We start from the raw sequence: 66,801 nt of genomic DNA, 5'->3' as shown, positions 1-66,801 counted from the left end.
TTATGTGACGGGCACGTGCGGGCTCGGGGCGTGACACAAGGCTAGTGCAAGAAGTAATGACCATGACCCTACCTGTCGTAGCTTGGTCAGAATTGACTAGAGTTTTTTGGCTTGAGTTCAGAACATCATCTGGAGCAACTCTCTCCAAACTCCTGAGCTATAAGTAGTACATCCGCTGGTTACTTGTTTGTAGAAACCTTTGAACTATTATCTCTCTCTCTCTCTCCTTTTTTTTTTGGAAATGTACTGAGTTAACTTAGCTGAAAACTCACCCAAATGTTGGTGTTTTTCCGACAATGTTGTGCTTACTGGGTAGTAAAAACTACACATAAAGCTAGAGTGGTTCTGGAAATAAAGGCCCCAAGGTATGGAGGTTTAAAGGTGTGGTTGAAGGATCAATAAGAAAAGGCAACTTTTGGATTTGTCTGAGGCTCCCACACCGGGAAGAAGAGCTCTCTACTTAGAGAGAGAAACAGCCTCTACTAGAGAGAGGATAGTACTTTTGTGTTAAATAATAATCTATATCAAGGACCTCATACTATCTGGTGGTTCTTGCACAATTGTCAATCCCATGTCCTGTTCCATATTGCGCTTAGGTAAACAATCAGCTACTCTATTTCCTTCTCTCCATGTATGGATTATCTTGCACTCCCAATCTCTTTTCACCCACTCTAGAATCATCTTCACCAAGTTTGCATACGGTCCCTCCCTATGCTTCTTCTTTATCAGCATAATACTGGTTAGTGAATCTATTTCTACCTCAATCTTCCTGATGCCTTCCTCCCATGCAAGTTCCAAACCCCGGATTATGCCCCATAGCTCAGCAGTGACATTGCTAATTATTCCTAAGTTTGTTCCAAATCCCCTTTTCCAGATTCCCATTTCATCCCTAATTACCTACCCCAACTTTCCCAGAATCTTTCATTCAGTTATCCGATACAATTTCTGTTATATCTCTTGCCTTTAATACATAGCCATTAGTATTCTGACCTGTGCTAGGCACAGATTTATATTTCAATTCAAAACAATACTTATATATTATTGTATAGGATAAAGTATATGAAAAGACAAAAAAAAAATTCAAAGAAGTGTTTATTTAACATGTTAAAAAAGGTTTATTTCGTAAATACAAAATGAACTTTCTTAATTTTAATATTTTAAATAAGTTGAAACCAAATTTTGTTAACCTATTGTTTGTCAATATATGATAACAATTTGAATGAAATAATTTAACATATAACAATGTATATGATAGAGCAATTATAAACTTATTCATTAATATATCATGTTATACCTATATATCGAAATTTTTAACATTAAAAATATAAAGTACAACTAATTCATTTTCCTCAATTTTAGAAAATTATTTCTCCTATCTTTTACCTGCTAACTGGCTATCTGTTACCTTCTATAACTTTCAGATTTCTTACCACGGTGCCGTTTTTCCTGTCATATTCCCATAATCCCATCCTTTCTTGTCCCCCCTCTCCGTCCAATCTTGTAATAGTTCACCTTCCTTTTTCGACTTTTTCCACCACTATTTAACTCCTTGTTATTGTCTTTCCCTCACCTATAGCTAGCCTCTAGCTCTCTATCATTGCCCCCCCCCAATTTTCTATTATTTTTCCTTTCACCATTCTCCCAAACCCTTTAAATCCATAATTTTTTTTAGGCTAGTAATATATTTTTCATTCAGTGATTTCATAATTTAGGATTCACAAATGGTATCATTATTGATATTTTTAATCCAAGACCAACGAATATTATTTTCTTTTTGTTTTCTATATAATTTGCCCCTTTAGTTAGAATTACTAAGTTGAAGGGTAAACTATTGTTATTTACTTTTTTACTTTTAGTAGGTTTGGTAATTTTTCCTCTTTATTTACTGTCACATTAATATATTTCTAATCAAATCCTATATAAGTGGGTCACTTCTTACTTTTAAATTCAAAAAACATGAAAGGATATATAACAATTTAAAAAATTCAAAATTCTATAAAAAAAAAAAGGAGTTATAAGCATTCCGATTTAATCATTCTAAAAACTCTTCTTGCAATACATATAGATATATAGATTATTTGTAAAAATAATTGCCACTAAAGTAAACGACCTAGTCTAGGGCTTGTAATCACTCTTATTACAAATGGCAAATTACTTTATGTAAAATGACAATTATAATAATTTTAAGTTCCAGGCATTCCCTTGTCCTTAAAACACAGCTTCTTCTCAAGCTTGAAAAGTAGGAAATTGATGGTTGATAAAACTCTTATCTTCCTCCTTGATGGTTCCATTTTTTTTTGTCGCAACGGTAACATTTTTATAATCTAATCTATCCTAATCTAGGGGGACAGGGAGCTGATAAGAGTAGAAACTCCATCTAAGAAAGCCATTGAAAACAACCACATATAGTGGCAATTTGGTGGGAGACAAGGGTTGAACCCTTGCCGATCTCCCAACACCATCAAAACTTAAGTGTTTGGCAGTGACCACCAGGTGTTGTAATCCATTTTTGAAAAATAAAATAAGTGATTAGAAAAATATGATTTTTTTGATTAAATTTTATTTCAAAGTTGGTTTTTGATTTCAGAGCATTAAAAAAGAAAAAAGGGCCTAAATGGGACTTAAAATATGTGACGATTTTAGCCTAAAATAAGTCTAAAAAGAGTTTGAAGAAAAAAAAAATAGGAATCACCACTTGGTATTGAGTTAAGGTATACCAATTCACCAAAAATGTGTTTTTTTTAAATAAAAAATAAATAAAACCTTTTTTAAATGACTCCAAGTCTTGGAAAAACAAGAAAAAAGAGTTCGGGAGTCACAGTTGAAGAAAAGGAAGGCAAAAACTTGATCAAAGGCATCCTTTTTCAACCTAACCAAAGTTAGTTGCGAGATTTAGTCGAAAATTTTTTTAGTCTAACCTATAAAACTTATCACATTTAAATGTTTCTATATAGATGCAAATCTAGACCTAATGGATATCGAGATGGTCGAAATATCTCTTCAAAATTTAATTGATGCAAATCACATTAATTGTGATGCCCAAAAATGATTTTTAGAAGAGATAACGAATATGCAAAAATGGGACTCGAAGAAAAGAAGAATTATAATATGTGACCTATAGGAATGAAATGCAACATAACAGGTACGGGGGACTAAGATTTGTGACTCTATTTTCCTTTCTATAGAGGGGATGAGAGCGTGCTAAGGCTAAAAGCCATACTCGTTGCTTTCCCATACTGGAAGGATGATTCTCCTAACTTAATCAAGCAAATGAACTAGTCTATTTTTAATTTCCTGAACGAAATACAAGTCTAAATGTCATGTTTCATGCACAAAGGGATATGGGAGATAATACATAGAGGAAGTATTATGTAAGATGAGAAAGTATCCTAAAAATGAAAAATATGTATGAAATGCGATGAAAAAATGCGATTCTATAGTGAGACGGCCTAAAGGGTCTAGCATTGAATTAACCCATTTTTACAAGTCTTCACTAGCATTGCACTAGTGAGAAATCGAGGGGAAAGGCCACAACTAGCGTTGGACTAGTGTGGTGACGTCATACATTTATTATAATTAAATAAATCATATAAAGTATAATTAAAACAAATAAACACATAATGCACATCGAACACATAACACATAAGCATAATTTCTAGATGCAAAACCCTAATGAAAGCAAATAAACAAGTAAACACACAAGAATACAAGCACACAAGCAATAAATGCAAATAAAAATCGAATTATTACATTCGGGGCCTTAACTACAATCTAAGAGGGAAACTTTAAAAATAATAACCAAATTATTACATTTATCCAACTAAATATATTTTTAGCAAAAATTAAAGCCTATCTATTACATAGGCTAGTTAAATTCATGTCTTTAGTACCTATCTATTACAATTTGACATTTTAATGCCTCTCAGATAATCATCAAAATTGAATAAAATAAATGAAACTTAAAATGAATAAAAATGAATAATTAAAAGAAAAAGCACTCAAAACATGCAATTACATATAAAAAACACATTGAAGCACATAAAAGAATTTAAAATAATAAAAGAGATTATCTCCCTTGAAGTTGTGGTTAAATGGGGTGAAATTTGCCCTACTTATACTCCAAAATCAATAAAATGATCAAGGTACCAATTTAATTATAAAGAAATGGAAATAATCATGAAATCTGCCAATTAAATCACTTAAATGAAGTATAATTAACAATTAAAGAAGAAAAGTAACTTATATTTAAGAAATCAAAACTACTAGGGACCTAATTACAAAAATTAAGAAAGTTTTTGAAGTCAAATTATAATTTTAACAAATATTAGGGGTCAAAATTAAATAAAAATAAAATTTAGAGACCAAAATGCATATAAATTAGGACCTAATTGAAAGAAAACTCAAGGTTTAGGGATATATTGTAGTTACACGAAAGTATAGGGACTTATCTGCAAAAATATTTTCTGGTTTCTTGACAAATCAGGCCACCCAGCCATTTTCCTTATTTCTTTGGGCCAGAATTCTCTAAGCCCAGTCGAAAGTCCAAGAAAACAAGTAGGCCAACCCATCTTTTTTACCAATTAAGCTCAACCGAAAAAGTGTGGGTTTTGTCGTCCCAAACCCATGTCAAAACCCATAAAACAAACTACAACACCCTTGCCAAACCCAATTAGACTAACCCTAAACCCAAAAATTCTCTTTCTTACAAAACCCAACCAAAATATTAAATCAACAAAAATCATTAAGGTTTATTTATCCTCTAAAATCCAAAATTAATCGGTCCAAAAACATGTTTAAAATATGCAAAAGATGATTAAAATTTAAAAGGGGACAAAAATGGATCATTTGCAGAAGTTTTTGATCCATAGTGAAATTATGTAAAAATCATGGAGTCTAAGTGCAATTTTTTGAAAACTCCATGCATCTAGTTCGAAGCTTGAAGGGGAGTTGCAGACCCAGCAACTCTCTATGAACACATGAGAATGATTACCGCAAAACTCATATTATCTTCCAACCACACAAGTATTTATGCAACCCAACTACAAATCCACCATCCAAATGGACTATTTAAACAATCTTATGTGATATAAATCCAACTTCACATGATGCAACATGGATAAGAAAGCCAGCAAGAAAGAACAAGCAAAAGCTACGAGAATCTCACGAATTTGGCGAGGATTTGAGCAAATATGACAGAAAAGGGATGAATGAAGTTACCTTTTAGCACTTTAATGAGCCAAAATAACGTGGGAAATCACAAGCAAATGAACCCAGATGTTGGAAGATGAAAAACTAGCTTTGTTGCAGAAGTTCAAGAATTCCGACTGCAGCGAGTTTGAGGCTGAATACGATGGACTTCCAGTGATTGATTCCAAAGGTTTCTGAACAAAATTTTCTCTACTGACTTCAGAGAGTGTGAAGAAATCAGCAAAATGCCTAAATGGCTAGAATCGTGATCGGAATTTGATCGGAAATAGGGCTGAACACTCAACCCTGGCTCCAAAAATTTTCTGCTCTTTTTTTTCTCTTTTCTCCCTCTTCTTTCTCTCTTTTTCTCTCGTTCCGCTGCCTCCCTCTCTTCCTCTCTCTCTAATGCACCTCTTTTTCCATTTATATGAGATAAGGGTTGCCAAACCCTCATCTCAATGGATCCTATGAAACCCATTTTTTGTGACACTTTGAGAGCCATCAGATAGTTTGATTCTAGATCTTTCTTGATGTCTCTGGTTGTGGTTACGTGTCTCTGTACCGAGGGGCTTGAATGAAAAGAAAAAATGGAAAAAAAAAATTGAGTGGAAATGTGATCAAATGGCAGCTGCATCTTCCTTGTATTGTTTTCTGGTTTATGGGTTTGTACCATTGAAGAAGAATGGCATGTGTGCTCTTGGGAATGATTTTTTTTTTTTTTGTAAAAATCTGATTTTGATTTTTTCTGGCTTTCTTTCCTTTTATTTCTAATTTTCTAAAAAAAATGTATTGAAATGATTTTCTTAAGAAAAATAAAAATATCATGAAATGAAAAGGAATAAATAGATAAATAAATAAAACAACAATAAAGTAATAATAATAATAATAAATAAACAAATAAACTAAGGTAAAATTTTGATGTCTACAGCTTGCCCCGTTTTGTCTGGGTTTTGAAGAAATTCCAGAGACGTAGACACTAAATTACTCGCCTGTCTGACTCAACTATAATCGAAACAGTTAGCAAAACTTAATGAATCAGAAAATTTAAACGTAAAAAATAAAAGGACTGGTGGGATAAACCCCAAATCCAAAAAAGTGAACGGTTAATGAGATAAAATTCAAACCCAATAAAATAAAAGTTAGTGGGATAAAATCCAAACCCAACGAAATAAAGGGTTGGTGGGATAAAATCTAAATCCAATACGGTTGATGGGATAAAATCCAAACCCAACGAAATAAAGGATCGGTGGGATAAAATAAATGGTTGGTAGGATAAAACCTAAACCCAACAAAATAAAGGTTGGTGGGATAAAACTCAATTCCAACAAAATAAACGATCGGTGGGATAAAACCCAAACTCGATACGGTTGGTGGGATAAATCCAAATCCAACAAAATAAACGGTCGGTGGAAAAAAATCCAAACCCGATAAAATAAAGGTTGGTGGGATAAAATCCAAACCCGACACGGTTGGTGGGATAAAACCTAAATCTAACAAAATAAATGATCGGTGAAATAAAATCCAAATCCGACACAGTTGATGGGATAAAACCCAATCCAACAAAATAAATGGTAGGTGGGATAAAACCCAAACTCGGCAAAATAAAGGTTAGTGAGATAAAATCCAAACCCAACAAGATAAATGTTGGTGAGAGAAAACCCAAATTCAACAAAATAAACGGTTTGAAATAATTTTTGAAATCGCATTTTTCAAAACTTGCCCCTATTTAGCTATTTTTTTGAACTAAAAATTGCCCCGATTTAATTTTGATTGGACTTCTCTTCTTCATTTTTTTTCTTGAAGTTTGTACTCATTTTGAATGAATAAGCCAATCCTCCACTTTGCCATGTAGTATTATTACTCCTTTTTATTTGTGATTGACCTTCAAATTTGTAAAATTTTGACTTGCACTTCTTCGTCGTTTTCAGTCATAAATACCTGCACAAAGGGGTTTTGCCAAATTACAACATGCACTTGAATTTCCACAAAAAAATTTCTTACTTTATTTGAAAAATGATGCAATTAGTATTTATGAAAGGAACGGTCTTATCAAAGTCGAATTTTGAACAATAGATTCAAAAGTATATTACTTGATTCTTGGGCGAAATCCCACAAATGTGTTACAAAAAATTTGCCCCAATTTGAACCTATTTTTTGAAATCTCACAAAATATTACAAAAATTTGCCCTAGTTTGGACCTATTTTAGTTGTAAAAAATTTTGTTCGGATGACTATCCATTTATTTGGATAGAACAAGAAAACTTTGTTTTCTAAAATTTAGAAAATAATCACGTACTAACTTGTAATATGAATTGATGTACAATAGAAATTGCATTTTTCAAATGAAAAAATTTAAATGTCGTGTTTAGACTCATGTAGAAGATTCCATGATGAACCTCTCAAAACAAAACCAAATTGCAAAAGATCTCTTCCTCACTTGAAGATCGGTGTTGAGGGAAAATGGTTACCCCTTCTTGTTAGCTCATTTTTCAAGACCAATCAAGTGGGTGTTATTTTTTATTTGAGGTGGTTATGAGAAATGGTATGTCAATATCTATTTTGCTTTTGTGCCGAAATTATGTTTAACTCGTTTAATATCACATCTTGGTTAAAGCGAATAGTTTATCGCTCTTATTTCTTTGTGAGAATTCAGTCAACATATAAGCTCTATAAGCTTGTAATATATGGGTAGAAATGATAGTTAAACATATGGAAACAGGTTATGGTCTTATGATCACGAGTGATTGGTAGATTCCTTAGAGGCATGATCCTTATTTCGAATTGTCATAAAAGATAAGTCAGCGATGGATTTTATGAACTTGTAATGTGGTTTTAATAACGATAGCTAAACGAAATAAGATTTTCAAGGACATTGCACTTAAAATCGCATTTCTTTTCAAAAATTGCCCCAGTTTTGGATTCAAAGACCTTGGACTCCATCTTGACTTTTATCATTAATCACAAGGAAATTTCAGCATTAAATCTCTTTGCATTTTTATTTTTATTTTCTTTTCTTTCTCTCTTTTTTTTGCCAATACCGAAATTAATAATAGAATTGAAAACCCCCTAACTTTTAGAATATAGATGCCCCCTCTGTTTTTTTCCAAATTGGAGTCCAAATATTAATGATAGGATCAAATTCCCCCAACATATAGTTTCTCTCTCTTCTTTTTTTAATTTTAGCATTTTTTGCTATTTTTGAAAAATTCTCCAATTTTCTTCCCCAATGTGGGGTGCGATCATAAGTGCTTTTGAAACAAACCACCAATTTAAACTCATATAAGGATGCAAAGGATAAACAATGTTTAGATAGTAGAAATGATGGTCAAAGTATCATTCTTATTTCGTATGGCAACCAAAATATAGAATAGTCCATTGGGAGAATCCATTCCCTTTTGACATTTGAAAATTTTTTCAATGTAGGGTTATGATCACTAAGGCTCTTATGTGAAACAAAATTGTACATTTAAAGGCTCAAATTGGAGAACAAATGATAAAATCTGTATAGATAGAGAAACGAACGTCTAAAGTATCATTGCAAATTTTCAAATCAAATAAGAGTAATATACATTTTTGCTTTCATTCAGATGTGGATTGAATCTGGTTAGATACAGTGAGCATTTCCAAAATAAAAATTGCCTACTTTGAAGATTGTCAACCAATGTGATTGATTTTGAAGGCTTGATAGAAGCGGACAAAATATGAATTGTAAAATGAAAGAGAAAAGGTATCGTAGTTGGTCTTTTAAAACAAACAACTCTTTTGATTTCGAACGCTCTTATCGAATAGTCTGGACCATAAATCTAATATATGCAAAGATTTTAGAAAATTAAATATATACTTGTGAATTTTCAGGCAAGAGATTGAAAAATCTCAACTTAGTTTTATTTTTAAAGTCCATCATGAAATCTTTTAATGAGCAAATAAAGAATGAAATGTACATGAATATATACAAAACAATAATTGTCTAAACGAATTTTTTACTCAACTATAATACAAATGAGAAAGGAAAATCTCTAAAGAATACACTTTCAAAAAGGATTTTTTTTGACATGTAATTATGAAATCTATTAGTTGTTTCAGACTAGCGCTTCCAGATGGATTCTCCAAGTTTTTTTTTTTTTTTACATTGTAGGGTCTGCCCAAAAATCAAGTAATACTTGTTATTTTTTCAAAATTTATCAAACCATAATTGATATCAGATATAGAAAAAAAAATTTTTTACCTTATTGAAAATCTTTTATAAATGAAGGGGAACGGAATAAATAAAAGAAAAATACCCAGAGTTAGTAAACAAAAATATAAAATCGGTATGCATGTCCTATGGGGAAATCCTTTTATGCCAAGGGCTGGACTAACGTAAAAAATGCAATCATCTGGGGTGGAAACCATACAATACCTGATGGATCCAATCAATTTATTGATATTCGAGTGAAAAACATTTTGAAAAATTTGGCTAATTAGAGTGACAAAAAACATTTGACCTAACAAAATGAGAATAAAGTTCGAATGGATTGATTGTTTTGATCAATACATAAAATGATGTTAAAAATCAATTTAGTACGAAAGATGTTATTTTTTCAAAAGATTGCAACGTCTCGATTAGTTTTTACATTGATCTATAGATTGAAACCCTAAAAGAGAATAAAGGGGTCAAATGGATCAGATGGAATTGACGGTTTATTCAAAAATTGACTGGGTTATCCTAAAAGTAAATAAACAGGTCAAATAGATTGAATGAAATTGGCGATATATTTAAAAATTGATTGGATTGTCCTAAAAGTGAATACATTGGTCAAATGGATTGGGTGAAATTGATGATTTTATTCCAAATTGATTGGATTGTCCTAAAAATGAATAAATTGATCAAATAGATCGGATGGAGTTTGATGGATTATTCAAAAATTAACTAGATTGTCCTAAAAGTGAATAAACTGATAAAATGAATTGGATAAAATTGAGAATTTATTTAAAATTGACTGGATTGTCATAAAAATGAATAATTGATCAAATGGATTAGATGGAATTGATAATTTATTCAAAATTGATTGAATTGTCCTAAAAATAAATAAATTGGTCAAAATAATTGGATGAAATTAATGATTTATTTAAAATTGACTGGATTGTCTTAAAAATAAAAAAATTGATCAAATAGATCGGATAGAGTTGATAGTTTATTCAAAAATTGACTAAATTGTTCTAAAAGTGAATAAACTAGTAAAATGGATTGGATAAAATTGAAAATTTATGCAAAATTAACTGGATTGTCATAAAAATGAATAAATTGGTCAAATAGATTGGATGAAATTGATGATTTATTCAAAAAAAGTAACTGAATTATCCTAAAAATGAATAAATTGGTCAAAAGAATTGGATGGAATTCAAAAATGAATAAATTGGTAAAATGGATTGGATGACGATTTATTCGAAAATAGATTGAATTATCCACCCATTTGTATATTCAAATCTCACAAATTTTGTTGCATTACATTAGTCTATGAGCCTTCTAAAATTAAGATTTGATCTCGATATATTTATTATTTCAACAATGAGGAATCATTTGTAAATTTTTTCAACTTAGCGTCCTTTACACAAGGGATTTTTACCAATTTTGATAAAATGACTAAAAAATGATTATTTGAGGCTCATATTCTAATGTGCAAAAGCTGTTCCATCATTCTCAATGTCGTCATCATGGAAGGGATCGGATCCTACCTTACCTTGTGCACTACTCCTTTGGATGATACAAAAAATATAAACATGCAAGTCTTATTAGATTATATATCTGAGATGAAGGTGGTTTATTCCTAACGTGGGATTCCTTATGCAGCATTCCCTTTATTGTTGATGCATTATGACATTTTATTAAAATGAATAAATACAGAATATAATAATTAAAATATGACCTAAAGGTGCCCCATTTAGATGTCGGGGTAAGTCTAAAATAACATGAAATATGTACATAGTATTAATGCAATAACTAAAATTTAAACGTGCTATTTACAAAAGGTAGTCTGTCCTAAATTTTTTTTTTGGTTGCCTGCCACGATATCCAGGGCTTTGCTCTGACTAATCCGTTGGTCGACTCGGGTCGCACACCTGGCTGTGGTGGGTGAGTCTCCCAACAAGGATAGCTGCATAGTCTGTCATAAATGAGTACTATGTCAGGACTCTTATTTCTAATATTTGTGAATGCAAGAGAAGAGAAAACAAAGAGAGATTAGTTCAATTAATAAATACACATAGCACGTTGGAATAATAAAATGATACAGAAATATAAAAGAAGAGAAAAGGGATAAAATCCCTCCCCTCGTGTCTAGTGTGCCGAATATGATAAGGTTGACTCTATCCTGGGGAATTTTTAACATGAATGCATGAAGTTGGCTCACTAATGCATCTAGACTCGATAAGATTTCAGACTCCCAAACCTTCAGACTAAGAGGTGAAGGGTCATCAATCCCAAGATCTTCAGTCAGTGGTTCGAATGATCTCTTAGACATTGCTACGCTCACGTTGTGCCACGGCCACATGTCCAAGTGGATCAATTCTAATCCTAATAGGGAGGAGTGGTGTGACAATCACTAAAAAGAAAATAAGATGAAGGATTATAAAGAAATAGCGTATGCACGTATGAAGTGTTCCTTTGAGGGGAGGGATTAAATAACATTAAACATGTGTGAAGGTTCTAGAGTAGGTATACCACCCCAAGATGCAAAGCGCGATAAACATAAGTAAATGAAAATAAATAAATAAATTATTCATTGCATACACAGATATCGAGAGATGATTACGTGTGTGAAATGCAAAAAACCTCTAAAAAGGAAAAATGCAACCTAAAACATTCCAATGTGATATGTAGAAGGGTTAGAAAAAGAAAAGAATCGACTAAACCAAATGCTTGGACTCTCTAAAAGTCCCCAGTAGAGCCGCCAACTGTCACGCCCCATTTTTGAAAAATAAAATAAGTGATTAGAAAAATATGATTTTTGATTAATTTTTATTTGAAAGTTGGTTTTTGATTTTATATGATAAATAAAGAAAAATAGCCTAAATGGGACTTAAAATATGCGACGATTTTAGCCCAAAATAAGTCTAATAAGGGTTTTAAGAAAAAAATAGGAGTTACCACTTGGTATTGAATTAAGGTGTACCAAGTCACCAAAAATGTATTTTTTTAAATAAAACAAATAAAACCCCTTTTAGATGACTCCAGATCTTCGAAAAACAAGAGAAAAGAGTTTGAAAATCACTGTTGAAGAAAGAGAAGGCAAAGACTTGATTTCAAATACCCTTTCAACCTAGCAAAGGTTAGTTGCGAGATTTAGTCGAAAATTTTTTCAGTCTAACCTATAAAATTTATCGCATTTGGATATTTCTATATGGATGCAAATCTAGACCTAATGGATATCGAGAGGGTCGAAATATCTTTTCAAAATTTAATTGGTGCAAATCACATTAATTGCAATGTACAAAAATAATTCTTAGAAGAGTCACGAATATGCCAAAAAAGGGATTCAAAGAAAAAGAAGAATTATAATATATGAATATAAGTGACCTAAAGGAGAGAAATGCAACATAACAGGTACGGGGGACTAACATTCGTGACTCTATTTTCCTTTTTATAGAGAGGATGAGAGCGTGCTAATGTTAAAAGCCACACTCGTTCATTTCCCATATTTGAAGGGTGACTCTCCTAACCTAATTAAGCAAATGAACTAGTCTATTTCTAATTTCCATAAATGAACTAGTCTATTTCTAATTTCCTAAATGGAATATAAGTCTAAATATCATGTTTCACGCACATAGGGATAAGGGAGATAATATATAGAGGAAATATCATGCAAGCTGAGAAAGTATCTTAAAAATGAAAAATATGTATGAAATGCGATGAATGTCATGCAAAAAATGCGATTTTATCGTGAGACGGCCTAAATGGTCTAGCATTGAATTAGCCCATTTTTACAAGTCTTCAATAATGTTGGACTAGTGAGAAATCGGAGAGAAAGGCCACAACTAGCGTTGGACTAGTGTGATGACGTCATACATTTATTATAACTAAATAAATCATATAAAGCATAATTAAAACAAATAAAAACATAATGCACATAGAACACATAATACACAAGCATAATTTCTTGATGCAAAACCCTAATGAAAGCAAATAAACACGTAAACACACAAAAATGCAAGCACACAAGCAAATAAATGAAAATAAAAAATCGAATTATTACTTTCGGGGCCCTAATTACAATCTAAGAGGGAAACTTTAAAAATAATAACCTAACTAAATACATTTTTAGCAAAAATTAAAACCTATCTATTACATAGGCTACCTAAATACATGTCTTGGGCACCTATCTATTACAATTTGACATTTTAATGCCTTTCAGATAATCATCAAAATTGAATAAAATAAATGAAACTTAAATTGAATAAAAATGAATAATTAAAAGAAAAAGCACTCAAAACATGCAATTACATATAAAAAAAAACACATTAGAGCGCATAAAAGAATTTAAAATAATAAAAGAAATTACCTCCCTTGAAGTTGTGGTTAAATGGGGTGAAATTTGCCCTGCTTATGCTCCAAAATAAACAAAATGATCAAGACACTAATTTAATTATAAAGAAATTGAAATAATCATGAAATTTACCAATTAAATCACTAAAATGAAGTATAATTAACAATTAAAGAAGAAAAGCAACTTATATTTAAGAAATCAAAACGATTAGGGACCTAATTGTAAAAATTGAGAAAGTTTTTAGGGTTAAATTATAATTACTACAAGTATTAAGGGTCAAATTAAAGAAAAATAATATTTAAGGATCAAAATATAATTAAATTAGAGACCCAATTGAAAGAAAACTAAAGATTTTAGTGCCATATGATAGATACACAAAGTTTAGGGACTAATCTGCAAAAAGATTTACTGGTTTCTTGACAAAATAGTCCATCTTTTTTTACCAATCAAGCCCAACAGAAAAAGTGTGGGTTTTGTCGCCCATGCCAAAACTGATAAAAATAAACTAAAACCCATTTGCCAAACCCAATCAAACTAACCCTAAACCCAAAAACTCACTTTCTTACAAAACCCAACCAAAATATTAAATCAACAAAAATCATTAAGGTTTATTTATGCCCTAAAATCCAAACTTAATCTGTCCAAAAACATGTTTAAAATATGCAAAAGATGATTAAAATTTAAAAGGGGACAAAATGGTTCATTTGCAGGAGGTTTTGAGCCACAGTGAAATTATATAAAAATTATGGGGTCTAAGTGTAATTTTCTGAAAACTCAATGCATCTGGTTCGAAGCTTGAAGAGGAGTTGCAGACCCAGCAACTCTCTATGAACGCATGAGAATGATTACCGCAAAACTCATATTATCTTCCAAACACACAAGGTTTTATGCAACCCAACTACAAATCCACCATCCAAATGGACTATTTAAACAATCTTATGTGATATAAATCCAACTTAACATGATGCAACATGGATAAGAAAGCCAGCAAGAAAGAACAAGCAAAAGCTACGAGAATCTCACGAATTTGGCGAGGATTTGAGCAAATATGACAGAAAAGGGATGACTGAAGTTACCTTTTAGCACTTTAAAGAGCCAAAACAACGTGGGAAATCACAAGCAAATGAACCCAGATGTTGGAAGATGAAAAACTAGCTTTGTTGCAGAAGTTCAAGAATTCCGACTGCAGCGAGTTTGAGGCTAAATACGATGGACTTCCAGTGATTGTTTCCACAAGATTTCTGACCAAATTTTCTCTATTGACTTCGGAGAGTGTGCAGAAATAAAAACAAATGCCTAAAAGACCAGAATTTTGATCGGAAAGAGGGCTGAACACTCAACCCTGGCTCCAGAAATGTTCTGCTCTTTTTTTCTCTTTTCTCCCTCTGCTTTCTCTCTTTTTCTCTCGTTCCGCCACCTCCCTCTCTTCCTCTCTCTCTAGTGCAGCATTTTGTTCCATTTATATGAGATAAGGGTTGCCAAACCCTCATCTCAATGACTCCTATGAAACCCATTTTTTTGTGTCACTGAGAGCCATTAGATGGTTTGATTCTAGATCTTTCTTGATGTTTCTGGTTATGGTCACGTATCACTGTACTGAGGGGCTTGAATGGAAAGAAAAAGTGCAAAAAAAATCTAGTGGAAATGAGATCAAATGACAGCTGCATCTTCCTTGTACTGCTTTCTAGTTTATGGGTTTGTACCATTGAAGAAGAATGGCGCGCGAGCTCGCGGGAATGGTTTTTTTTTTTTTTTTTTTACAAAAATCTGATTTTGATTTTTTTCTGCCTTTTTTTTCTTTTCTTTCTAATTTTCTAAAAAATGTATTGAAATGTTTTTCTTAAGAAAAATAAAAATATCATGAAATGAAAAGGAATAAATAGATAAATAAATAAAACAAAAATAAAGTAATAATAATAATAATAAATAAACAAATAAACTAAGGTAAAATTTTGATGTCTACACCAGACCAAAGGGCTAGTGGTTGATGGTTCCATTTTATTAGGTACTAAATAACTGGCTTTGAGTTCCTCAAAATAACCCTTCTCTGTAACACTTTCTCTAGTTCCAAAAGACAATGGTCAAAAAATATAGGTGGTAAACTAATCTATTTAACTAAATTTACTCATACCTGCCAATAAATAGATGGGTATGAGTATCTTAAATTTTTGCATATGGGTATAAATGGATTACTCAATAATACCCATTTATTGGGTAATCCATCAAATCCAATTATCCATTTAGAATTGTCTTCCCCCAAGTTTCCTCTCTTCCCCCACCCATTTTTTTTGAATTTTTTTATTTTGTCATGATGTTAACTACTTTTGTTTAATTATTATTATTATTTGTTGGTTTTATCTTATCATTTTATTTTCTCTTAGTTTGTTAACTTACTCATTTTTCAGCATTACCAATTTATGATAAGTTTTAGGGGTTCAAAATTTTTGAATTAAGTTTTTATGTTAACTTTATAGTACTTAGTTCAAATTTTTATATTTTTATTATTCAATTATTAAATGGTATATATTTTTGTGACATAAAGTGTGGATGAAAAAAAATTGGTATTTAGGTTTATTGAGTATTATAAGTAAATATTTAAAACTAATGATGGGTGCAAAGAGCGGTATAAATTGATGATTTAGTTTGAAAAAATGAATTTAAATGAGTTTACAAATAGTTAAAATAAATGAGTTATAAATGGGTAATTGAGTTAGCCAATTTATTTTTTGACTTATCCATTTTTATCCATCTAATTAAATAGGTATAAATGGATTGACTCACTTATATCTATTACCAATTTTACCCAATCCAAACCCATCCAAGTCATTCATTTTGACACTTCTATCAAAAAGTATCCATTTCTGGCAACGCAGAAGTAATACAGTGATCAGTCCCAATTTTCTTTTTTAGTAACGAAACATGAAAACACTCGATGAATATGTGCTGGTGGTGGAAGTTTTAGCTTATAAGCAACATTTCCAACCTCAAGATCTAGTACGGGCCATAATATTTGGTTGACAGTTTTAAATTTTTCCTAATGGCCACTGTTTGCTGTTTGTAAGGCTGCAATTTGAGAAATGTCCAATCTCCAACCAAAAACCCTCTCTCAGTCCTATGCTACTCAGCATAGTACTTCATTCGATTATGTGCCTTAACCAAATTCTCCTTGATGTTGGATAATACCTGAAGTCTGTCCTATACTAAAGCAGCTGCAGTAGGTATTGGAGCATCAAGGAATGGCCCCAAAGGAAGATGATTTGGTTGATAGCCACATAATACTTCAAAAGGAGTGAGCTGCAAACTAGTATGGAATTTGGTGTTATACTAGAATTCTGCCAAAGGGATCCAATTACTCCATTGCCTATGATGCTCACTGCACTTGCACTTTAGGTAGTTTTCAAGGCACTGATTCACCCTTTCATTTTGGCCATCTGATTGAGGATGGTGAGAAGAGCTATAATGAAGGTTTGTGCCTATCATCTTAAACAATTCCTGCCAAGATCTGCTAATAAACACCATATCCCTAATGCTTCTGGTAAATCATGAAGTCTATAAATGTTGTCAATGAACAATTGAGCCACTTGTTTGGTAGTAAGAGGATGAGTGAGTGCAATAAAGTGACTGAATTTTGTCAAAAGGTCCACCAATGCTAATCTGGTGTAAAACCCTTAGATAGTGGCAATTGTTCACTAAAATCCATTGTTAAATGGGACCAAGCTTGAGTAGGTACAGGAATTGGTTGCAGTGGACATGGATAAGGCATGTTTTCACTTTTTCTTCTTTGGCAAACATCACTAGTTCTCACGAACTGTAGCACATCATTTTTCATGTGAGGCCAATAAAAGAGTGTATTGACTTGATGTCAGCATCCTTTTTGCCTAGAGTGTCCTCCTACAGCTGAGGTATGTAAAGCTTTGATTATTTTGATTCTGGTCTCATTGACAGTCCCCACATATAGTCTACTTTTGAACTTGAGCAGTCCATTCTCTAAAGAACAACTAGGATTGGAGTTTGGATCCAACGAAAGTGGAGCAATGATATCCTGAGCAAACACATCTCCCTCATAACTTTGTAATAACTCATTCATCCATATTGGTTGAGCTGAGGATAAGACATATAGGGTTCCAATTTATGATCCAGACTCTATATTCTCCAAGATCCTCCTTCTAGAGAGAGCATCTGCTGCCCTATTGTCGGTCCCTTTTTGTCTGGATTTCATAATCCAATCCCAACATTTTTCTAAGCCACTTATACTGCAGTGAGTTAGTGAGCCTTTGTTCCAACAAGTATTTGAGAGCTTGACGATATGTCCTGATTACAAAATGATGGCCAACCAACTGATGTTTCCACTTAGTTACTGCCATTACTGAATCAAGCAGCTCTTTTTCATAAACTGATATACGGAGGTTTTGAGGTGATGAAGCTTTACTGAGAAAGGCTATTAGTTGTCATTTTTGCATCAAGACACCCAATTTCCAATCGATAGGCATCAGTTTCTATTATAAATAGAATTTCAAAGTTAGGCATGCTTAAAACTGAGGTTGTAGTCATTGCCTGCTTTAATGCCTCAAATGCTGATTGAGCATCAGAATCCCAAACAAAGCCATCTTTTTGAGTCATTGAGTTAATGGTTACTTATGATTCCATAGCCCTTGATAAACCTTCTATAGTAGCCTGGGGTTTCCTTAACTCCTTGACAGTCTTTGGAACTTATCTAAGAAAGAATGCACTCTACTTTTGAATCATCCATCTTTTTCGAATATAATATGTCCTAAATACAGCATAGAAGTCTGAGCAAAAGTGTATTTAGACAGCTTACAATAAAGCTGATTTTCTGCCAATAATCCTAGTACAATCTGTAGGTGCTGCACATGCATTTCTAAGGTAGGACTATAAACAAGAAAATCATCAAAGAAGACTAATACAAATTTCCTCAAGTATGGTTGAAAGATTTGCTTCATTAGAGTTTGAAAAGTAGTTGGAGCACTTGTCAATCCAAAAGGCATCACCAAGAATTCAAAGCGTCCATGGTGAGTCTGAAAAGCTATTTTGGGAACATCTATAGCTTTAACCCTCAATTGATGATATCCAGCTCTAAGATCTTATTTAGAGAGATTTTTGTGCCATGCAGTTCATGTAATAGCTCATCAATATTGGGAATAGGAAATCTTTCCTTGACAGTCATTTTATTCAATTTCCTGTAGTCTACATACAACCTCCAAGTGTTGTCCTTCTTTTTAACCAACAAAACATGAGATGCAAAAGTGCTGCCACAATGTTTTATAATTCCATTGGTTAACATTTCAGCAACTTGCTGCTCAATTTCAGCTTTATGGGCATAAGGATACCTGCATGGTTTTAATTTGAAAGGCTTAGCTCCTAGTTTGAGTGTAATTTGGTGATCCAATGATCTCACTAGTGGCAAGCCTTGTGGAGTCTCAAATACTTTGGAAAATTGTTGCAACACAGCTTTGACTTCTCCAAGAGCTTTACTAACTTGTACATTTATCTCGTCCAATTGCATGGAAGCACGACATCTTTTTTTGTCCTGTCTAAATGTCCTGAGGTCCTTCCTTTCACCAACTCCATCACTGGTTAATTAATAAAGTCAAATGTACCAGTTCCCTCTCATTGTTGAGAGCAATGCTTAACTCATGGAAATCAAAGGTTATTGGACTGAGATGGCACATCCAATCTCAAAGGTAATTGGACTGAGATGGTACATCCAATCAACACCGAGGATTATGTCCCAACCACCAAGTTCCATGATTCTCAAGACAAATCTCAACTGATGTTCTTGAATCTTCCATGGCACCCTTAAATAGATTGCTCCGCTTGTAACACTAGATCCATCAACCAGTTTCATAGAGAAAGGCTGAACTATCTGGAAAGGTAATTCCAAGAACTTGACCAGTCCATAATGAATAAAGCTATTAGTATTGCCTGTATCAACCAACTGGCAACATGATCGATTTCCTTCTCATTACCCTAGAAAGTGCATTCAGAGATAATTTTGCTAATTCACATGGCCTCCTTTTCTGTTCATCTTGCTTCCCAATGACATCTTTATAGATCCTTTCATCATCTTCTTCACGAACTAAGAAGTTTAAATGCCCCATCTTGCATTGATGTACCACACCAATTTTTTTCCCACACTTAAAGCATAAACCTTTTCTCTGCTGAGATTTTCTTGGAATCCTTTGATATTGAGTTAACTTTCTTGAAATTGGGTGCTATGGTAGGAACCTTATAAAAGAACTAGAGGGATTATGACTTCCTGCACTATTCTTGTATATTCCAAACTTGGATTCTAATATAGTTTTGCCATGATACTTAGAGTGTTTCTTTTGCAGATCTATTGAGTATTCCTATAGTTTTGCAACTTCAAACACTTTAGACAAAGGCCCTGTTTGATAATCCAGTTCAACACTTAAAATTAATGGATTTAGATTTTAACATATTCAGATCGTTTGATAACAAAAAATTGAATATCTGAATTAATTAAGTGGCACTAAATTTCCTGAGCAAAACTTGCTCTCAAAATTAAGTGATAAATTATTCACTTATTAGTGAATGTGATATGTACTCAAATATATTAGATTTAATACTTAGTAATTCAATAATTTAATGGATTCAGAATTCAAATTTTAAATTTCAGACTTTAGCTTTATTAAAAGAACCCAAAGTCTCTAGTTGAACATCTTCACCATGGGCTTAACTTCTTTCTTTAGCCCACTAATAAAGCTAGATTTGAAATATGCCTCATCTAGCTTAGGATTCTTGAGTAGCATAAGGGTTTTTAACTCGAATTTTTCTTGGCAATATTCTATTGACCATGTTTGTTGCAATTTGTTGAATTCTTCCACTACATCTCTTGATCCTCTTACTACAAATCTTTCACAAAGTAATTCACTAAATTTAGGCCAAGAAATGCTGGGTTTTTAAAGTTTAATCGCTTGAAACTAGTTGTCAGCCTTCCCCTCAAAGAACATATCTCTATTATCCACGTTCTGGCCATGCAGACTTTGATAATTCACAAAATATTTGTGACATTTTCTCAGCCATTATCTAGGGCTACCAAAAGAAAACATAGGCAATTCAATCTTTGAAGGATTTGTAATGGGAATTTTACCCTTTTATCTTGCAACAAGATGTTGGAGTCGACTTATAGAACTAATCTCTGATGAGGTGATGGAGTGGGAAGAAATGGCCCCTTCTCCTTCAACATTAGCTTAACAAAAGCATTGAAATTCTGATCTAAGTTTCAATCATGGCATCTAACTGCCTATTATTTCTTTCCAACTCTTCGCGGAATTGCTGCTGCAAATTCTGCTATAGAGTTTGCTAACAACTCACTTGAAATGCAGCCATTGAGTCCAACCCTTCTTGAAGACGAGTTTCTTGTCGCTTGATTGTTCCTCAAGAGAACGATATCTGGCAATGTTGTTAAACTTGGACCGAATAGCAACTAGGCATTAGACCAGGGGTCAACTGGTTGGATCAGTCAAACTGTTCTAAAAAATTCACTGATATCAGCATGATGTCATAATTATTTTATATTTTTATGAGTTTCCAAAATATTGAAATTAAGTTCTTGGTTATGTCAACCAACTCTACAAAATATTCCAAACATATTAGACTTACAATTAAACATACATCTAGAAATTATATATAAAAATGTAATTTCATGGCTAAAATATGTCAGTTCTCCAAAATTACTTGAAAAACTAAATTAAAACAAATTAATGCAAGTTGGAATCATTGATGCTAAATTGATAAGATGATAGGAATGAAAAATTCTTGATTTAGATCATTTAGAGAAGCAAGTGATTTTGGTGTTTACACTAAGTGGGTAGCGTTTTCTTATTTCTATTAGTAAATAAAAATTTTAATTTTGTAACTCAAATTATGTTTGGAGAAAACAAGAATTAAAGTTTAAGAACCTGGTCAATCAGTCAGATTAGATCACTGGTTTAGCTGATTTTGACTGATTTTTGACCAAAGTGATTTTGCATTCCAAACTAGGAAGAAAACCAATTCACGATCAAATTGACCATTCCGATTTGGGTCTAACAAGATTGATATCTAGGTTTTTCACCATGAAATTAGTCTCCATGCGACAAGGGCTAGATCAATAGGAAGGTTTTAGTAGCTTAGAGTTGAAGATAAAGAAGCATAAGTGTAGAAATGAAGACAGAAAGAGAAAAGAAAAAGAAGACAGTAAGAGAAAGAGGAAAAGAGAGAGAAATGAAGAGAGCGAGAATTGAGCAGGGAGGGAGAATTTTTCATTTAGTTATCAAATACCAATTTCAGTTACATCCCTTGCCTTTAATACATAACTGCCACTAAAATCTATATCTATATGTATTGTAGGGAGAGTCTTTAGCATGGTTAAATTAGAATGCTTATAACTCCTCATTCTTTTATATATATATATATATAATTCTAAATTTTTTTAATTATTATATATCCTTTCATGTCTTTTGAATTTAAAAGTAAGAAGTAACCCACTTATATAGGAATTTGATTTGAAATCTATTAATGTGAGGGTAAATAAAGAGAAAAAATCACCAACCCTACTAAAAGTAAAAAAGTAAATAACAATATTTTACCCTTCAACTTTGTAATCAAAAGGGCAAATTATATAGAAAACAGAAAGAAATTAATATTCATTGGTCATGGATTTAAAATATCAATAATTGTACCATTTGTGAATCCTAAATTATGAAATCATTGAATAAAAAACAAAGTATTGCTAGTCTAAAAACAAATTATGGATTTAAAGGGTTTGGAAGAATGGTGAAAGGAAAATAATAAGGAATTGGGTGGTAATAATAGAAAACTGGAGGCTAGCTATATGCAAGGGAAAGACAATAACAAGTAGTTAAAGAGTAGTGGGAAAAGTCAAAAAAGGTAGGTGAGCTATCACAAGATTGGACGAGAGAGGGAAGAAGAACGAACGGGATTGTGGGGATATGACAGGAAGGATAGCACCGTGGTAAGAGATCTGAAAGTCATAGAAGGCAACAGATAGCCAATTTGCAGGTAAAAGATGGGAGAAATAATTTTCTAAAATTGAAGAAAATGAATTAGTTATACTTTATATTTTTAACGTTAAAAATTTTGATATAAAGGTATAACATGATATATTGATAAATAAGTTTATAATTGCTCTATCATGTAAATCATTATATATTAAATTATTTTATTCAAATTGTTATCATTTATTGACAAACAATAGGTTAACAAAATTTGATTTTAACTTATTTAAGATATTAAAATTAAGAAAGTCCATTTTGTATTTACAAAATAATTTTTTTTAAAACATGTTAAGCATACACTTCTTTGAATTGTTTCTGCCTTTTTCATATACTTTATCCTATACTATAATATATAAGTATTGTTTTGAATTGAAATATAAATCCATGCATAGTATAGGGCAGAATACTAGTATACAATGTAGTTTAGGGCATTTAATCACCCTTATTACAAAGGGGTAATTTCATAAACCTCCTTTGAAATTTCTGACTATTTCGCTGGCCTTCCTCCAAATTTCATAAATTACACTAACCTCTCTTGAAATTAATTATCTTGTAATATTATAAGACTAGACATGTAAGTTAACTGTTTGGTTGGTGAGTGTTCTGGATAATTACAAACTATTGCAATCATTGGTTAGTTGGCTTGAGGTTTTAACTTAGTACTGTATAGTGCAGAAAAATTTTAAAAATTAGTAAATGTTTCCACCTACTCTATGGACGTTTACCCTGTCGAATTGTGAGACTCTAAGTAGACAAATTTTTTTCTTGGCATGTATTAAGGATGCAATTGCTATAAGACAAATTTACCTACCCAAGTTGAAGTCCGACAGAAGCGTAAATGAGTGATGGGGGGCGACAAGCCAGTGGTGACACGAGAGCCATCAGCCATTGCCGTTGGTGATGGAACTTTGATGGTGACACCACCGCCGCTACCGTTAGTGATGGTCTAGAGAGTGATTGGTAAAATTATAAAGACTATTAACGTTAAGAGACGTTGACATGTATTGCACACTCTACTTGTACTCTATAACTTATTACCGTATATATACTGATGAGATACCGGCATTTGGAAAGCATTTAGAGAGAATGTGACTGTATAATGGTTGCATATTTACGCTTGAAATTAAACTAAGAGAATAATGGTCTTCTTTAATATCCTGAACGAATTAGGATGATGCAGAAGAAAAATTATTTCCACTATATTGGAAAATATTTGGAATCAACCAAAAGTAAAGTGGAAAAATATGGGCACTCAACTACGGACAGGAAAACTGCAAGGCATATAATATTATAATATAGGGATAATTTTAGAAACTTCTCTTGAGGTTTCTGACAATTTGACTTGGCACTTTTGAATTTTGAAAAAATCACTTGCCTTCCCTATTTTTGACTTTTTGTGCATTATCGACCCATTTCAAAATAAATTATTAAAACACTCATTTTTGAAATAGAGAAAAAATTAAAAGTATATCACAAATGCTTGAAATCAATAGGCAAATTGAGTGAATGTGCAATTTTAGGGATACAATGTAACAATAGTTGCTTTAAGGTATAAATAATTTATTTTAAGAGTATATTTAAGGTGTTTTCAAGCCAAAAATATTGTTAACCACAAAGTGTTCATAGTCTACTTGAGGAGTTTTTCAAATTATTATAATTTTTGAAAACTTGGAAAAAAAATTAAATTATGTTTACAAACTCATTTGATATGTTTTTAAAGATCAAAAGAAGTTATTCTTTTACTAAAAAGTGCTTTTGAATTTATAAATTTAATATTTATTGTGCCAACTAATGGCATGGCATGAACACTATTAAAATGTTTTTTAATCTTGTTAATATCCTATAATTCTTAACTACGAAACCATATCTATGAAGTTTTTAAAAGCTTAAAGGATTAACTACATTTGTTATGGAAACTAAAAGGTGCAGAAGAAAAGGGCAATATTGGATTGAATACAAATTCTCTATCCAAAAATGAGTTTTTCTAATAATATTTTTTAAAATGGATTTATAATGTTATAAAAAGTTAAAAATAAGGGAGATAAGTGATATTTTTTAAATTTCAAGAATGCTAAATGATATTATCACAAACTACAGGGGAGGTTTCTGAAATTATCCCTATAATATATGTAGCCTTCTTATTATAAGCACTTCTATCATTTCTAGTTCAAAGACCCGAACTAATATGTAACATAAACTCGAGAACGAATATGTTTTGAATACTTGAAGATCATGTTTGAGCATGTTTGCATAGAAATTATGTTCAGTTCCTCTTATTTATTATTAAATATCAACTTTTTTTGCTTGATTTGCTTCAATTAATTCAATGTCTAACAATCACATAGTGGGTTTTTTGTTTTACATAGTGGGTTTTTTGTTTTAGGACTTGTATTGGAGGAATGGGGCTAATAAAGCATCCAGGCATTTAATCAAGTGTTAGTTAACTGAATGCTCAAAGTTCTCTAGTATTTTGTTAAATTCTGCTGAAAAAGATTACATTTTTTTGGTGATTTTCCAACTTTGGTGGTGATATTAAATGTAGTTATTTGGATGTTAATTCCAATGGGGGATGCATAATGGGGCGCCAGTCAGGATTGCCAATATCAATTATTATTGGGTAATAGTTAGCTAGCTTTGCTAAATTTTTCTCTATTAGCTAGGTGATCGATATTGAAAACTCTCAACCGTTACTGCGGCTAATTATTAGTTGTAAGATGTGATTTGACATATGAATTGATAACAATGTTGTTAAAATTAGAAACAAAGTCATCTTCAAGATTTTTAATAACATGGTAATAGTTGAAGCTACTTAATCTCACCTTGGCTAGCTTTTCAATGTTTTATGAATGTATACGTGAATTAAAAGATGCGTTTTGTGGTGATTGAACATAACCTTTAACTTCCTGCAGAGTTCGCCTACGATGCTTCAGATTTGATTTGACAAATGAATTGATAACAATGTTGTTGAAATTAGAAACGAAGTCATCTTCTTCAATAACATGGTGATAACTGAAGTCTACTTAATCAACCCTGGCTTTTCAACGTTTTAGGAATATATACGTAAAAATAATTGAACTCTACTTAATCACCCCTTGGCTTTTCAATGTTTTAGGAATATATACGTAATAACATGGTAATAATTTAAGTCTACTTAATCACCTCTTGGTTTTCAATGTTTTAGGAATTTATATGTGAATTAAAAGATGCATTTTGTGGTGGTTGAACATAACTTTAACTTGCTGTAGAGCTCTCCTATGAGGCTTCAGACTCGAGGGATAGGGAATTAGGTATGCGGATGTAAATTGCATGGGTGGTTTGCTGCTGTACAATGGAAATGCAAAAAAGATTTGGCCATGCAGATCGGGGAAAAAGTTATCTTTGATGCATCTTGAACAATCAATTAGAGTCTTCTAATTCTTTCTCCATCTATATCTTGGTGAGTCCCATATACTCCCCAAATAAAAGCTGGAGCTCCTAATGTTGGGTTCAAGTCCGAGTATTACTACCCAAATACTTGACCAAGGAGAAATAGCTCATCATTGGTCAAATGTTGGCAATTTTTCTAACAAGACAGTCAAGTACTGTTTGATAGGAACAGACTTGGGGGGAAATTTCTTAGTATTCATGTTTAGCAAAATTGGGCTCTCAGGTACTAATATTGGGGTTCTTTTTATCTTTTCTGGGCACTCTCCAAGAGATTAAATTATTTATTTATTTTTTTACAGATAAATATTTCAATCTTGCACATTTAAGTTGAATTGATGAAGGTTTCTTGGTATTGAGATCCATTGGTTACGTGCATTGGAATTTCAATTTCATCCCTTTAATTGCTTTACCATACGAGTCAATGGAATTGGTACCAATTTGCGTCGTACAAAGAAAAATTCAGAAACCTGGGAAGTTGTTAATGATGTAACGGTGAATGCCATTCTCTTGAGAGTAAGGATGACAATTTTTGACAACGATAACACGATTGAAATTAATAGGTTTTCGCATGATCCGAACTTTAGTAAGTCATTATTGGACAAACCCTATGAGTGACACAACCCGTTAACAAATAGGTTATGACATGACATAACACGGAAGTCTAATGGGTTGAGTTAGCCTTGAAAATTTATGATACGAACACAATAATGACATGACACGATAAGTACATGACACGACCTATTGTCATCCCTAGCTACTTAAAAGTCGACAAAAGAGAAGCTCAAATGGATTGCTTGACACACATCATATTTCTTTTGTAAGTATGTAATTTACTAATATCCTTAAATTATGAATTGATGCAATCAAATTTTCAGTATTTGAGTTTTGAGTAATCCCGGTGACTGTTTAGAGCATGCAAGAATTAAAAAACCAAATTGACTAGATGCAACCTCAATTCCTTTATTCTTATCTCAATTCTTTGAAGTTTCAAATAAGCTGCATCTTAACAAGATGTAAAAAAATTTATTTCCACTACAGGAGAAAATATTTGGATCTGCCAAAATTCAACGGAAAAAAAATGGGCACTCAACCACGGACAGGAAAAACTGCAAGACGTATAATATATGTAGCCTTCTAATTATAAGCACTTTTATCATTTCTAGTTCAAAGACCCAAACTAATATGTTACATAAACTCAAGAAAGAATATGCAATATTATATTTAGATCGTTTAATTTCTAATGAGATAATCCCACGTTTTGTTTTTCATATAATATGGAATTTGACACAAATTAATCCTACTTATTTAGGACACCATGCTACTATGAGTAGCATGGTGTTCTAGATAAGCAGTACTAACTAAATCAGGTTATAACAAAACTGATTACCATTTTGGTTAATTGTTTACAACTTTTAATTTGGAATTTAAGATGCCACATGTTGGAGGAATTCATTTGGGAGAATATTGTTTATTGAATTCTTGATTTATACAACAATATAATGCTTATATTTATAGGCTTTACAAAATGAACCTAGACACTTAAAACCAATGAATTTAAACTAACATTATACAAGATAAGATCTTAATTGATGCTAATGAACAGCAATTGATATAAAAAGAATAGTTTAAATTAGCATCTCCTCAAACTCAAGATGGTTGCAAGGAAACCAACTCCAGTTTGCACATGATCAGATCATTTGGGAGAAAATTATATAACGTAAGATCCTGATTGATGCTAATGAACAATAATTGATATAACAGAATATTTTACATTAACGCCACAAGTGACCATACCTAATTGAAATTCAAACTAATTTCAAATATATCATTTTAATTGTATATAGCTAATCTGGTATCAAGCCTTAAACTTGCCGTATGCATCTTTTCTTACCGTAGAAAAAGGCAAAGAGGATATTTATTGCTTTAGTTGAACTACAAAGAAAGGCTTTCGAGCATCTCTTATCCTTACGTAACACCTCGATTAGCATCGGCGTCAAAAGGGTAACAGGCACTCAACCCCCAACATTTGTTGTCCTTTGCGCTTTCGTGCCTACCGTTATTTTTGTCGAACTCCGTCCCATCTATTAAGTCACATCAGTTTTTACCATTTTTAAAAGTTTCGATTTTACCTTTATGTTCATTTTTCTCTATTCTTCCTCTCCCTGCCCAGACTTCTCATGTCACCCATTTCTACAATAAAATCGTGTTTTTTTTTTTTCGGGAAGCCGAGTTTCCAAAATATTTCACTTCCACTGAATACAAATCTAACGATATTAAATAAATTCAAAATTTTGTTTTTTAAGATTATGTGATATTCTTTTTTCTAATAGTTTTATAATCGTTTGTGTGCGTGAAATGATTTGGTTTTTCATATCATAGGGAACTTGACACAAATTAATCCTACTTATTAGGACATCATCTTACTAATTAAATCCGGTTTATTACAACTTCTAATTTTGGAATTTAAGACGCTACCTGTGGCCATGCCGATTAAAATCTAAATCAATTTCAAATATCATTTTAATTGTATATTTATATAGATAATCAGGGATCCAGTATTCCCTGCATCCATCTATTCTTATCTAAGGGAAATGCAAGAGAAATGATTTTCCCTGCATCCAAAAACCAGGTCATGAAAAATAATCGCCTAAAAGCTAGATTGGTATTGGTATTTAAGTTGCAATCATGACCTTTTCAAATCAACTAACACCACTAACTGAATATTAAGAAGACTTAATTTGCAAACAAGATTAGTTGTGGTACGAAATTTCTCTGGATTTATAATGGGTAGAAGTGCATGAATATTTACTTCTTAACTTCTAGAAACAATTACTCCTAATAAGGTTTGACTAGGTGATATGGAAAATTACAACGGCGTTGGATAGTACGTTCTATCACAAAACCTTTTTTTTGAGTTTGGATCAGATTTGTGCTCTAATTTATTATTGCATATACAACTAAGTATATTTAGTTAGACGATTCGAATCCACCCAAACTTTTATTTAATAAAAAAAATTTTGTGAGGGGATCTAAATCTAAAAAAGATAAGATTAATTTCTGGTTGCTCCTCGTAGCTAATTTTCTAGAATTTACCACACTATTCTTTTTGGGAATTATTTTCGGTTAACGGCTAAAAAATATGGAAGGTTAAAAAAAAAGCACCAAATCATCCACAGGTGACAGTTGATTGCAGAATTCTAAGAGGAAATGGAGTGGTACATGTAAAATTAAGTTTTTGTAATAGTACTCTGTTTTCGATAATACCTTATGTATATCCCTCAAAAAGAATGTAAAATTAAGCATCAATCAGGGCTCTCTAAGGAGTAAGTTCAAAGTATTAGTTGTACCTTTTCGAAGACCTTACGAGGAATTCAAAAATTAGATCACGAACATTTCAAACTTTTTGCCATCAAAGTAAACCTTTAATCAGGAAATTAACACTGATAGGGGACCTTTCCGATTGGTATATACCTTTCTTGTTCTTTTTTTTCCCCATAGGCACAGGAAGGGAAAACCCAATATTGAATGCTCAGAATGTTAGCCATAAGAAGATATAGGGTTAAAATTTTGGTGCAACATGCTCCCATAAAAGTCGAGTGGCAAGAAATCTAAAATTTCATGCAAAAACATGCTCCTCATTGTTACATCGTATACTATCTGCCCAAGCCAATTTAATTAAAAGAAGCTAAAGTGCCAATGGAAGTATAACATTTTCACAGTAAGGGACCAGCCATGGAGAAAAATGATCGGATTAGTACAACATTGAGAAAAAAAATGATTTCAGAAAAGTATAGAGAAAAAAAAAAAAAAGAAAGTTCAGCTAAGAGCCTCGGCTAGATAAATGCATGTACCAAGTTGTTGAGAAAAGATTCATCTTACCGACTTAATATTTAAGTATTAAAAAGCCACCGACCTAACCTGTAGACCTAGTTTCAGTCAGGTGTAATTTTCTTCACGTGAGAGAGATAAACTTGGCGAATTGTCGAATGAAATATGCCTATATATAGTTTCAAATCTTTGGCCGAATTCCTCGAACCATCAACCGAAGAGTTAGCACAAGAAATACTAGATCTCGTCCACAATTACCATGGGAGCTCCGTTCCTGATAACCCTAGCGGCAATGGCACTGCTTTCATCCCTTGCTATCGCTTCTGACCCTAGCCCTCTGCAGGATTTTTGTGTTGCAATCAATGATTCCAAAGCTGCTGGTAATTCCTTCTAACTAGCAGAAAATGTAGCGAAACATATTTCTTTATTCTAAGTACGATTTTTGTGTCCTGTCATGTTTGCCTTGACATATAAGTTATCTCTTTGTTTATTTAATTTTTCACTACATTGTGCATCATACCTAGTAAGACTTGCAAAAAGCAATGTGGGTTTGTTTTTTCCGCATTATCACATTATTGACAGCTAGTTTTTTGAATGCAGTGTTTGTGAACGGAAAGATATGTAAGGATCCAAAGGTTGTGAATGCCAACGATTTCTTCTTCCAGGGATTCAACATACCTGGAAATACAAACAATCCAGTGGGTTCTAATGTCACTCGTGTGCTTGTCAACAATCTGCCAGGGCTCAACACTTTCGGAATTTCCCTAGCTCGAATCGACTTCGCTCCTTATGGTGTAAACACACCCCATACTCATCCGCGTGCAACCGAGGTCATATTTGCGGTAGAGGGCACTCTGGCTGCTAGTTTCGTCACTTCAAATCCACCAAATAACATGAAAAATCGCCTTTTTACCAAAGTCTTGAATCCAGGAGACGTTTTTGTGTTCCCACAAGGTCTGGTTCACTTCATACAAAATCTTGGGAAGACGAAGGCTCTTGCATTTTCCGGTTTTAGCAGCCAAAATCCAGGGGTCAATACTATTGCAAATGTAGTCTTTGGAACAGAGCCCCCCATTTCTCTAGGTGTTCTTACTAAGGCATTCCAAGTTGACAAGAAAGTAATTGACGCTCTTGAGGCACAGTTTTCTTGAGACAACTCGAAAGGATCCATGGATTTGTCCTAAATTATACTAGCATGACTTTTGTGCAATGTATGCACAGGGCATTGCAAAGATTGATATGATAATATCATAAAACTGTGTTACATGTGTGAGCATAAAGTGATATGTTATTAAATAAGTTAATCTCTCCTTTTTAGTTCAAGTTATTTTTGTTGAAACGGAAGAAAAAATGAAGATGACAGCGTTAGAAAATAACGACCTTGGTTAGTTTTACTGATTCGACTTGATTTCGACATTGTTCGGGTAGAGGACTGAGTTAATAAAATTTGGCAAACGTAAATTAATCGGCATCAGATAAAAGAAGTTAGCTAAACACTATAGTTATCTCTTCTGTTTTGCAGTAAACATTTAGTTAGGGTCTAACATGTCAAAATATTTTTGATACTTCTAAGGCAAGTGTATATAAACAGGAATATATATTGCTTGCGCTTCTTCAAAGAAGGAACCGCCAAGAGTGTAGAAAAAGAGAAGCCCGCCTAGTGTCTGCCCACATCCTTCGTCCTGTGTCAAATTCCCAGCGATAAACATAACATGCAACCGTGCTGCAAGGCTGGGCTAGAATGCCTAATGCTTGTCTCACGACGTTTTAAAACCAACTCAGGTACCGTTTGGCGAATTGCCGAATTCTTGGGCAATTATCAAAGAGGCAAAATAAGACAAATATTGGCTAGTCATCATTATTAAGAAATTTAATTGTTATTTTTGTAACGGTAATTGAAGAGCAGAAGTTGAATTGACATATAAAAAATAATTTATAAGATGGGATTTGTCTCATCAATTGACGTGGGGAATCTTGCTCAGTTGGTCATAACATCGCCTTATTAAGGCAGAAGTTGCAAGTTCAAGGCCAGCCATTGCATTCAACTTAAGTGAAAGCAACTAATGAGCGCAAAGGTGAAATGACTTTTAAGTACTTCTCAAGTCTAAGAATGAATATTCAACTTTGTCTTTTTTCTTTCCTTTATGGGTTGCTAGATTCACGACAAACCAAATAACACAAAGTCCAACCTACCTCTACAAGGGCAAAGTCCAAGACAAATATCATATCGTTAAGTTTGTCTTCCGTCATTTTTTCCCTTCTGGGGTTGATGGATATATGACAAAACAAATAAGCACCAAAAAGGGCAAAGTTCGGTACAAATAAAATCATCATTGGGGGTGCGTGACAACAAATCACCGGCTCGAGTAGTTCGGTCAAAAAAAACTCATGAGCTTTCAATATATATATTAGTATATAAGTGGAAGGTGTTGAATCCAAAACTTATTGCTTGCATTCCCTCACTATTTAATTCATCCCTCCTCCATATATATATATATATATTATTTATTATTGTGAAATGTTGATTATATTTTTTTAAAATTATATGTAAAATATAAATTTTTATTAGGTGAGCTCAATTAAATTTAATTGAATTCGATTAGGCTAGACTTGATTGAATTCGAGTTCGAGTAAAGTGAATTAAAATCAACTCGACTTCTAAAAGCTCAATGAATAAAAAGTAATAGTTAACATGCAAACACCACAAATTCTGTGGCACGATTCAAATCCAATCGCCAGCTTATAATTTGAAACAATAACAAGTGAAAAAAATTAAACCAACAGCCAAAAAAAAAAAACAAATAAAAAAACTCCAGGTAGCTCCACACGCAGGTGAAAACTGCACCTCCGTGGGCTGGCTGGCTGGAGACTTGAATCATGGCCGCTGTCTCTACAGCCACGGAGGCCATTGAAACTCCTCGACATCGTTGAAGGAAGCGTGGACTACAAAGGCCGTCCAGTCAAGCGATCCAAATCCGGTCGATGGAGATAACTAAATCAGGTTTGTAACAAAACTAATTACCTTTTTAGTTAATTGTTTACAACTTCTAATTTGGAATTTAAGACGCCACCTGTGACTATACCATATTAAAATCTAAATCAATTTCAAATATCATTTTAAATGTATACAGATAATCAGGGATCTGCATCTATATGTATTCTTATCCTAGGAAAAGGCAAGAGATATTTATTCGTCTAGTTGAACTAGTAACAAGGACTTTCGAGCATCCCTTATCCTTCACGTAAGTACATATATCATTTTCAGGAAAGAGCCAAAGAAATTCCTCTGGCCAGTCTGGAAGTGAATGATTTTTCAATTACGTGGTTGGAGTTAACTACATTCCATATTTTCAAAAACCATGTCATGAAAAATGATTACCTAGAGCTAAAGCTGGATTAGTATTGGAGTTTAAGTTGCAATCATGACCTTTTTGAATCAACTAATACCGCTAACTGAATATTAAGAGGACTTTGCAAATTTCTCATAGCTAACTCTCTTGCACCAAGGAGTAATTTCGAAGTATTAGTTGTACTTTGACCATTCAAACAAAGCATATTGAGGGAGGCATTATAAGTAGCAGTTCTTGGATTCAAAATTCCTATTTATAAAATAAATAAATAAAAAGCCATATCATTAGAATCTTTTGGAAGTACTCGATATTAGTTGGAGGAAGTTCAAAAGAAAAAATCATTATATCTAGAATTACATGGATTTCAAGAACAACTTCATGACCTTTCCAAACTTTTTACCATCAAAGTAAAATTTTAATCAGGAAATTAAAGCTGATAGAAGACCGTTCCAATTGGTATACACCTTTCTTTTTTATTTTTATTTCTGTAGGAACAGGAAGGGAAAAACCAATATTGAATACTTAGAATATTAGCCATAAGAAGAGATAGGCTTATAAATTTGGAGCAACATGCTCTTCTACAATACAAATCAAGTGGTAACAAATCTAAAATTTCATGGAAAAACATGCGCCACCTTGTTACATGGTAGACTATGTGCCCAAACCAATTTCATTAAGAGAAGCAAAAGTACCCATTCAAAGTTCGAACATTTTCCAGCGAAGGACAAGCCAAGGAGAAATAATCATATTGTTTGGGCCATAACATTGAGGAGAGAGGCCGCCCGCCGGCAGGGGGAGATTAAAGAAAAAGAAAAATTAAAAAATTTTTTTTTTAAAAAAAAAGAGTTCAGCTAGATAAATGCATGTACCTACTTGTTGAGGAAGGATTCATCTTGCTGACTTAACTTTTAAGCATGAGAAGTCACTAATTAACCAACCTGCAGACCTAGTTGTCAAGCACTCTAATTTTCTTCAACTAATTAATAGAGATAAACTTGGTGACTGGTCAAATGAAATATGCCTGTATATAGCTTCAAATCTTTGCCCAAATCCCTCAAGCCATCAGCCAAAGAGTTAGCGTAAGAAATACTAGATCTCATCCCTCATAATCATTGCCACAATGGCACTACTTTTATCCTCTGCTGTCGCTTCTGAACCTAGCCCATTGCAGGATTTTTGTGTTGCAATCAATGATCCCAATACTGCTAGTAATTCCTTACAACTATCAGAACATGTAGCTGATACAAATTTTTGCAAATATACAAGGTCAATCGTAGTAATAAAATGATTTGGAATATTCCAAGAGTTGAATCTAGAGGGAGGAGTTAATTTTTCTACTTTAATTACTATGAAAAATAATAAATGTAAATTTAAAAAGGTTTTTAACTACTAATTAAGAAATTAAATAGATAACCAAACCAAACAGCGAAGTGGTAAGAAAACAATTGGCAAAATTCGGGGTTCAGATTTTTGATCCAGAGTTAGAATTACAATCCAGTTAATTTATGGACATACCAAGAGCGTATCACCCAAAAGTATATTAAATTATCTCTCGATATATATAAATTGTGTCTAATTCAATCTCACGTATTTTTCAAGATCATATATATATATATATTTAATTAAACCCTTTGAAATTTTAGATAATTTAATTACATCATACAAACCTTGACCTATTCTCATGATTAGGTTAAATATATCTATTTATCTAGTGCACGGTTATATAAACCTTTTCAATTCAATACAAATTTTAAGAGCAAATCTATGATGGCTGGACACAAACATGTAATTAAATCAAAATAGATAAACCAAGGTAAAGGTATAGAATTTAAGTTGGTTAAATAATCAAAACTCCTTCACAAAATCCTAACCCTAGATATAGATTAGTTCATAACAATAGTAAGAGTAAACAAGAATTTAATATTGAAAAATACAAAACTTAAAATAAGGAGCATGTAGAACTTCCCAGTTGATGACTGGCAAAAAAAAATTCTACTCAAGCATTCCATTAATAAATTGGTATCGTAAATCACTTTCCTAATGCGCGTTATCTTTGGTTCATGCATGGACTCGGATACTTCTCTAGGTAAAAAATTGTGTATTTCCAAAAGAAAATGCTCTCAAGTCAAATATATCCATTGTCGGCTTCTTGGCGTGGAAAATCCACATTCCGAATTCAAGGTGGAAAAAAATAAAGTCCAGTCCCAAGTTCCCATAGAATGGGATCTATACATGCACAACAACAGCGATGTGCCTTTGCGAGATTAGGAAACATCAGAAACCAACGCTTGCTAAATTCGCTGGCATTCCCCAAAAGAAAAGAAAACATGAAGCCGATTTCATTCTCCAAATATGCATAGGATTTGGTAGCTCCTCTCTATGTATATATAAAGGTACTCTTTCCCCAGTTTTCTTCACATAGTAGTACTTTTCATCACAGCAGTAGCAGCGGCAGGAGAAGAAGAAGACCAATCCATTGAACGAAAGTCTCTCAAGTGTTTTACAATGTCGGTGTTTCATCCATCCGTGGAAGTGGAAGTTATCTGCGCCGACTACTTTGGCGACGAACTTGTGTTGCCTCTGCCCAACGTTAATAACAAGATGGATAGCCACAAAAGCAGCGGGAAGAATACCGCAGCAAGGGTAGCTGGAAAACCTAGATCTAAAATTTCTTGGGCTTTCTTGTCAGATCTCAACATCAGCTTTGAACTTGAACCAGTTAGATCGCAGATCTGACAGAATAGATATGCATAGATATCTACGGAATAATTCGTTCAATTGGTCATATTTGATGATTTGTGATTCACAGTATAATTTTTTATATTCTGTAACTCTGTTAAATCTTATGATTTTTCAGATCAAATATATTTGTGATATCTTCAATGTATTTTCTGCCATTAGTGCAGATTACTTTATCAAGCAAATCGTGTTGGACGATTTCCAGTTAGATGATTAATAATATTGATTTATGTTTTATCAAAAAAAAAAAGGTCTGATTCACTTCCAATTTAATGTTGGGAAGATGAATGCTGTTGCATTTGCTGGTTTCAGCAGCCAAAATCCATGAGTCAATACTATTGCAAATGCAGTCTTTGGATCAAATCCTCCCATTTCTCCGGATGTTCTCACTAAGGCGTTGCTGCTTGACAATAAAGTCATTGATTTACTTAAGGCATAGTTTTCTTGAGACAACTCGAAAGGATCCATGGATTTGTTCTAAATAAAAATTGACAGCTTATCGAGCCTGTATAACAATAATTACCTACTCAAGAAAAATACAAATTTTGTATATAGCAATGAATAGGGTCGAATCTACAGGGATTGAGGATAATTCGTTTCTTCTAGAGTTCAGAATATAGGGGATTTTTGAAAAATATAAAATAACTAATTAACCAACTAATAAAACAACTAACGGAAATAAATAGGAATTAATCAATAACAAGTACGACTCTAGCTAAATGTGTAACTTTTCAGATACGATTCATTCAACTGACCATCGATGCAATGATAATTCAATTACTCATTAATAGATTGGTTATAGTTGCCATACACGCGATAGACAACCAACTTGTCCTTACTTTTTCGATAGTCAAGGTATGAGTGTTAACTATTTCCCTAACCAAGAAATAACCCTAGGTACGACCGTAGGATTCAATTCCTTAATTGCATTAAAAATTAGAAAAGTCCAACCCTAATCAACAAACACGCTACGAGGGTTTGTTTAAATTAGATCATAGGTTTTCCTAACATAGGACCAATCATGCTGGTAACCACTGGTATTAACCAATCAAACAATTCCGAATTTAACCGATTAATTTGGCAATAGATTATTAGGTTAATTCGAATATCAGGCCCTTGACATTCAAATAACAAAACAATCATAAGAAGTTAAACCAAAAATCGTACAAATACCAATGAATAAAAGAAATAAGTAAAATAATTCGATCTCACAAATGTTTGGAATCGAATTTTCAAATTGACCTTTGACTAGAAAACGGAGATTTAGCTACACATCCTCAAGGAAAATCCGCAAGACTCCCTTGAATTTGATTGCATAAGTTTTTCTCTAAAACTAATGAAAAGGCCAACAGAATCCAGAGGCCAAGCGGCCGTCCTCCCCAAGGAGTCGCAGTTCCTTCCCTCACAAAGAAATAAGGAAACGACTAAAGAAAATTGCTACTAACTAGACTCCTACTACTACTAAACTACTACTACCCAAATGAAAGTAAGTTCCAACTGGCCCCAGAATTGTCACGGCAATTGTTGCCTTTTCGGAAGTACTAATCACCCAAGAAACAAGCCAATCACTCATATTTTGTAGATTCCTAAATAAAATAAACTTTCTACTAGATAAAAAGATTGTCTCAAAAAGTCAAGATAGCTAACTATACTAGTGTCCTAATAGGAATAGGAGACTAGTTTTGTGGCGCAAAGCCCGACTTCCATGACTTCAAACCAACTCCAATTCAAGGTTGAGAATCACACGCTAAATCCCGAGTTTCCGGACATGCAAAGTGGACCTTGACACGCCCATGCCGAATTGCACATAAATTAGTTAAAATTCACATTCTTAACTCTTTTTCGCTCCAAATCCTTATAATCAGCACAATTACCAAATATAAGTAAAATCCACTAATTAACGTAATATTTGGTAAAATAAAAGGGGGAAATAACCATAAAATTAATGACAAAAATGCGACCTATCAATTTCCCCCACACCTAAACCATGCTTGTTCTCAAGAATGAGACAACAAATCAAGCAATCAAATTCAAACAATGGCTATTATTCAAATTTTTTATTGCCAAGATACAATTAAAACACATGTCAAGTATTAGTGATAATTTGTAAGAAATATCTCTCCAGTTAACTTTCAAAATCAAGAACTCTTTCAATTTATGATTAACTAATCTAAAAATATAAAATAGTCATCAACTAACATTCGCCAGCAAAAGGTTCAACTATTAAGTAAAATCTTAATAATAAACTCATGGATTAGCAGACTAACAATTCATTCAAACACTTCCACATTTTTCACTATTAGCTCATTTTTTTTAAAAATATCCCCATACTTGAGCTCTCATTTTTTTCTTTTCCTTTTTTTAGGGGAAAAATCTTAGTCCTTAGCCATGCAAGCCTTTTAACGTGAATTCCGACATTTGCCAAATGAAGGAACCCGATTACTCAACTTTATCGTTAAAGGATCACATACTCATAGTTATCGTCGTTTTTTGATGTGAAAATCAACACTTGTGGTGAAAATCTCCGATTACTAAATAACGATACTAGCGGAGTATAACCAAATACTGTTCATAAATAAGCACCATATTAAAATTAAAAATCACAAAAATTCGCTTCATTTCTTAAATATGGAGAACTAAGATTAATAGTTGAACCAATTTGCACAAAAAAATTCTAGACATATATTTACAATACTTAGAGAAGTTAACCCAAAAGTGCAAAAGTCACAAAATCTCAAATATTTACCAAAGAGATACTCTTAGATTTAACAATATCATACTTAATAATTTAGAATATAAAATCTTAGCAATAGAAAAATTTGAGACGTCTAACCATCGTTTTTCAGGAACAACCACAAGTATGCATAAAGATAGGCAAAATTTGAATAAAATTTGACAAAAAATAAACAAAAAATTCCAATAAAATGCCTATATTTTCATTTTTTTCAATATACTACTCCTTCCACACCTAAATATTACATTGTCCGTAATGTAAAAGATAAAGAATCAAAAGATGAAGTAGAAGGGACAACAAAACTTTTCTGAGAATTGAGGGGGTCCATGGACAGTTATGGGTGACGAGTAAAAGGGCATGTAGAGCTCGTTGGTGGCGGCAACGGCAATCGACGGGTAGCGGTGGAATTTGAGATCCTAAAGTTGCAATCTTGCGGCCTTCCCTAGGAAAGAAAGAAAGAAAAAGGAAAGAAAGAGAAGAAGAAAAAAGAAAGAGAGAAGAAAGAAAGAGAAGGAGAAAAAAAAAAAGAAAAGGGAAAAAGAAAAGGAAAAGGAAAAGAAAAAAAAATTGTCTCGGTTTGTTTTTACCCTTCCCTAGGATACGACGTGGGCACGTCATGATGGTAGGAACCCTTCTGATGAAAAATCGTTGAATTGAAAATTACCACGTGTCCGGTTGACGCAGGCGTGTTATAAGAGTAGAAACCCTTCTGATGAGGAGTTCGAGAATTGCTCATTATCACATGCCTTGTTGAGCGGGCGCGTCATGTTAGTCAGTCCGCTCCAGGATCGAAGAAAGAGCTCTCCAGCTGACTTGACACAGGCACGTCATGTCAGGAGGACACCTACTAATCATTAAAAATGAAAAATTAAACCAGAAACCTAGAAAAATTCTAAGAAAACATATTGAAACTATGAAATAAAACTGAAGAAATAACTAAAAGAAATTGGGTTGCCTCCCAATAAACGCCTTTCTTTAACGTCTTTGGCTAGACATTGTCATGTTTGTTCAGGGAGGATAAAAGCTTGTGGCTCGTTTCAATGTTTCATCCTCTACATAATCTTGATAACCCTTTTAAATAGAGTAATTCTTGAGCACACAAGTTACAGTCTTCCATGGACTAGTAGATGGTACCAAACAAATCAACAATAATCTTAATTCTTCACTCACTCCTCCATCACGCGCACTTATTTGTTCAAGATATTTTGCCATCGCAACTCTTAACTTATTCTTGTCATGAAACTCAAACTTTCTGATATAATAAAGTTAATCTTGCTAACAGAAATTAAAGAATAACAGTTAGGAGAATGTTGATTAAGGAATGGAGGAGATGTCACCGCATTTGAAAATTGTTCACTGGATTCATTCACTTGAGTGATTTGATGTTGGGGTTTCATTTCTTGCGCTTCAATTCCCTTCTCAACTTTAAATCCTTCTTCTTGAGATTTTTACAACTCTATGTCACTTGTTAGAATGATTGCAATCTCATCTTCCTTAAGGTTGATAATGGTCTGTGAGGACAATTCTTCATAAGTTGGAGAAATCAATTTGCTTATTGTAGATGTCCATTCATACCTTTCATTTTCCATCTCTTTTTGAATTTGACCTTGGCTCTTATCCTTCAGAACCGGAGGCCCTTTAATTTCTTTTCCACTTCTGAGGGTCATAGCACTCACGTTCTTTGGGTTAACTTCAGGCTGAGATGGAAGTCTTCCTTTCTCTTGAGACTCCAAACGATGTAGTGTAGAGGCCATCTAACTCAACTGATTTTCTATGTTTCTTATACTTGTGTCCGTCCTTTGTTTGTATTAAATGGCATTTTGTTGGAGTTGCGTGGTGTTGGCAATCAATGTCTTGACCATATCCTCCAAAGACAAGTCAGTATTTGATGAATGAGATTGGGATTTGGAGGGGTACTGCGGCTGAAAACCTTGTTGCCTATTGGGAAAAGAATTTTGCTGCTTGTTGCCTCCATAGCTGAAATTCGGATGGTCTCTCCAATTAGGATTATACGTGTTAGAGTAAGGGTTATACTGCCTACGAGGCGTGGGCACGTTGCTAGTCATGCTCACTTGTTCAACTCCTTCATCTTATACCACTAGGCACCAATCTGTAACTCGTGTCCTTACAAATACCACATGCTTTGGCCTATTGCAATTTTCCTATAGCCAACTATCGAATAACCGAAATTAATTCAGATATTTGTTGTTGAATTGATGAGACATTTACCCCATTTACTCGATGAGTATGGACATCCTCCCTTGTGCCAAATTGTTGAGATTTTTCTACCATCCTTTCTATCAATTCCCAAGCATCTTGGGGGGTCTTATTCATCAAAGCACCTCCACTGGCAGCATCTATAAGACTTCTATCGATCTATAGCTAACCTTCATAGAAATATTGAATCAGGAGTTGCTCGCTAATCTGGTATTGGGGACATTTAGTACACAGCTTCTTGAATCTCTCCCAGTAGTCATAGAGAGACTCTCCCGAATGCCGAATAATGCCACATATTTCCTTCCCCAAACTGGCGGCTCTGGAAGCAAGGAAATATTTTCCAAAAAATTCTTTTTTAACTAGTCCGAGGTTGTTATACTACCTGGTGGTAAATAATACAACCAATCTTTTGCTGCGTCTTTGAGGGAAAAGGAAAATGCTTGCATTTTTATCTACTCCATACTTGTGCATACTACATCAAATTCCTGCAAGTGCTTATATGGCTTCTCACCTGAAAAATCATGAAAAGAAGGTAAAAGGTGAATTAGACTAGACTTTAATTCAAAAGGGGTATTATCATCTAAATTTGGAAAGGTAATGTATAATGACTGCTGATTTAAGTTTGGAGCATCCAACTCCCCTAAAGTTCGAGCATTAGCCATAACAACGTTTTCTTAATCAGAATCGAGATGACACTATGCGCAATCTTCTCTATCTCAGGATCGAAAATTAATTCACCTGTATAAGAGGAACGGAGCATAAAATCAAGAAAGAGAAGAAAAAAACTAGAAATTCAAAAATAAAATGAATTAAAAAAGAAAAAAAATTAACTAACGCCAGTCCCTCGGCAGCGGCCAAAAATTGACAGATTATCGAGTCTGTACAATAATAATTACCTACTCAAGAAAAATACAAATTTTATATTAGCGGTGAATAGGGTCAAATCCACAGGGACTAGAATAATTTGTTTCTTCTAAAGTTCGGAATATGGGGGATTTTTGAAAAATATAAAATAACTAGTTAACCAACTAATAAAACAACTAACGGAAATAAATAGGAATTAATCAATAACAAGTACGACTCTAACCAAAGGTGCAATTTTTCAGACACGATTCATTTAACTGATCATCGATGCAATGATAATTCAATTACTTATTAATAGATTGGTTATAGTTGCCATACACTCGATAGACAACCAATTTTTCCTTACTTTTTCGATAGTCAAGGTACAAGCGTTAACTATTTCCCTAACCAAGAAATAACCCTAGGTACGACCGTAGGATTCAATTCCTTTATTGCATTTATGCATGTATTAGCAAACTATTTTGGTTATTTGATCAACTAATCAGATTCTTAGGTCTTGTCAGACCATAATCCGTACATAATTGATAAAATTATTAAATTGATACAAAAAATATTTACATTAAAAGATTTTTTTTGAATCATAAACATATTTTTAATAAGCTTTTTAGTTTTTGAACATTATTTTTTTGTAAAGATAAAAAAAAACCTATGTTAGTAAAAAAATTATCAAAAAATACTAAATTTTCATATTCCAAAATTTTAATACAACTAGTGAGCTAAAAACTCAAAATAATAAACAATTTTAATTATACAAAGATGGGGAAAAGAAAAAGAGAAATATTAGAGAAGGCGTTGCTTTTGTAAAGAAAGATCCAAATAGTTTGTACAAAAGTCACTTGAAAGTGTTATTTTTTGGTTGAAGCTAAAGAGAAGCAGGAAGCTGAAAATTGAAAGAGTAGAGACGGGTTAACAAAAGAAACAGAAACGACATCATTTTAGCAAGAGTTAAACAAAAAACTCATAACATTTAGAAAAATTTCGGACAAAACTTGCTTTCCCCATTCTTGCCAACTTCGGACACTACATCTTCTCCTTCTCTCCACTATCATCTTGCTGAAATTATCCAGAAAATCATTTTAACCCACCATTTTCATCCGTAATTTGAGCTACCCAAAAGATTTGGGCAGTTTTAGTGGAGTTGTAGATAGCAAAAATCCTTAACTCGGGGCAGCACTTGCTTGCTGGCACGAACACAGAAAATTGACCATGAATTTTGGGGGTAAGCCAAAGTTCGAAAACTGAATCTTAAGGAAACAAGAGCTAAGGTTGTCAAGGCATAATTTGAGGTAAATAATCTGTTACATTTTTCCATCTAATTTCGATATTTTCTATCAAATATAGGTCGAGTGAGCTAAATCTTGAGTTTATGGGCCCAATCTTGCACTTTAATCTTTCAATGGTGAGGGATTGAGAGAGTTGTGAGAGTGAAATGAAGTGGAAGGGAAGCTATCCTTTGTGAAACGAACTATCCAGACCCCCTGAGAAAATTCATGTTTGAATTTTGGATGTAGAAATTTTACTTGTAGCGAACTATTTTTCTGAGTTTGATATGTTAAAAATTGAAACTTTTTTGTGTAGTTGACAGCGATTTATTATAATTGTTGGAGAAAGTTAATGACATGTGCTGCTTTTCATGTAATTTTTCAGTTCTGATTCTATTTGTAAGAGTAGTTATATGCTATAATGGCTTACATACAACTGATTTTGGGGTAATAATGCTTTAATATTCTACAAGTCAAGTATCCTTTTGGGAGCCAATTCAATATTTAGTTTCTAAGAGCTTAGAAGAAATTTTGATCAGTTTGCCGACTTCTAGATATTGAGCGAAAGAGAAGATATGCAAAGTGAGTGGATTATCCTGTTGATAAGTGAAAGTGAGGCAATTGTGTAATCTTAATTTATGGCTTTTGACTTTAGAAGTTAACTGTATAAACTTACCATTACCAAACACTAGTTAGACATTGTTTACTCTGAAGTGGAGAAACAAACTCCTAAAGTGATAAATTCATGTTATTGTTATTATTGTATTATTGCGTGTTATGGCATTTAGTGTTGCAGTGGAGTTTACCATAGTTTTTTAAGTTTCCTCCCTGTTGAATTAGAGTTTTTGACCTGGATTTACCAACTGAACGTGAAAGATTCTGCAACAAATAAATGTTAGCTTTGGAGTAGAAGAGCATTGTTGTCCACCCTGTAGTTGTATTTGTTAGACAAGTTATTAAGGGGACCAAGAATAAACCAATCTGTAATGGCTTATATAGTTAAATAAGCCATTACGAATAAAGTAGTAGTTTACGCTTGAGTGTGTCGGAAGCCAGGAGGGTGGGACTGTTTCGCTGCTTGGGTGCGATGAGAAGTATCTGATGCTATCTGCGTCAGAGGAGGAGAGGGATGGTGAGCTACCATTTGAAGGTCGATCGGCAGTAGAGCATAGGCTAGGGTTGAAGGTGGATGTAGCTGTGGAGGGAGGTCGGTCTGTCTAGGATAAAGAGGGAGAATTATACATGGTTCTTCCTATTGTTGCTGACCCAGATGGAGGATGTCTGCCTCCTGGGGAGTTGGCTTCATCTGCTGTCCCAGGGAGACAAATGATCGAGTTTTCGAGAGCCCAGGAGGGTGGGGTTGGTTTGGAGTCTAGATGTGATGAGCAATCACTGCTTTTGTCTGCGTTCGAGGAGGAGAAGGATGGTGAGCTGCCGCAACCTACACATGTTGGGACTGAGGTGGATGGTGTCTCTGGAAAGCGAAGTTTGGAACAAATGGGAGCTGTAACTCCTTCTACGGCTGCTGCTAATGACCCGAATGGTGGATGGCAAAACCCTTCAGGTTTGTCCTCGACTGAAAATATGGGAGGGAGTGATATCGAGGGTGCAACAGGCCAAGACATTGAAGGTGGTTTTCAGCTTTCTCCACTGCTGCCTCCTTCGCTAGTGCAGCCGTATGTTTTGGCGGGGGATACGAACGGCGAGCTACCGCGAAGTGCTGGGATTCTCCCCAAGGATGGGGACGATGCCTGGACAATCAGACGATTCCTTGATGATGTCTGTTAATATTGATCAGTTTATTGAGGTGGAGGAGGGATTTGCGTGGGTGAAGCAGAAAGGTATGCATGCTCGTTTTCCTTCCGATAGACAACTTCATTCGACAACATTTTCTCAAAATATGTTTAATGTGTTGGGTCATGATTAGTGCCATGTTCTAGAATATTAGAGGAGTTTCGAAAGCTCCTAATTTTAGAAGACTACGTAGATTACTTCGCTTGCATGGAGTTCAGTTTCTAGTAATTTGTGAGCCTAAACTAGATGTTTCAAAAATTGAATCTATTAGGTTGCGGATTGCATTTGATTTTGTCATGGTCAATAGGTCCGCTGATTTATGGGTTTTTTATATGTCTCCATTTGCTTGCTCATTAATTGGGTCCTCTGATCAACATATTACTTTAGATGTCAGTCACCTTTTGCTGTCTACCTCTTTAGTACTCTCGTGGGTTCATGCGGGTTCCTCTATTGAGGAACGCAAGGACTTATGGGCAGTGCAATTACGTGATAAGCCACAAGTACGTCCATGGTGTATTGGAGGAGATTTTAATGTGATTCTGGCACCTTCCGAAAAAAGAGGGGGCCGACCTTTTGCTCCTACTGCAAGGTTGGATTTTATGTCATTCATGGAAGTAGCCAAGGTGTTTGATGCAGGATTCTCGGGGCCCTCTTTCACTTGGTGTAACAACAGGTGAGGTAGAGCTCAGGTCTGGAAGCGTTTGGACCGGCTCCTAGTGAATGGCGAATGTGCGAATCTCTCTTCCTCCATGTCAGTGGTCCACTTGGCTAGACATCCGTCAGACCACACGCCTCTGAAAATCACATTTGCTACTCGTCATTATAATAAGCCATGACCATTTCGATTTCTCAATGTGTGGACAACGAATGGCTCGCTGTTGGAAGTGATCCGGAATACATGGGTATTGCTCGCGAATGGCTCCCCCTGGAGGGTGTTGTGTGCCAAGCTCCTGGCCACGAGGAGAGCTACTCAGCAGTGGAACAAGTCTTCGTTTGGGAACATATTTGAGGTCGTTAGGGGGTAGAGTCGCAGTTGGCACAAACAGAATTGATTGCTGATAGTGACAATTTGGAAGAAGCTGGTATTGAACTCCGAAGGGCGCAGGCGGAGTATCGCCATGCGTTGGCTATAGAAGAACAATTTTGGAGTCAAAAATCTCGTGTCAAATGGCTCTCCAATGGGGACCAAAACTCCAAGTTTCTCCATGCATCTATTACGCAAAAGAGGGTGCAAGCTTATATCCATTGAATCAAAATGGAGGAGGGAGATTAGGTAGAGAGAGATGACGATATTGCTGCTGAGGCTATTCGATTTTTTTCTGATTTGTATTCTGAAACGGAGGCCTCCATTTCGGAGTTGCATCACGTTATCCCATCTGTACTCACGTGTGACGACAACCTAGCCCTGGAAGATATCCCTTCTTTGGAGGAGGTGAAACGAGTGATGCATGCAATGGATGGTGATAGTGCGGCTGGCTTAGATGGATTCACCGGTAAATTTTTCACCTTTGCATGGGATGTTATCGCCACGGACGTGTACAATGCAGTAGTGAGTTTTTTCTGTGGGGCAAACTTGCCGTGGTTTATCACATCGACATCCATCGTTCTCCTCCCAAAGGTTCCAAATCCTCAGGACTTCTCTAATTTTCAGCCTATAAGCCTTTGCAATTTCATTAATAAGATACTTTCTCGCCTCTTGTCTGATAGACTTGCGGCTATCCTGCCGAAAATAATTTCTCCCCAACAGTCTGGATTTGTTAATGGTCGGAATATTATGGAGAACTACTTGTTAACTCAGAAAATTCTAGCAGGTATTGGAAAAAGTCACAAGGGGGGAATGTAGCACTGAAGTTGGACATGGCCAAAGCTTATAATCGGGTATCGTGGTTCCATCTCACTAGAGTTTTACGAAAGTTTGGTTTTGGAGAGTGTTTTATCGATATGACCTGGCGATTAATTTCAAATAACTGGTTCTCAATTTTGATTAGTGGGGCGTCGTATGGGTTCTTTAAATCCAGCAGAGGTCACCGCCAGGGGGACCCTTTATCCCCTGCTTTGTTTATCATTTGAGCGGAATTGCTATCAAGAGGGTTGAACAACAATGCCTTACAACCGTACTACTAAGGGTTTAGGGTTCCTCAGGAGTGCCCTGCGGTAACTCATTTAGCATTTGGGTATAACGTCCTTATCCTGGCAAATGGGTCTTCCGCTTCCCTTCGCTGGATTATGAGGGTTCTAGCAATTTACCAACAATCTTCTGGTCAATTGGTCAATACACAAAAGAGTGGCTATTTGGTTCATCCATCCTTTCCCATTGCAAGGCTTCGGGCTATCGAGAGGATTACGGGGTCCTGCGCCAGGTGTTCCCTACTCGGTATCTGGGCTTTCTCCTTTATATTGGGAGATGTAAGACGTCCTACTTTGCAGAGGTATGTCAGAGTGTTCTTCACAAATTGTGTCCTGGAAGTCGAAGTTCTTATCTTCAGGGGGGAGAATCACTTTGGTTAGACATGTGCTTTTTGCTATCCCGATTCATTTGCTCTCGGCTGCAGTGTTGCCCCAAGGCTGTCTTCCGCGCTATAGAGAGAACTTGTGCCAATTTTCTATGCGGATCCTCAGACCTGGGAATGAGGTACCATTGGATCCGATAGTCTAAATTGTGTCGTCCTCCTGAGGAGGGAGAGGCCGGCTTTTGACGGCTTATGGATATCTATACTGCTTTTTCATACAAGCTATGGTGGCAGTTTCGGACAAGCACCTCACTTTGCGCAACATTTATGCGCCAGAAGTATTGTCAGAGAGTCCACCCGTGCTAGGTACAACTTAAGCCTTTTGCTTCAGCGACTTGGAGATGAATGTTGGATGTCAGTCGCTAGGTGGAACTTTCGATGTTGTGGTTGGTTCAAGATGGTTCGTGTCATTTTTGGTACGACAATTGGTTGGCTAGTAGAGCACTATTCCTCCGTGCTCCCGTGTTACTAAATCTCTCCTTTCGTGACTTCATCATTCACGGTCACTGGAACATGCACTTGTTGGCTCAAATGTTTCCACATGAGGTTATCCCATCTGTTCTACGTACACCGGTCCTGATAAAGCAGCAGGCGGATGAGGTGGTATGGATGTCCACACAATCTAGCCATTTTTCCTTGGCAACGGCCTTCCACGAGGTACGTCAAGTAAGCAACATTTCTCTTATGCTTTCTAGGGTCTGGCAGGCCCCAACTCAGGCAAAAGTATCATTTTTCATGTTCGGCTTCTATTGGGAGGCCTTCCTTTGGATGACATGCTCCATACTTTTGGAGTTCACGGTCCTTCAAAATGTGTGTGTTGTCCTTGCTTGTCGGTAGAATCGCTTGAACACGTTTTCTCAACGAGTCATATTGCTAAAAATGTCTGAGCATACTTTGGAGGTTTGTGCGGCATTAGTTTAGGCTCATTTATTAGGGTCACCTGGCCTCTTGGTGGCTCGCCTTTCCTATTTTTGAGAGGCAGCGAGTCATTTATTACATTCTCCCAAGCCTTGTATGTTGGCATCTTTGGAAGGCAAGGAATAGAGTCATCTTTGAAGCCATCAAGCCTCAATCCGCTTCTATCTGTGAGGCCATCTTTTTGGATATTAAGTTGTTGCTTGAGGGTCAATTTAAGAAGCAGATTGGGGCTCGGATATTTATGTAGTTTTATGACTGGTCGCGTCAGTCTGGCCGGAGGTTTGGTTTCAAATTGATTTGCTGGAAATCTGTTAAAGGGGGGAGTTCACTTTGAACATCAATGGTTGCTCCAAGGGGAATCCTGGGAACTGTGGTGGTGGTAGAGTCGTTCGGGACGTGGCCGGATAACCATTGGTGGGTTTTTCAGTATTCTTTGGAGAGGCAACTAGTATCCAGGCAGAGGCATTGGCTCTGTTGACAGGCCTTAGGATATGTGTTCAGAGGGGGATTACAAATATTAGTGCTCAGGTAGACTCCCTGCTTTTGGTAGGGATTCTCCAACGTCAATTACACTGCCTGTGGCAGATTCGGAGGGAGGTCCAGCACATATGGAAGTTCATTGATGATCCGTCTCATTTCTCCCACTGCTTCAGGGAGGCCAACCAGGTTGCAGATATTCTGGCTAATGTTGGAGTTGCGCATCCTAACAAGGCTATCAAAATGTATGAGCATTGGAGTGATTGGCCGTGTTTGGTTTAGGGCTGCAAATGAGCCGAGTCGAGTCGAATTTTGGACTTATCGAGCCAAGCTCGACTTAAAAATGGGTGAGCTCGAGTTCGAGCTCGAGCTCGACGAGCCTATAAGAATTGAGCTCGAGCTCGACTCGACTAAAAAAAGCTAAGCTCGAGCTCGACTCGTTAAGGCTCGCGAGTTAATGCTCGATTTTTGGCTCGCGAGCAGCTCGATTTGTGAGCTCAAATTTTTGACTCGTTAACGGCTCGTTAGCTCAAATTTTGGGAATTAATGTAACAAAAAAAATCATTTTATTAACTAATTCCTAACCAAATTATGAGCATAATCATAGCTTACAATTCATGCCTATAATTGACCATAATTTTTCACATTATCATAATAAAAAAAAGGCCTACAAATTTTTCACTAAATACAATCATAAATTTAGAAACTTATTGAATTACAAATTACAAACTAAGCACAGTCATTGAAGTCATTGAAGTCACGGACTTCTTCTCTTCTTAGAAATGTCAGAGGATTCATAGTCCCAGCTCCAACCTGCTCAATACGCCCAAAAATAAATAAGTGCCAATCAAGGAGCTATACAATAACACCATTTCTATCCTAACAAGGATATAAACAGCAATAAGTTGAGGGTTTACTTGTAATATTCTTGCCATTTCATTCTTCACATGAAGTGCAGATTCAATATTCTGCTATAGATTCTCTAGTGTGCTGTCTTTTACCTTATGATAGTCTAGTCAAGATCCTTGATTAGTTAATATATATATCTGTCATGTTCTGAGCTGTGTGCTAATGACGTTTTTGTCCTCGTGCCAATTACTTTTTTGCCCTTTAAAAACTGTCAGCAATCTGTCACAACTCTTTATAGAAACTATACTTGTAGTTTGATCATACTTCCAATACAACAATATCTGGCAGTCTAGCCGCACCAGGAAAATAAATACTTACATCAGTTATTTCTGTTTTATTTATAAATTCGAGACTTCCCGAGTAACATTGGAATTATAGCTAGTATGGAGATTGCACTAGTACTACAGGGTTCTTTTGGGATGATTTGTGTGCTTAAGATCAATCAATGTTTGGAGATGCAATGCGATTCTGGAACACTTTCAGTAATGTTAGTACTAATCTAGTCATAGCAGATGCAGAGATTACCCAGGCTTATTCTGCAATGATTCATTTACCTTAGAGTAGTTAAATGTGGTTGCTGCAGGACTTTGTGTGCTAATCATGTAACTTGTATTCTAAAACACTAGTCACCAAACTGAACCAAGCTGGTTGTTGTTGATCTGTTTTAATTTGATCAGCACAAACTCAACTAATTGCATGCTGAGAAAATTTTCTTTTACTTCTAATTGCATACTTCTGCAAATACTCAACTAAGCCAGACACGTATAGAACTCAAAAGAAAATTTGACAAGCAGCACAAACTGGAAGCTTACAATCTTGGTACTGAAAATGTAGGTGAAAAAATGCACCTACAGCCAATAATGCACCAATAAGCTGCAACTGCTGCACAGCTAAGAAAATCAGGCAAATAACTTCCATTTTAGTTGCAATGAAACCAGCCACCAAATAAATCATATACATATATAAAGAAACCAGCAGCCAAAAAACTGAGAATATAGATTACCTAAAACATGAAAAAGTTCAAGGAATAGGCAACGAAATCTCTTGCGCTGACTTCATTTTCTGCAAAGTAAAAAAAAATAATAAAGACCAAGATTAAGCCAACTATAAAACATATTGTAATAGATGAAAAACGTAATTTGTAACATAATTACCTTATCCCTTTTCTTAACCCCATGTAGCCTACGACACCAATTCCCAGCACACATCAACATCTCTACAGTTTCTGGAGCTAAAGAAGCACGGTAGGAGTCAAGCACTCTAGTTCCAGCACTAAATGTCGCTTCCAAAGCTACGGTGCTAACAGGAATGGCTAAAATATCCGCAACCATCTTAGGCAAAATCTTGTATTTTGTTGTGCTTTTCCACCATTTCAAAGCATCTAAGTTGACAATATCCAAGCTAGACTTCTCCATAGCACTGAGAAGGCCATCTTCAAAGTAGATATCTAGCTCATTTTTCTCCGGTTGAACGGGTTCCACAGTAGCACTGTGAGATAGAAATTCACACATTCCAGTAACATGTGTCATTGTAGAGGATGAACTATTGCTACTCTTGCTACCTGGTTCATTTGCCACTACTTGAGAGCTTCCTCCAGAATCTCTTGAACTTGAAACATGCATCTCCACATACTCGGCATATAAATCATACAAAGCTTGCCGGACTTTATTTATATTCGCTTGCACTTCATGTGGAGGATATATCAGTGGAAAGCAGTAGTTGATAACTCGTATCTTGAGCCTAGGATCCAAGATGGCTGCTATGGACATCATCAGGTTACACTCACCCCAATACTTGTCAAATTTCATCTTCATCTTCCAAACCATTGCTTGAATAAAGTTGTCTTCATCATTTGCTTTGCAATCTAGAAGCGTTTTTATCCGACAAACTTCATTTAAATATAAATTAGCTGTCGGATAATCACTCCCAGATATTATATGAGTCGCATTCCAAAAGACTCCTAAAATACTGCACACCTTTTTTACCTTTTCCCAATCTTCTGTGGAAGGACAGAAAGTATAGCTTGGCTCTCTGTCTTTGAATCTCGGGAACACCTCATTGAACTTGAGAGCACAAGCTAGCATCTCATAGGTTGAATTCCACCTTGTTTTGCAGTCATAAATCAGCACTCTTTCAGGCAATCGTAGCTGGTGTACAATTTCACCAAAGATCAATCGCCTCCCTTCAGTTTTGTTTACAAACTCTACACTTGCCCTTATGTCATGAATTATTTCTTCAATTTCACTAAGGCCATCTTGAACCATCAGGTTAAGTATGTAAGCACAACATCTCACAACTTTCCTTTGGCCAACAAGCATTTGTTTCTCGAGAAGGTGCCCTTCAAACATCGTAGTGCGGTGTCATTATTTGACGCGTTATCAACTGACACTGCATAAATTTTGCTCTCAATGCCCCAATCCAACATGCATTTGTAAATAGCATCTGCAATGGCAACGCTCGGACGTGGAGGAGGAATATGCACAAAGTTGAGAACCCGTTTTTGTAATCTCCACTGGCTGTCAATCCAATGTCCAGTTATAACCATGTATTCAATTTTTTGGTTCTTGGACTTCCAAAGGTCTGTGGTCAAGCTGATTTTCTTGACTTTACTTAACAAATGCTTCAATTTCTGCTTTTCTCTCTCATACACAGAAAGACAATCTTTCTGGTTGGTAGTCCGACTGATTTTTTGCCATTCAGGCATCCCCTTTTTTATCATTAAGTTGAAGCCATCTTCCTCCACAATTGAAAAGGCATGCTCATGCATAACCACCCACTCAGCTGCGCTTTGTCTCATGGCAGCCATGTCAAACTTGCCAGTATGAAGGAGGGAATGATCATTTAAGCTAGAATCAGCGGCTGGAAAATTGAGTTTTTGCTGGCGTGCCTCTATTATTTTCAGCTTCTCCAATCGTTTTGGACAATTTTTCCGATGCCTTAACAAACTTGAAGTTGTACCGGTCTTCGTCTTTTTGAATCTAGACTGGCAATGCTTACACTCTGAGTAAATTGTCTTCTGAGGCCCAATTTCCACATCTTCGAAATCATCCCATGCTTCAGATTTTCTGGCTCTCTTTTTCTTTTTAAAAGCGTCTAGAGTATCACCTTCAATAGCATCTTGGTTTGATCTTTGAACAGGTGCTTGTGTATCACCTTCTAACTGATCGTCTTCGCTTCCTAATTCTTCATCGCCAAGAGAGTATTCTAGCTCTTCCTCGTTGTCATTTTCACCCTCTGTATCAATGATATTCACAGGACTAGTGGAATTCGCACCAGTCCTACCTAGCTGTGAAGATGCATCTTCGGCAAACTTATCCATATTATGATCCAACTATGAACAAAGGAAAATAACAAAACATGTTTAGACAGCCATCTTTTACTCTCAAACATTCAATGCTATAAAACACATAGAACTAACAAAAAAATAGCACTTAACCAGCCCCAAAAAAATAGCACTTAACTGCAAAAAAAAAGCGCTCTAGTTCCACCACTTAACATTGATCAACAATGCTAACATTTCAGCACAATAATAACATTTCAGATACATTGTGAGCTCAAGAGGTTCACCCAATAACAATGCCAAGTTTTATTTCCCTGAAGTTTACTAGAGACACATTCACGGTAAATAGCAGCACACCCTGCTTTTTCATCAGGTTATACTATCGACAAGTCCAATGAAAAACCCCAGGCCTCAGAGATCTTGGTGGATAGAAAATCATCAAGTGGGTAGATAAATTACCCATCAAGAGTAGCAAATATCTATTTCTCACATCACAGGCCTTTCTCTTCAATTTTTGAAAAATTGCTGGAACATTCCACTCAGATGCATCATGTCATCTGTTCAGTGCTAATACGGATTCGAAAACAAGAAAGTTAAAAAAATGCTGCTTAACATGCATAAAAACCATTAATTATATAGATTGGCTGGGTAGGAGATGAGCAGCAGGTGTGCTGGTGCTGTGGGGTCAAAAGTAGCTGGTGGTTTTTTATCATTTTTACGGAGAATGATAAATGGAAATCCGTTTGATTTTTTCATAACTCCCATGATCACCAGTTCACCACCACTACCCCAACTGGGCTCAAATCTTTGCCACAACAAGACATAGTAGCAAATCAATTTAAGTAGGAAACGATAGTTTTTACATGTTATTTTCCAAAACTATATATCAAAAGATAAGAAAATTAGTAGATAAAAAAATTAAAAAAAAATTGTATCCTTGTCACCAAAAAATCCTAAAAGCATAGGAGGAATGATTCGGAGCTAAAGGTAGACAACACACGCAGGTGTGCAAAAAAAAGAAAAAAGCAATAATTTGAGCTCAAAAATGCATCTATTCCAGCTAAAATACCAGTTAAATTAACTAGAGGGAAGCAACAAACTTCAGACAAGAGAAAGGAAGACGGAGAGGAAGGAATACCGAACGGCCCGAACCAACCTTAAATTGGAAGTCAAATTGAGGGCTTTAAGATGCGCCGTGGAGGAAGACAGATGGTTAGCAGTCCTTAAGACGCACCGTGAAGGAAGTCAAGCCTCTGTCCGAATACAGCTGAGCCAACGACGAAGGCGAGTTGCAGTCGAATTGCTTCGAGAGGAAGAAGGTTTCTCTCGAATGAAGTCGAATGAGGCCTGAACGGTAGCAGTGGCGGTGTCACGGTGGTGGCTGTGGTCAGCGCGGTGCACTCATGGGTGGTGGCGACGATGGCTAGGGCTTGAGAAGGTGTGAAAGAAAGAAGGAAAGACCAAACAGAGATGTGGTAGAGGAGAAGTAATAAGAAATGGAATTGGGGAAAGTAATTTTTGCTATGAGCGAGCCTCCGTCTGATACTCGAAGTCGAATTCCATCCCAATTCCCATGTTATAACTTAGTAATTAACTATATAAATAAGGGTATTTTTGTAATTTCACAAAGCTCGTCGAGCGGCTCGACGAGCTAACGAGCCTAATAGAGGATGGCTCGAGTTCGACTCGATTTATAAACGAGCCACTCGAGCTCGACTCGAGTTCGAATTTGACCGAACTCGACTCGAGCTTTGACTCGAGCGGCTCGCGAGCGGTTCGAATCGTTTGCAGCCCTAGTTTGGTTCGTGGGAGTCTTCTTCTAGATAGCATGAAGGTGCCTTCCGTTAGGAAGATGCATCAATTCTAAGTCTTGAACTTGCTCTTCCTGGGCCTTGTATCTCAGTTTGTTATGAATAAAAGTGGGGATGGCGTCTCTCCTCGAGAACGGGGTTAGCCAAAAAAATAATAATAAAGTAGTAGTTTAGCCAGAGTTGTGGTAGTAGGGATTTAGGCAATCTGTTTGTAGTATGCGGTAATTCACATAATCTTTCTCTGCACAGCTTTGCTAGAATAAGTTCCATTTTTGGAATTTATAGTTATATCTGATAAAATTAGTAGTATAAAATCAACTAAGTCAAGAGTGTAAAATGAAATCATTTTACATAACCATAGACATCAAGCTGCAATCCTGCATAAAACACAATTTGCATGACAACTAATGGGTGGCATTAGCTGAGCTAAAGTGAAGGGAAAAGAAAAAGAGTAAGTAGTGCATGGTATCAACTGCTTGGACATAAGATTAATTTGTACTAAATTTATGTCTTCAAACCGTGAATGGCTACTTCTGATGTTTTTATTTGTTAATGGTTGCTTCTGATGACAAGTTCAGATAGAGAAAATTTTCTTTTTTGATGTTAATTATTGACTTTTTTATTTTAACCATCTTAATAATATTCTGCTGGGTGCAGGTTGCTGGATTGGCTATTGTCTTTGCTATATGGTTGACTTCATACGGTCTCAATGCACTATTTCCAAGTATACTTGTAGATTCTATACTGGTTTCTTGAATGATTTCTTTGGTTTCTGTTTTGATTCATTGATGTATCTATAAGCATTAACATTGCCATTATTGCAGCTGCTTTACAACAGACAATTAGGGGCATTTATACCTCTATTCTTCTGGTTTTCCATTACTTGTTAGGTACTTGGAACTTCTTTAAACTATGCTTTTATATTTTGTTTTTCCTTATTGAACGTGGGCTTTTTCTAGATGGCTTCTACTTTTTCCCTAGTTGTTTATGGAAAAGTCAATCAGTTGCTGTTAACAATCATAATCTAACTAGAAACCTGTTCCAATTTTGATCTTCATTCTCGACCAATAGATCAATTCTACCCATCATCTGCACATTAATGTTTTTGCACTATATGCAAAAAGTGGACTCTATTTTGAAAATGATGCACTCTGTTTTGACATAGCAGCATTAACTCATTATTCTGCGGCAAATGTCTTATACATTTGCACGGATAATTAGCTCTTCTAATGCATGTTCACATGCTATGCAAACCTAAATTTTCTTCATAGTGTTTCACTCTGAAATGCAATCTAATATGTGATGTTTGCTTGTAAGAGAGGTACTGCATGTTTATTTGAAGAGTATAGTGCTCAAACTCGCTCAAACGATGACTAATGATAGTGGTGTTTCTGACACAATACATGTAAGTGTACTTTGAAGCTTCTTATTAATTAACTCTAAAGATTTTGAAGCTATCCTATGGCATGTCATCTTAGACAAGTTGTTTTTGATATGATTTATAGCCTCTAAAAGATGTGGATTCCAATTTGGTCTGGTTTGTTGGTGATAAGTGACTAATTTATGTTTTAATTGTATGATATTTTATATTATTTTTAGTCCCTTTGGTTATATTATTGGAAGAAAATGAATTCTTTTGGCTATAATTGGTGAAAAATACTTTTTAGTGATTAAATGAGATTTTTATCACTTTTTACTTGGATTTTGTGCATTTTGACAGTTTTGACACATTTTCGTATTTTGGCTATAACTTGAGCTACAATGATCGGATTGAGATGATTCTTAAATCAATTTGAAGATAAGAGATAGATCTACAACTTTGGTGAAAACATCTGAATCCCGTTTGAAGGTTTTCTAAGTTAAAAAACCGAATTACAGTAGCTAATTTCTATTGATCAAAGCTGAAACCAGGCAGTGAGCAGTCAAGGGTATTTCGGTCATTTCGCAGCCTACATAGATCCAAATGAGGTGATTCTTGATGCATTGGAAAGCTAACTCAAAGGGATACAAGTTTTATGTTTTGGTCAAAAGCTAAATCAGCTTTTATCATAAAGAAAAATTCAGTTGAAGTTGACACAAAATCGGAGCAAAGCTGAAAATTGAACAAAAGTGCACCAAAACGTCACTGTAGCAATCCGGCCGGAACTTGGCCGGATTTCTGGTTGGATTGTGGTCAGAGAAGTCTGCTCTTTATGCGGAAAACTCAATTTCACCTCCACTAAGTCACATGTGATGCTAGACATGTGAGAAACATTCCCAACAGTAAAAGGGAGGTGTAAACCTTACTTCTTGACCAACTTTCACCTTTATTTAGCCAAAGCTTGCAAGATTGAAGAAAAAATGGAGAGACATACGGGATAAACTTGGAGTGCAGAGATGTAGCTCTTGCACTATCTGAGTAGTAGGATAGTTTAGTTTAGAATAGTATAGTTCTTCCATTCTTGTATATTAGCTAGATTAGAATGAAAATGGAGATGAAGAAGGAGGAATTGAAGCTCATGTGACAAGGGTTCTCTCTTTTTCAACTCTTTATCTTTTGTATTGGATTCTAAGTTTAGTTGATATACAAGTTCTGGATTTTGTGTTCAATATGTGTCTTTAAAGTTTATGCCTTGGATTTGGTTGAACTTTCTATGATTGTTAGTGTTTATTATTTGGCTATTTGATTGTTATGATTTGAGCAAGTTATTTAGCACTTTGGCTCTTTAAATCATGATTAATCTGGTACCATTTATTGCGATTATCTAAGATATTATTTCTGCAATGAAAATTGAGATTTAACACTAGTTCAAAAAGTGCTAAACATAGGGAGTACACTCGCGAGAGTAGAGGTGCACCTATGTGGTTTTAGTAATTGATTTCATGTAATTTCACTGATGAAATGAACTTATAGCTATTTCATAACCATGAGAATAGGTATGGATTAGCTATGAGTTAATTGATTCACTACGAAAGTAGATTTCATATACATGAGAAAATTACACCATAACTAGCCTAGATGTAGTATTCAATGATCCAAATATAGCACTTGCATGAGTAGTTAGGGATACCACAACCTAAGGAGTTTTCATTTGTTATTTTGCATAAGTTCAGTAGGTCTCATTTCTTGTAATTCATTGATAGTCCAAATAATAGAGAAGCTTTAGTAGTGCCGGTAATTGTAATCTTCCTTGTGGGATCAACCCTTAATACCCTATACTCGTTCACGATTCGTATATTTGCGATAAATCGCGTGTGGGGTAATTAGGAGTTTATAAATGTAAAACTTAATTAGGATGATATTAATGTTATATGTATACCCTACGCCCATCAGTTGGAGTCTCAAGATTATCCTAACCTCAACTTTTATTTCTTTCCCTTTTTTCTTTTGCTTCTTTATAGGGGATTTTTTTGTAAAGTTATTTTATTGAACAACCAAGTTAATGTAGCATCAAAGATTTCATTTAGAGGTTATTGCACTGCGTGCATTCGATGATTTCATTTGATGTTGAAACTATATGGGTATTTCCTTTTGAATTTAATGTATCACACCTTGCAAAAAGGAGGCACAACATTAAGCGCAATAAGGGGACCTATTGGTGACCATTTCAGCTACATGTCTTCTGAATTTGCAGCCCAACTCTTCATTGACTACGATCGGATTGATGAGATGCCACTCACTTGTGTGTCTAGTTTGAATCTGCTGCTATTGAATGAAAGACATAAAATGAGTGAGTTGTGCATGATATGTGTTGAAGCATAATTGGTTCCACGTAGTTTCTAAGTTCATTTGAATGTAGCAAGTTACACTACAAATTTGTTAGCCTGTTATTCTACAAAATGGCTCAGTGATCTAGAATTATATCATTGCAAATAATGATTTGCTTGTTGAAGGTACTGACAAAACATCTAGCTTCTTGTTGAAGATTAGAACATCTGTGACATCTAAGTTCCAGTTTGTTTTCTTTTCCTATTTTAGAATGATTTTAGTTTCTTAAGTCACCAAATTGACAACATTTTCATGTTCTTGATGGTGGATGCTATTTGTCTAAAGTAATTTTTGATGTATACATAGCATCGTTCACTAAAATCATGATATAGAACTTGACTTTTGACTTGATATTGTTTTCTGTTCTTCCTAAGCCTGTCTGCTGCTATTTGTTTTGTGTAGTAACTGTTCAGAGTTTGAAGACTACTGGACCTATAGGCTTTAAAAGTCTTGTTCACAATTTTCTTCGAAGAGTTGGCTGCAAGAAGCTTTAGAACCTGCATTTTAGAGAGCTAGTCAGAGAATGTATCCTTATTGAAAGACTGCAGTGGATGATTATACTGATCTTTCAATATTTTTTACTCTATTTATTGCTACTATACTAACATGAAAAACCTTTCCAAATAATCTTCAATCCAAACATGCTCATAGATTTTGCATATTTGTCTTTGTTGGTTCCTTTTTTGCTAACTATCTTTTTATGCTGACCATACCATTTTTTGGTTGAACTTAACTTTTGCTATAGAGGGACAGAGATTTGGAGAATTGAAAACTTCCAACTAGTTCCTTTACGAAAATCTGATCATCGTAAATTCTACTCGAGTGATTCATACATTGTCTTGCAGGTGCATATGGTTTCCAATATTTCTTCCTTTGTATCTTATTTTTGGGCCTCATTTTTATGAATTGAGTGTTTATGACTGAAGGAAGAGCTTAAATTTTTTTATCCTGTTTTAAGTTTGGATACAATGAACTGATAAAAACTACTATCGATCATTGCAGTCCAATTTAATATTGATCATGAGGAGGCTGTTGGATATGATGATAGAGATGGTTGAAATCTGACATTGGTGTTGTGATCTATGCTTTAACCCAGAAATCTAGTACTCTTTTTTTTAGGAAGGATATGTATTAGTCATTATTGCTTGAAATTATTATATGGGCTTTGGGCTTTGGGACCCAACATTTGTGGTTCACTTTTGTTTTGATGAATTTACAGACATTTATGGCCATATATATGAATTTGTGGCTTCATTCTACATTGATTTTGTCTTTTGTCAAATTGAATGTTCTGCTATAATTTGTTGAAAATGCTATGGCAATGCTATATTCATAATGGTCAATTTCAGCTCTCCAAGACAAAGCTTAGTGACAACCTTCAGCTTTTCAATTTGAAAGGTTGTCACTAACATGCAATTTCACTAAATGACGATTATTTTTGTCGTTGAATAAGAGGACTGATTATCACAAACTCAAGTCGTCACTGTAAACTTCAAATTTGTGATGACTTTTTCTACATCTATGACAAAAACATACGTGAAACAGTGACAAGAACAGTCGTCACAAAATAATATCCGTTAGCGACGACTTTGTCCTCGTTATTAAATAACAGGATTTTGTGACGGCTTTCAAAGGGTTGTCACATGGACCCATTTGTGATAGAATCTGCGACAACCATATAACAATGGAAAAAGCCGTCACCATATCGTATAATGACGACTTTTTGGCTTTTAGTGATGACTTTTTGTTGTCACAAAAGATCAATTTTCTTATAGTGATTACCTGCAAATCTCCAATTCATATCAACCCAAAATGAACCCTAATTGTAAAATCCTCTTAGTTGATAGAAATTCATTTGCAGGAAATTGATGATTGAAGACAAGAAAATAACAAGCAAATCTATTGTAAAAAAAGAAAAAGAAAAGAAAGGTAATCCATAGATGGTACATGAAGTAGGCAAGCATAGTAAAACACATTCCCTGGAGTCTGTAGACATTGAAACTTTCTACATTGTCTAATTTTCTTCCTATGAGCCTAACACAGTAACCTGTCAGAAGCTTCTTGAACCATACTTCAACGCCCCATTTCTAATTTCCCTAATCTTCTTCTTAAGCTCTTCGATCATTTTATCCTTTTTTTTCATACTTCACATCCTAACACTAGTCACGTACAATTTCTAGCTAGTCAGACATTTCATTCAGCCATTTTACGAACACTTGCAATGATGGCCAACAATGGTGCTGTCACGGTGTACAGCTGTAGTGTAATTATTGAAGGCAAGAAGAACTCATTCTCCATCAAAGTCAGGATGGCCCAAATGCATGAAGCTGGAGAAATTGTGGAAGGTACATCCATCGATCAAGCCAAGATAGCCGAGTCTACCAGCACTTGTTGCATCATTGTTTCTGAACCCAACACATTTGGCATTTCAATCAGCAAATTCCTTCAGATGAATTTCAATTAGCTGCTGGAAGTTTGCAATTAGGGTTGTTCTGGGTTATGATGAATTGTTAGTAATGGTGGGTTAGTTATGTATTTTTTGATGAATGTTTAATAAAAGTTTTGCACCATTGGTCCCTCACATTTTTGGACAAGGCGGTTTGCCAATCTTATCCTTTAAAAATTAGGCACGTCATGTGGGCCCGGTAAGTTTTGGCTAAAATCCGCTCAAAAAAATGAAAATGGAGTAAATGTGATCATTTTTTGTTTGTTAGGGACTAAAACTAATCATTTTCATTTTAACGAACTAAATTTTTACATCAGTGATATGTGAGGGAGGATTGGTCTGATTCTCCCTTGATTTTTTTGGCAATTTTCCAAGTCTAGTGGCGATGTTAACTATAGTTATTTGGATATTAATTCCAATGGGAGATGCATAATGGGGCGCCAGTCAGGATTGTCCATATCAATTATTATTGGGTAATAGTTAGCTAGCTTTGCTAAATTTTTTGTATTAAGTGATCTATTGAACCTCTCAACTGATGTTACGGCTAATTAATAGGTTGTCGAGCCTGTGCAATAATAAATATCTACTCAAACAAAATATAATTTCTGTAGATAGTGATAAATAGGGTCGAATCCACAGGAATTGGAGATATTTATCTCTTTTGAAATTCAAACTAACAAAGGGGGATTTTTTTTATATAAAAATGGTTCAAATAAATATAAATAGCTAACTAAAAATTAAGTGACAAATTATTAAAACCAAATTAATAATAACTAAACTTTAGCCAAGAAATAACTTTAATAATGGTTCACCTAATTGATCATCAATGCAAAGGTAATTCCAATTATTAACTAATAAATAAGTTATAACTGCCAAACAAGTGATGACAGTCAACTCCTTCTTACCGTGTCGGTGATTAAGGTATGACCATTAATTACTACTCTAATTGAGAAATAATCCTATGTACGACCGTAAGATTTATTTCCTTTAATAGCCCTATTCTAACCAAATAAAACACTACCATGGTTATTCTCCTGGCACAAACCCAATCATGTCAGTTGCCACTATTTTAGAGTAATTAAATAATTACTCTAATAACGCTCTAATCGACATTAGGTTGCTAAATTAATTCAATGTCCGAGCCCAAGATACTCAATTAATTAAATAACCATAAGCACTACAATCAGAGAGTATGCAAATACTAGTAAATAAGAGAAATAAATAAAATTAATTCTAACTGACAATTTTTAGATGAATCAAAGCTTTCGTTGTTCCTTGACTAGCAAAAAAGATTTAGTTCATCTCTGTTGGAACAATCTCATGCAAAATTGCAGAAACAATTATTGAGTGCATCATCCTTAATTGATATGATTGAATTCGATGGAATAAGAACAGTTAAAAACTACAAAGTCAAAAGAATGACTAATGTTTTTTTCTTTCTTTGGATAGTCATACGATGGAATTAGAATGATAGGAAAAAATAGCCAAAAAACCCAAAAGCTAGATTCCTTCTTTCCTGCTTGTGGCGGCCAGCTCTCCAAAAAAAAGGCTAAGTGTAATCTCCTAGTCTCAATTGACTTCCTCCTTTTGAAAAGCTACCAAAACAAAAGAAAAGCGAAGAGTCCCAAAACAATAGCTCCTAGTCTACCATCTTTTGATCATTAGATAAGGAAACAATTCTAACTTGGTCTCCCCTTTTCCTACTACTATTCAAACTCTTTTATTTATTGCCATAGGAATTAATCTTGCGTATCTCATGTTCACCGAGGACATGTGGCTAGCAATTGTATCTGTTGGCAGACTTTGTGACCCCGCTTTGCAACTCTAGATGTCCCGTATCAATTAGCAAATGTAGCGAGGAATTTGCGTCTTTTTACCATATTTTATTCCAACTCCCTGCAATCAGTACAAATTTCCAAAAGTGAATAAAATCTGCCCAATAACGCATATGTGGTAAGATAATAGGAGGGAATTAATTATAAAATAAATGATAAAATTACAACCTATCAATTCCCCCCACAACTAGACCATGCTTGTTCTTAAGTATGAGAACAACAAACCAACACCAGTTCCCGATAGTGGCTATCACTCCATTCGCTTATTGCCAAGATATCGAGGAAATACATATCAAGCATCAATGGTCGAGATCCAAGAAATGTCACCCCGGTTAGCTTCTAAACCACAGACCCCTCCAATTTATGGCTAACTATTCTTAAGAAAAAGGAATGATCGATCAACATTTATCAGCAAACGGTCCAACTATTAACCAAAATCTCAACATTAAAACCATAGATTGGCAGGCTAACTTTAATCACATTTACATAGCTTTCACATTTTTTGTTTTCTTTTTTTTTTTATTCTTGAATATTAATAATATATAATAGGCTTAGTCTCTATCCATTAGAACCTTTTAATGCGAACTCCAACATTTGTCAGATGAAAAAACCCGATTACTCAGTTTCCATCGCTATAAGACCACGTAATCATAGATATTATCACTTTTAGATGCGAGGATCGATACTTTTGGTGAAGACCCCTGGTTACTCAACAGTAATAACTAGCGGAGTACACCCGAATTTATTCACAACCAGGCAACAAAATAATGCAAGATATTATATAAAATAACAGCAGCTAGCCTCAATTCCTCGAACATGGAGAACTAAGGTTAATAATTAGACCAATTAGAATAAAAAAATGTCGAGCAGTTATTCCCTATACCTAGAAAAGTTAACCAAAAATCATAAGAGTCACAAAATCATCGATATTCACCAAAGAAATATTTCTGAACTTAACCGAATTAACTTGATACACTTTTATTACTACAACTTGACAATAGGAGAATTAGAGCCAATCAACCATCATCAATCCTTGGTAGTCACAGAAATGCTGATCACTAATAAAAGTAAAAAAATAAAATAAAAGAAAAACAGAACAAATAACAAAAAATAAAGAAAAAATATCTAAAAACTAAAAATATTAACTGTACCACAGCTCCCTCCCACACCTAAATTCGACATTGTTCTCAATGGAGATCATAAAGTAAATAAAGCAAATAGAACAATGAAACTTCTCCTAATACGTGGTGGAGGGTCCCGATTGGCTATGGGATAGGTGGGAACTACAGAGTGAAGCAAACATGGTGGAAGTAGGCGGCCAAGTTCTGAGACATCTATGCCACTTAATTGGCGATATTCGTCACCCGCTCATCTATGTGGTGAACTTGTGCTCGCAGGTGTTGCCACTCAGCATTAGAGGCCAGAGGTGGAGGAGGTATAGAAGAAGAGGGTCCAGCAGTGTCATCGACCGATCCAAGAGCTGAAGAGGACCCTGCTCGTATAAAGGAGCGTCGTCTTGATACTCGAATAGGTCCCGGGAGTGTCAATCCAAGGGTATCATCAACCCGCTCTATAACTCCCATTTTTTCAAGACAATTTTCATCCAGAAATTTCATGTCAAAAGCCAATTGGAGATTATGGTTCTGAGGTATGTGATATATGACCCGAGTATCAGGGGGTTTGTTTCTCTTGGCTAAAACAGTCTTAAATTGAAATGCCAGACAACACCCCAAATTCACCTTAATATTGTGTTTAATATACTAGATAAAGAAGAACTCGAGTCTAGAAAGTATACTGGAGCTATCCTTGTGACTCGAATAACTGTAGGCTAAGAATCGCTGAACAAATCGAAAACTAGGGTCCTTAAGATAAGAACTCCTCAATCTAGAAGGGTCGCAACGGTCCCCGTTGACCCTTATTTCCCTCCAAATATCGGGGTAGTGTAAGAAAAATGGTTCTACGTAGTCACAAACACTCTCAGCATACTTCCTGGTCTCAACATATTCCCGAGTAATAAATTCAAATGTCAAATTAAATTGAGTAATGGAGAAATTGAATTCTTGACCCATTAGATGGAAGTAAATCACATTTGGGGCATCGACAGTATACCCCATAGGCAAGTCAAACTCAAAAATGGAGTAAAACTCTCTAATTAGTTCGATAAAAGTTGGACAGAAAATATCCAGATAAAGTCGCCAATCAATGACGGTAAACATCCGCTCAACCTCTTTTCTTATACCCAGTGCATCCATGGTAAGTTTGTCATAACATTTGCAGGGGATGATACGCCGCTCGGAGCACACAGCATATCGTTGCATATCAGTAGATTTAGTGAAGTTTAGATGATCCCCAAAGTGAAAGGGTGTAGCAATATGGGCACCCTTACCCCTACCTAGACGTGTTCGGACACTCGAGAAAGACGATCGGTTGGTAGGCTCATTCACAGGAATGGTAGGTTGGGGTATAGGGGGTTGAGGTCTAGGAGCCCGAGAGGTAGAGGTAGATTTTTGTTTAATTATAGTCTCTACCAGTCAACCCAATCAACAAGAGAAACAGAATTTCCGCCAAATATAGCAACCAAATAAACCAGAACTTGGGACTATATCTAGTGAAGTCAACAATCAATTCAAAGAGCACTGGTGTCTCCCAATTTAACAGGCAAAACCAAAATCTTAACCGATGCTCCAATAAAATTAGCAAATTCCCAAACAATGCAGCAGTTCAACAACCAATTCCTAATTCAATAATTCAGTAGGGCAGTATAATCCAGCAAACTTATGCCCAATTAAGGCTAATAATCAATTCAGAGATAGCACTCCAAAACTCGATACTCTAGAGAGCTAGTTAAAGGTAGAGACAGTAGAGTACCTCCACATCCACACCGACGACAACAAGAAGTGGCGGTTCGGCAAGGGTAGCGGTGGCGTGGCATAGGTGCGCGTCTAGTTCGAATAACAGTGGGGTGCAGCAGACAACGGCGGTGTGCAGTTATAGGTGAGGACAAGGGTTGCGTGATGATTTGCGTTGGCGTGTGACTGGTGCTCAGGAATTGGTGCGGCAACTGCCGGCATGCAGTTGGTTCGTGAGGCATGACGGTGATGAAGGCTACGGCTGGGGTTGTTGTGGCAGCGGTTGAGAAAGGCGGCAGTGATTGACCCCGGGGAGAGACGGCGTGCGTCTAGGGCTGAGTGGCCGCGTGCGACGGTAAGCGTAGAGGGCAACAACGGCGGCATCTGACGGACGGTAGATGAGGGGTGGCACTGGCGGTTGGGGAGTTTCAGTGAAAAGGGAGAAAGGGAGGAAACAGGGGAAGAAGAAAGGGAGAAAAGAGAAAGAAAGAAACAGAAAGAAAGAAGAGGGGAAAAAAAAAGAAATAGGGTGCTGTTTTTTTAAATTAAAACTAAATTTAAAATTTGATTTTAAACGAAAATTAATTAATTATTTTTAAATACATATCTTTCCCTCGAACATAACGTGGGCACGTCATGAAGGTCAGAACCCTTCTAATGAATGACCGGTGAATTAAGAGTTAACACGCGCCCTGTTGACGCGGGCACATCATAAGGGTGCCAACTCTTCTGATAAAGATCTATAGAATTAAGAGTTATCACACATCCCATTGACGTGGGCACGTCATAAAGATAGAAACCCTTCTGATGAAAAAGTCAAGGATTGCTCAATACCACGCACCCTATTGATGCAGGCGCATCATATCAGTCAATCCGCTCCAGGGTCGAAGAAAGAGTTCTCCAGGTGATTTGATGAGGGCGCGTCATAAGGGTGGAAACCCTTCTGATGAAGCACTCGAGAATTGCTCATTACCACGAATTAAACCAAAAATCTGAAAAAATTTTAAGAAAACATATCGAAACCATCAAATATAACTAAATAAACAACTAAAAT

General features: G+C 35.1%; 3 protein-coding genes, 1 long non-coding RNA gene and 3 other non-coding genes across 7 annotated transcripts; 1 reads left to right on the top strand and 6 right to left on the bottom strand.

Annotated features, from left to right (window-relative positions):
- The first annotated feature begins 30,219 nt into the window (after positions 1–30,219).
- On the top strand, positions 30,220–31,327 carry LOC113714848 (germin-like protein subfamily 1 member 14). The gene is made up of 2 exons (XM_027238965.2): positions 30,220–30,384; positions 30,605–31,327. The coding sequence occupies exons 1-2, from the start codon at positions 30,264–30,266 to the stop codon at positions 31,153–31,155; spliced, it is 672 nt and encodes a 223-aa protein (XP_027094766.1). The 5' UTR covers positions 30,220–30,263; the 3' UTR covers positions 31,156–31,327.
- An 18,091-nt stretch (positions 31,328–49,418) lies between these two features.
- On the bottom strand, positions 49,419–50,930 carry LOC113713301 (uncharacterized). The gene is made up of 3 exons (XR_011822509.1): positions 50,782–50,930; positions 50,627–50,668; positions 49,419–49,682 (listed from the first exon to the last, which is right to left on the bottom strand). It is a non-coding gene; the product is annotated as an uncharacterized lncRNA (long non-coding RNA).
- Positions 50,931–50,945: 15 nt separating this feature from the next.
- On the bottom strand, positions 50,946–52,042 carry LOC113713905 (zinc finger BED domain-containing protein RICESLEEPER 1-like). The gene is made up of 2 exons (XM_072068599.1): positions 51,038–52,042; positions 50,946–50,960 (listed from the first exon to the last, which is right to left on the bottom strand). Exons 1-2 carry the CDS (start codon positions 52,040–52,042, stop codon positions 50,946–50,948), a joined length of 1,020 nt encoding a protein of 339 aa, XP_071924700.1.
- Positions 52,043–52,068: 26 nt separating this feature from the next.
- LOC140015782 (zinc finger BED domain-containing protein RICESLEEPER 2-like) lies at positions 52,069–53,097 on the bottom strand. Its single transcript, XM_072068598.1, has one exon. It carries the CDS (start codon positions 53,095–53,097, stop codon positions 52,069–52,071), a length of 1,029 nt encoding a protein of 342 aa, XP_071924699.1.
- Positions 53,098–53,292: 195 nt separating this feature from the next.
- LOC113715252 (small nucleolar RNA snoR74) lies at positions 53,293–53,426 on the bottom strand. The gene has a single exon (XR_003453892.1). It is a non-coding gene; the product is annotated as a small nucleolar RNA snoR74 (small nucleolar RNA).
- A 39-nt stretch (positions 53,427–53,465) lies between these two features.
- On the bottom strand, positions 53,466–53,558 carry LOC113715258 (small nucleolar RNA SNORD24). Its single transcript, XR_003453896.1, has one exon. It is a non-coding gene; the product is annotated as a small nucleolar RNA SNORD24 (small nucleolar RNA).
- Positions 53,559–53,738: 180 nt separating this feature from the next.
- LOC113715243 (small nucleolar RNA R12) lies at positions 53,739–53,822 on the bottom strand. The gene has a single exon (XR_003453883.1). It is a non-coding gene; the product is annotated as a small nucleolar RNA R12 (small nucleolar RNA).
- Positions 53,823–66,801: the final 12,979 nt, after the last annotated feature.

This window comes from Coffea arabica, chromosome 10c (genome assembly GCF_036785885.1).
Source record: "Coffea arabica cultivar ET-39 chromosome 10c, Coffea Arabica ET-39 HiFi, whole genome shotgun sequence".
NCBI lineage: Eukaryota > Viridiplantae > Streptophyta > Magnoliopsida > Gentianales > Rubiaceae > Coffea > Coffea arabica.
The sequence above is the reverse complement of the archived record's forward strand: the minus strand, read 5'-3'. Positions and strand labels throughout refer to the sequence as shown.

Coding starts and splice junctions, on each gene's coding strand:
- LOC113713905 (XM_072068599.1), bottom strand. CDS start 52,042: ATGGTTCAAGATGGCCTTAGTGAAATTGAAGAAATAATTCATGACATA.
- LOC140015782 (XM_072068598.1), bottom strand. CDS start 53,097: ATGGATAAGTTTGCCGAAGATGCATCTTCACAGCTAGGTAGGACTGGT.
- LOC113714848 (XM_027238965.2), top strand. CDS start 30,264: ATGGGAGCTCCGTTCCTGATAACCCTAGCGGCAATGGCACTGCTTTCA. Junction 30,385..30,604: donor CAATGATTCCAAAGCTGCTG/GTAATTCCTTCT, acceptor TTTTGAATGCAG/TGTTTGTGAACGGAAAGATA.